The sequence below is a fragment of the Amblyomma maculatum genome, chromosome 3, assembly GCF_055883805.1.
Source record: "Amblyomma maculatum isolate TAMU_Amacu chromosome 3, ASM5588380v1, whole genome shotgun sequence".
NCBI classification, from domain to species: domain Eukaryota; kingdom Metazoa; phylum Arthropoda; class Arachnida; order Ixodida; family Ixodidae; genus Amblyomma; species Amblyomma maculatum.
This window is the reverse complement of record NC_139346.1, coordinates 59,754,026-59,826,114: the sequence shown is the minus strand read 5'-3', so window position 1 is coordinate 59,826,114 and position 72,089 is coordinate 59,754,026. Positions and strand designations below refer to the sequence as shown.

Sequence of the window (72,089 nt, the reverse complement as noted above, 5' to 3'; positions counted from 1 at the left end):
TTGCAACTAATGTTCTGGGTGCCTATGCGCGCTATTTTGTGCACTGGAATCATTTTAACATGTGGAGTTTGACATCGCTGGCAAATTTACCAACGCCGGCTCTTGGGTGGTGCTCTGCTACAGTGGGCGTAATTTTCGCTGAACACGGAGCTTTAGTAGAAGCCTTCAAAGAAAAAAGTGCGACCGAACTTCAACACCGGCAAGCGCCGCAGCGATGACGCTAATTGCGTGTAACTAAACCTTATTTGTATGTAAACATTGCGGGAAGCGTTATGATAACCGAGGGCTCGGCTGCTTGATACGCAAAGAAAGAAGAAGCGCAAAAGCTTGAGAAACACGCCAAATATTATGTATTACAAGCGCTGTATGTTGTTGCTTTTTCTCTCATGGCCCATCACTCGGTAAACTACTCTCTTCCTGGTTTTAGTTTTTCTTTCTGCTGTTTATACTGGGCCGTGGTGCAGGCTACGCTCGCCTGCGATTGAGCCCGCATTGAACATTTTGGCAGTAATCATTGTGTTAGAGTGCCCTTAAGATCAGCTGTGAAGTTGATTATGCATGGTAGCCCACATTATTCAATTCCAGCTTTAGTTGTGCGTTAATTGCCAGTGTGTCATGAGATCGAGGCGCGGCGGTCGTTGTCTCTCTCGAAACGCTCGAAACGACCTATGGAAACATGGAAACTCTAGAACAAAGATGCTGCCTTTGTTTTCTTATAAATGCGCAACGACTTCGCAGCAAAAAGCGCTTGCTTGAACCATATTTCTCATATGCCCCCCGATGGTCGATTGAAAGTAAGCTGTTGCCCTGTTGGCCCCTGAGGGATGCTACTCCGGCTGACGCCGCAGGCCGCACCGGCTATACTGGGACGCTGGCACCAGTGCGGCCTCAGCGCACATACAGCGCTTCTCCCAGTGCATCGCGGATGCCAGCGACACACCCAGCGTCAAAAGGCTAATTCCGGCGTTTTTTCTTCCACGCACCAGTGCAGCCAGTGTCCTCCCGTTACTGCTCCAGGGAATATCGCAGACCTCCAGTGTGCCCAGCAGATCCAGTGCTAAACCAGCGCGAAAATCTTACTGGTTTCGCACGGGAGACGCTGGTTTTTGCAATGGGGGGTGGACTGATTACAGTGCGAGCTTGTCAACGAAGATCTAGTGTAAAAGAACACGGTATAATTCCAAGCAACATCAACAACTACTAGGCGGGATTAAAGCAAACACAACGGAAACCAGCACTGCGGAGCTATAAATTTTTAGGCACAAGATTTCCGAAGCATTTAAAATTGCCAAGGCAACTTGAAAACATCGATTATAACAGCGGAGGGAATGAATCCAAAAAATAAATGAGCCTGTCAGCCGCAAAAGCACGTTAATGCGGTTTCCCACATAATTTTCCAGCCACATGCTAATCTGCATCTAATATTGACCAGTAGCCGAAATAGACAAGACAATGTTGAATAAAGTGTATGCCAATGCATCCGACTTTGGCGGGACATGGTAACAGAACTGACTGTACTGTCCAGCATATATTGGCCAACGTCAGTGGAGCAACGGCTAACAGTTTTTGATATAGCCATCCTTATGAAACGGCAATGTAAATGCCATTGATATGTAAGCTATCCCGGTGTATATCTGACATTGGCGGGCCATTGTAACAGAGCTGACATTATTGTCAAGCATATGCCATATATCGGCCAACTTCAGTAGACTGATGGCTAACGCTGTCCGTTTTAGCCATCCTTATCAAATGGCAATGCCAATACCGGTGATACGCCGGATATCCAGGCCCATCATTGCGATTCTTGTATAATGGCACCACTGATATTGTGTGACCATCGGATATGACGGGCCAGTGTTGTTATCATTATAAATAGGTACGACCAATATTCGTTACCGATGGAATATTTAGGGCCAGTGTTGGACATGTTATAGAATGGCACAGCCAATACCAGCCTTAAGATGGCTGTGCTGGGCCTACATAGGGCTGATCTCTACCATCTCATTGACAATATTGGCAGAGGCTCTTGTGCTGCCTGGATAAGAAGGTTGTCTACCCACTTCCCCGCATCGACGACACACTGGATCGGCTCTGCAATGCAAGGTACTTCGCATTGATTGACCTGAAGAGCGGATATTGATAAATTGAGGTCACGAGAAGACCGCATTCATCACACCGGAAGGCCTCTTCGATTTAAAGGTAATGTCATTTGGCCTCTTCTCCGCACCAGCGACGTTTCAATAAGTAACAGATACAGTTCTGTCTGGCTTAAAGTGGCAGATTTGTTTGGTATGCTTGGATGATGTTGTTCTATTCTGGTCAAACTTTTAAAACCATCTGAGAAGGCTTCGATTAGTACTTGACACAATTAAGTCCTCGGATTTAACGTTAAAAGCAGAGAAGTGTGACTTCTCCTACGAAGAGATTTTTTTTTCATATCTTCGGCAAGGAGGGAGTTCAACCCCACCCACAGAAAGCACCTGCGATCGCGCGGTTTTCATAGCCGGGTGCAGAAAGCTGTGCACCGATTCCTCGCACTGCGCGCCTATTACCGACCATTCGTTAAGAATGTTGTGCACCTCGCCGAACCGTTGACACAGCTCACAAAAACTGATGTACCTTTTAAATGGGAAGCGCCGAAAGAAGAAGCCTTCGACTAACTTAAGCGCCGTCTGCAGTGCCCTGGGGTACTTGGTCATTTTAATGAAAACGCCGAAACCGAAATTCATACTGACGCGAGTAGTGTGGGCCTAGGAGCCGTTCTTTTCCAGAAGAAAAAGTAATCGTCTATGCTAGCAGCTCCCTCGCAAAAGCCGAAGTCAATTACTCAACAACCGAGAAGGAGTGCCTCTCAATCTTCTGGGCCACTTCTAACTTTCGTCGATACCTATACAGTCGACCATTTAAGGTGGTAAGCGACCACCACGCGCTCTGCTAGCTGGACATGTTATAGACCCCTCCGGCCGCATTGCCCGATGGAGCCTATGTCTTCAAGAATTCGATATGACAGTCGTCTACAAGTCAGGCCTCAAGCACTCCGATGCAGACTGCTTGTCGCGAGCCGTTGATGCGCCGGCGAAAGAAGGCGACAAAGACGCTTTTTCGGGACCGGTAAGCGCCAGCAGGTTCGCAGAACAGCGATCAGGCCCTGAACTGAAAGCGCTAGCCGATTGCTTAGACGAATAGACCGCTTCCCCTCCGGCAGTGTTCAGATGACATTTATCTTCGTTCGGGTTAAGCTAAAACCTCGTTAAGAAGAACTTCGCACCTAACAGGACCACGCAGCTTCTTGTTTTGCCGAAATACCTCCGGCAGAAAATTCTGCAGGCATTGCACGATGAGCCCACAAAAGGCCATCTCGGGTTAGCACGCACGTTGCGTCGAATCCACAAGTACTACTCGCCGCGACTGCCAACCGACGTTGCCCACTATGTGAAGACATGCCGTCAGTGCCAACGATACAAGACGCCGCCGATAAGACCAGCAGGACTACTAATCCCGATTCCGCCCCAGACCTGGCCTTTCAACAAATTGGGATGGATCTCCTCGGCTCCTTTCCAGCGTCGTCCATGGGTATGTGGATCGAAACATGGTAGGGGTAACATTAAGAGATGGGAAGCGTGAAGAATGGGTCAGAGAAATACCTCAAGTTACAGACATTCTAGTGGAAATTAAGAAGAAGAAATGGGCATGAGTAGGACATTAGTGCGAAGAGAGGAGAACTGATGGTAGCTTAGGGTAAAAACTGGATTCCAAGGGTAGGAAAGCGCAGCAGGGGGCGGCAGAAAGTTAGATGGGCGGATGAGGTTAAGAAGTTTGCAGGGGCCAAGTGGATGCAGCTAGTACAGAACCGGGTTAATTGGAAAAATATGGGAGAGGCCTTCGGCCTACAGTGGGTATAGTAGGGCTGCTGTTTATTATGATGATGACGAACAAGTGGATCATCGTGGCCACTGACTACCTTACCCGTTACGCCGAAGCAAAAGCACTGCCCAATGCATACCGAGGCAGAAGTTGCCGAAGTTTTTGTCGAGCAAATTCTCTTGCGACAAGGCGCCCCTGAAGTGCTCATCACGGACAGGGGATCAGCGTTTAGGGCAGAGTTGACGCAAGCCATCCTGGAATACAGCCATACAAGCCATCGACGAACAACTGCGCACCATTTCAAGACCAATGGCCTTAAGGAGCGCCTGAACAAACGATCGCGGACATGATCGCCATGTATGTCAACGCTCAACACAAGACCTGGGACGCCATCTTGCCGTACGTCATCTTCGCGCATTGCACGGAAGTCCAGGAGATGGCCAGAACGACTCCATTCAAGCTTGTGTACGGCAGGCAACCCATAACGACGCTCGACGCAACGCGGCCGCACGTAACCAGCGAGGACAACTCTGACGTCGCCGCTTGCCTGCAGCGTGCAGAGGAACCCTCACGACTCACACAGCTGCTTATTAGAGACCAACAGCGCACCAGCACCCGACGATACAACTTACGACGACGCCACGCGGAGTACGTTCCAGGAGACCTAGCGTGGGTTTGGACTCTGATGCGCCTTCGTGGACTTAGTGAAAAGCTGCTGCGTCGATACTTTGGGCCATACAAAATCCTTCGCTACGTCGGACGACTGGACTATGAAGTCATTCCCGACGGTACGACAGCGTCACAACGGCGACGCGCACGCCCTGAAATCGTACATGTTGTTCGTCTGAAGCCTTATTATGCGCACTAAAGAATACGTTGTGTTTAAACTTTGTAATGTTTCTATTTAGGTTGCTTTGTTTAGTTGTTGCTTTGTTTAGTTAGAACATCGAGGCGATGTTTTTTTAGGGAGGAGTAATGCCGCAAAACCTTCAAAACTGTATTTGTTGTTTTTTAACAGCCGCTGGTATGGGGACTTATTCTTATTCTGGCGCGCTTATCAATTCTGTATCCCATGTTGTTCATGCTTGATGTCGCGATACGACGCGTTATAATTATCTTTGTAGCGAACGATGCGCAGAGATCTATATTGAAGATTCTGATCACTCGCGTATGTTTCTACAATGCTCCAGGTTGAGCTACTAGCAGTTTGAGAGGTTATCTAGATTGTTCTGACCAGCCTTTAAATTGAGCGTTGACGAGTGTGACGGGCATTCTTTGTTCAACGATATACGAGCAAGTTTGTTGCTATCGCCGCCTTGGAGTTGATTAAGTTCTTTTGCGGGCGCAAGTCAGGCCAATAAAGTGTTAATTTCAGTACCATCAAGCCCGTGTCTTCTTTTGGTATCAACGGCCTTGTCACCACTACGTGACAATATTCTGATCCGACGCCGGCGTTTGCACTATTACCAGTAAGACTTGCACTACAGCGTAGATCCCGCCTGGGATTAACGGAGAACGCAGATTCATGGTAATTCTTGGCATCAGCAGAATCACCAACTCATCCAGCCGGATCCCAGCTGTTTTTGTCGGCTTCTATGGCGCCATTTGCTCTCCTGGCTTTTGTGAGTTGAAGGTGTCGCCAGCTAGAGCCAATCCTGTTTCGGAAGCCTGTGGCTGGGAGGCGGCCACCAAACCTCGCGGCTTCATTTTAGAAAGCTGGTCTTGCATTTGGCGAACCGTGATCTAAAGATGTTCGTCTTCTCCAGGTACAGGATCTTGCCGTGTTTGCCCGACCTCGAGATCCACCCACCGCATTGCAGTAGGATAATTGCCTAATTTCGCGTTTCCCGCCATGTCTGACGACCCTCGGCCTAGCCCCGCTTCGCAGGTGTTAAGCTTACGTAGGCTCTGGGAAGGCATGAGATTCGATCAGTCATAAATTGCGAAAACAAATGGCCCATCTCGAAAAAATGTGGTACCCAGTGATTCTTGCAGGTTTCACGAAGACGCTCTGACTAGTTTTGGTTGAATATCCGGCGAATTTCTTGAACACGCATGGACTTTCAACAGTTCCGATGTAACATGCGTCCGGGTGCCACGATGCTCGGAACGCTTTCTCCCTAGTGATAGAAGGTAGTTTGAAAGTTGTGCAGCAACAGCCTCTGTAACACCGCTTTTTCTATCTGGCGTTTTTTTTCACAATTTTTATTTAAATTTTAATTGGTATAGAGGAAAGGAAAGGCGCAGTATCCGTGCCACACGGTCGGAAGACAAAACAACAATGCTGTAAAAGAAGGAGGAAGGTGGGAGGAAAATGTGAAATGTGGTTGTTGTTGTGGTTGTAGGAAGAAGGAAAAGGCTGCTGATAAAACATTATTCACAATAAGTGGGAGGAATAGGGGAAGTCAGCTAGTGTGCCGCAGGCCGTGGAAACTTTTGGCAACGCCGGCCCATTCGACGGCCTTGAACTGAATGCCAGGGTCATCGCTGGACCTTAGCTTGTCCCAAGCTTCTTAGAGGGATCAGGCAAGAGTTCTGAGGGAGGCTTTTGGGTTTTGCACGCCCAGATCGTATGCTCGAAGTTGTCTTTCTCCCCGCAAAACCGACAGAAGGGATTCATATCCTTATTTATGAATTTTGATATGTAGTTTGGTTTAGGGAGTGTCCCCGTCTGTAGCTGTCTCCTTAATACTTGTCTGGTCAGTGTTTTATGGGGTGGTGGGAGTGTTCTTGTCTTTGGTTTGTAATGTGCAGTGAGTGCGTGGTATGATACGGCTGGCTCACCGAAGGGTTCCGGTTCCTGATTTTGCACCACCGCTTGGCCGGCTAATTCTCGAGCGTATTGGTGGGCAGCATCCTTTCCCGAATTCCACGCATGAGCTGGGGTCCATATTCGATATCTCTCTCGAGAGGAGATTCTCTGATTTCACTGAGTATTTGTGAGTATTTGTGAGACGGGTTTGGCGACTCTACTTTTAGCAAAGTTACTGATTGCCAGTTTGGAGCCGCTTACTGAGGTTGTTGTATTAGTAAAAGCGATGGCCGTGGCGATGGCGGCCTCCTCCGCCACTAGGAGTCTGGATGTGGAAATAGTCTCCGTCATAACGAGTCTCGCTTGGTTAGTGTTGGGCTGTGTGACTCCACATATCGAATATTTGTTAGGGTCTTCCGCGTCTTCTGCGGCGTCAACGTAGATGATATCCTGAAGCCGGCTCAGGTTTTTCTGCAGGATCTTAGCTCGTGATTATCTTCGGCCTTGATGGGCGGGGGGTTCATGTTTCGAGGAAGAGGTTTGATGGTGATCCTCTTTCGGATATCGCGTGGAATAGTTTGAGGGAGGTCTTGTAGGGTTTCGCCTTCAATACCTAATCTTTCAAGTATTGTTCTACCAGCGCGCGTGCTGGATCGGCGCCTTATTTGGGTAGTTCGTTGTGCTTCTTTGAGTTCCTCGTAGGTATTGTGCACCCCGAGTTTGAGAAGCTCTTTTTTGGGAGTCGAGCGAACCAGGCCCGTTGCTGTTTTGTAAGCCATTCTAATGATGGCGTCGATCCTCTCAACTTCGTTTCTTCGGAGTTTTAAGTATGGGAGGGCCTGCTACTGGCTCTGCAGCTGTGGCACTTCCGCTGCCTCGTGCGGACAGACAATAGAAAGTAGTCAAGAAAGAAAAAAGGAGAGAAAGAGGCGCGTCGGCAGCAGCCGTCGTCCTCCACCTAAGCGATAGCAGTGATGGCCTATAGCAGATATAAATTCGGTGGCAGGCTAGACCCCACCTCAAGCGGCGTTGACCTACGAGTCCCAACCCCGTAGGGCCAGGAACAGCCACCCTTCCCCACAAGGAATCGTGGCGGTAACGCCTTCTATTGCCACAAACTGCAAGGAATTATGTTGTGCTGGGGAGAGTCCAGGGTGGTCTCCAGTAACTTTGACCACCTGGGGATCTAAAACTTGCACTGATATCGCGCGGCTCTCGTACGCCGCTTCGTTTCTCTTGCATCGAAATGCAGCCTCCTTTTAAGCAGGATTTTGGAGAAACGAAGACGCCTTATACTTCTGGGTGCACACCATGGAATAGCTGACACCAAGCCAACTCAAGGTCTTGTTGTCATATTTTTCATGTACATTTAAAATGGGTTTTAAAGAAAGGCGCAATATCTTTCAGAGGAAGGAAGGTGGGAGTGTAAGCTGAAAAAGTGACAGGTCCTGTAGTGGAGTGTTTCGGGGTAATTTCGGCCACCTGGGGCGTTTAATGTGCGCGGACATTGCGCAACATAGTGCTTCATTCTTTAGGAGAAGGGAAGGCTCTGTATACTTTTGGTTGAACACCAGGGAATCGTGGACATCCAATAACAACTAGATATGATCGCTTGAAGGTAAATATTTAGTGTAGTGCCAGGGGAAAATTGGCTCCACCTAGCGTAGTTAGGCTTTCGTTGTGAAATTGCATGCATAAAATATATAAAAAAATGACAACCATATAAACGTATTATGAGCCTTCCACGAATCTTCTTTCATTTGTACATACCATAATCTCCTTTCTTTTGCACATACCATCGTCATCGTCCCGAGGCGCCGGCTCCAGCACGCGCCTGGATTCACCATCAGACTAAAACGCTGACACGGCGTACGTTTCCTTGCCGTCACTACTTTGGCGTCTCGACCTGGCCTTTTTCTTCCACAAGTGGTGGAAGTGAAATTTGATCCCCTTGCTGCCTTGTGCCCTGCCTCTCGCTCGAACTACGTTCCGGTCACCATTTGGCAACAACCACCATCGTTATGTCAACCGAGAGCAGTCCCGACCCGGCCGGACCCTCTACATCGGCTACACCGCCGCCTCCCACTGTGCCCACTGCGCCCACACGACAACGCGACCCGCCGCTGTTCGCCGGTTGTCGCGACGAGGACGTGGATGAATGGCTTGACACTTATGTATGCTGCAGTGCCTACAACCGCTGGGATGATGCTTTAAAATTCATCAACGTTTTCTTCTACCTTATTGAGGTCGCCAGGAATTTGTTTAGCAACCGCGAGCCCCACAGCACTAACTGGCCCACCTTCAAACAGCAGTTCCGCCAATACTTCGCCGACTCGGCAGTTCGGACTGAGATCGCGAGGACCAAGCTCGCTTCCCGTCTTCAAGGTCCCAATGAGTCGTATGCGTCTTACATAGAGGCCATACTTGCACTTTGCCGGCGTATTAGTCCCACCATGCCTGAACCTGAACGCGTGCACTATGTCATGAAAGGCATCAAAAGGAATCAATTCTGTGGCTTATAACACCCTACTTGCCCAGAATCCATCAAGTGTTGATTCTATTATTACGACCTGTCAACGCCTCGAACAGCTGCAGTCTTCCCGATTGCAGCCCGGCTTTTCTACTGGCCCGCCCTCTACTGACCTCGATATACGAGCCCTAATTCGAGCGATAATCCGCGAGGAGCTACAAGCCTTTAGCCCTTTCTGCCGACAGGGGTGTGATCATTCTTCTAATGACGCCAGCCTCCGCACCATCATTAAAGAATTGGCAACTATCACCCACCCTGTCGCACCTGACCTTCCTGCACCTCGCACAGCGCCGACTTATGCTCACGTTGCTGCGGCACCTCCTCCTTTTGTTCCCCTCCCCCACGACAAGCACCGCCCTACAACCACATCAACGCCGTGACGACGGCTCAGCCTACGTCACCCTATTGCGCACCTTGGTGCCCCTCTCGCCCAGTGTGCTACTACTGTGGAATCCGAGGACATATACCCCGCTTCTGTCGTCGATGCATTGAGAACGAGCGGCGTGGTTACGACGCCTTCGAAAGTGACGTACCCTCATATTATCAGCGACTACGTATTCCCAGCCCACCTCGCCGATCCTCTCCACCGCCGGTATCCTCGTTTGAACCAAGTGGCGCCCATGTAGACCGACGCCGGTCCCTTTCCCCATTCCGCCGCTCTGTTTCTCCACTTCGACCAGCAAAAACTGTTCCTGTCCGTCATTAGGAAAAATAAGCGATGCAGTTTCCGGAGGTGAAACTGCACTCTGCGACCTTACCAAAAGTCCTCCTCATCGCCCGAACAATATGATTTCCGTGTTAGCTGAATGATTACCGGTCGAAGCTTTGATTGACACAGGGGCTGCAATTTCTGTTATTCGCGTTGATTTGTGCCACCGTTTGCGAAAAGTAACGACATCATATGATGAACCGTCCCTCTACATCCTTCAGCAAAGTGTACAGTTCGAATTGTTATACACGGCGTCCGCCGCCATGTGCAGTTTGCTTTGCTTTCACTGTGTGCGCATCAGATGATATTGGGATGGGATTGTTTGTCGACCACTTCAGCGTTAATTTCTTGTGGCGACCGCGTCATTCATATGACAGACAGTGATTTTTTATCTGACGTTTCTGAAGGACGTCCTTTCCTTATTGCCGCAATTGATACTATATTACAACCACAGTGCGAAAACCTAGTTACCGTTGTTTCGGAACACATCACTGACGGGGATGTACTCATCACACTATCTCATCGTCATCTTGCACGTGGAATTGCCTTCCCATCAAGTCTTGTACGATTCCGCAGCGGCTCAGCGATAGTAGCTGCCACGAACACATCCCGTGAATCCCTCGTGCCGACTAAAGGAACTTCCCTGTCATGCATAGTGGATGATCACCCTATGTCCATGATGGTGCTCACCGCCCCGCTACCTCAGCAACGTGATTCATCGTACGTCTCTCTTCCCATGCTGTCGAAGACAATCCGTCTGGACCTCATGCCGCACCAACGCAAAGAATTGCTTGAATGGCCTCAAGCCCATCAAGCCATTTTTTATGCCACTTCCCCACCACTGAGAAAGACTATTTTTTCACACCACCGCATCATTACTGAAGGTAACTCGATCGTACGCCGACGACCTTATCGGGTTTCTCTCTCGGAACGAAAAGAAATCGACGAAAATGTGAATTACATGCTCCGTCGCGATATTATTCCTCCATCAACAAGCCCATGGTCCTCCCCAGTAGTATTAGTTAAAGAAAGGACGGATCGGTACGATTTTGTGTCGATTATCGCGCACTCAACAAAATTACCCGTAAAGATGTCTACCCGATGCCGCGAAAAGATAACGCCCTTGACTCTCTCCAAGGCGCCGAATATTACTCGACCTTGGATCTCCGCTCAGGTTATTGGCAAATACAAATACATGAGGACGACAAAGAAAAAACCGCTTTCGCAACTCGCGATGGACTTTACGAGTTTAATGTTATTCCCTTCGGCCTGTGTAACGCGCCAGCGACATTTGAAAGAATGATTAATAGGGTGCTTTGTGGCCTAAACTGGAGAACCTCTTTATGTTACTTTGACGACATTGTCATCTTTTCGGGGACTTTAAACGACCATCTCACGCGCCTGATTGAACTCCTGACGTCTCTTTCTTCAGCGGGTCTTCATCTCAACACCAAGAAGTGCCAATTTGCACAAAAGGAAATAAAATATTGGGACATCTGGTTAGTCATGACCGCATTCGTCCAGACTCTGATAAAATCATCGCGGTCGTGAACTTTCGTCGTCCGCAACGGACTGCAAGTTTGCGCAGTTTCCGTGGCCTGGCGTCATATTTCAGGCGCTTCATAAGGCATTTTGCAACTATTCCTGCGCCACTTCATGAGCTACTTAAAGCGCACAGCTCTTTCGTGTGGACCGAAGTGCAACACTGCTTTTACCGACCTAAAGCACGCTCTCACATCAGATCCCGTTCTTGGCCACTTCAGCGACAGCGCTCCTACCATCCTGCACACTGATGCCAGTGGTCACTGTCTTGGCGCTGTCCTTCTGCAGCAAGATACAACTTCGCGCGAGAAAGTCATTGCCTTCGCCAGTCGGACCTTGACTCCAGCTGAGAAAAACTACACCATTAACGAGCAGGAATGTCTTGCCGTCGTCTGGGCTGTTCAAAAGTTTCGCCCCTACCTCTATGGTCGGCACTTCAGAGTTGTGACTGATCACCATGCTCTTTGCTGGTTGCATTTACTGAAACATTTGACAGGGCGACTTGGCCGCTAGATTTTACGCCTGCATGAATACAATTTCGACGTCGTTTATAAATCGGGTCGCCAACACCAAGATGCCGACACTCTTTCTCGCTGCCCACTTACGGTATCTGCCTGCTGTTTTTCTTCGCCACGCATTTCCACCTCTGACCACAGCCGACCATCTCTTCCCCCGACGCATATTACAACAGTTTCGTTTGACGATTCTGAGCACGAAGACGCACTTCGCTCGCAGCAATTAGCTGATGCCTACTGCCGGCCCATCATCGACCGCCTTATTGGCGCTTCGAACCCGCCCAATGCTAGGCTTCGCCAACAGATTCGCAATTTCAAGCTCGAAGATGGCATACTACGCCGCTACGTGTATTGGCCTGAAGGAACTTGTTGGCTCCCAGTCGTGCCGCGTGCGATTCACCCACGTATACTGGCAGCTTTCCACCATGACGCTACTGCAGGTCACCTTAGTTTTGACAAAACATATGACCGCGTGAAAAGACGATTCTTTTGGCCTGGCTTATCTTCTACCGTACGTCTCTTCCTGCCATCTGTGCCAACGTCGCAAGTGGCCGACTTCTTCGCCCGCTGGCCTCCTACAGCCTCTTCCATGTCCCGCCACGCCATTCGACGTAGTCGGCATCGACTTATATGGTCCCCTACCTCTCTCCGATGGGGGTAACCATTGGATTATAACAGCTATCGACCACCTTACACACTACGCTGAGACAGCCCCTATACCGACTGGTTCCGCCGAAGAGGTAGCTGATTTTTTGTTGCGATCAATTGTCCTGCGTCATGGCGCTTCTCGGGTGCTTCTAAGTGACTGCGGGACGGCCTTCTTATCGACAATCGTTGCCGAAGTTCCTCATGCGTCATCCATTCTTCCTAAGACAACCTCAAGCTACCATCCCCAGACTAACGGTCTGACTGAGCGATTGCATCGCACTCTATCGGATATGATATCCATGTATATCACACCGGATCACCGAAATTGGGACACTATTCTACCATTCATCACATTCGCCTACAATACAGCAGTACAGCGGTCTACCGATTACTCTTCGTTTTTCCTCGTTTTTGGCCGTCCTCCCACTACAACGCTCGAAACTTCCTTCTTCTCTACACCCGACTACTCATCAGTACCCGCCCAGTTCTTATCCCGTGTGGCCAGATGCCGCCATTTTGCCTACCTCAACGCAGAAGCGCGCCAGGAAGACCGCACGGAGCTCCGATTCTATGCATCGTGCGGTCCCTTTTCGTCCCGGTGACGAAGTCCTGCTTTACACACCACTGCGCGCCCCTGGCCTTAGTGATAAATTTCAGCGCCGCTATCTTGGTCCCTACAGGTCAGCAACCAAACTTCCCCCGTGAACTACCAAGGCACACCTGTTGATCCCCCAGCCGATCGACGCCACCGTGGAACTGAAATTGTTCATGTCTCTCGCTTGAAGCCGTTTGTGCGCCCCGGTGCATCGGTTGGTTAGGAGCGGCCAGGCTGGCCGCTTCCGACCCCCCGGGAAGATTGTGTGAGCCTTCCACGGATATTCTTTCATTTGTACATACCATAATCTTCTTCTTTCTTTTGTACATACCATCGTCATCGTCCCGCGGCGCCGGCTCCAGCACGCGCCTGGGTTCACCATCAGAATAAAACGCTGACAAGGCGTACCTTGCCTGGCCGTCACGACTTTGGTGTCTCGATCTGGCCTTCTTTTACAGTATTCATAAATGAACGTATACGAGGCGCACCACTTAGCACCTTGATGAGCAAAACACGCTTAGATTTGTTTTGCACGGTATATATTTTTTTACCGCCCTACATTGTGTATTCAAGAACTCTGAAGTTAAGTGTGTTTTACGCATTGACGGTTTTTACGAACGTCAAGTATAGTAAAGATCAGGCAGCTTGTTCTCGAATTTTCTTTTGCATCTCGATGTTTCGCGAGATGCCTGTTGATCTTTCAGGCGGCGGGTAGTTGACACGGGGAGACAAGGGACACTGGATCTGATGCAAAAGACGAAAAGTTACATTTAACCAGCGAAAGTACAAATGTATAGAAACTTACTTGCAAAAAAGAGAGAGAGACTGCTTCGCCCCCTCAGGGTCAGACCCATTCCCCGCAACATGTCACACTCTTATCATAATGGCCGTCGCCAGGTGCGTATGGAAGCACTGGAGTGGGATTATGGTAGACAACAACATGTATACTACGTGGACATTGCCGATCACTACCGTGAGAGGTGGCTCAACGCGGCAGTGGTCCACAACGCCAACACAGTGGCAGGACTCACGTTCCAGGCCCACAACACAACATACGCGGTGGAAATCGCGATTGCGCTCGTCCTCTCCCTCCCACAAGTAAAACAGATCTCTACCGACTCCAAGGGGGCCTGTCGGAATTATGGGCTGAGTTGGATACCTCCTCTAGCCAAGCACATTCTACAAAATTGCTGTCGGTGCAGCAGCCCTCAAAACTGTAATCTCATCTGGGCTCCCGGCCATCAGAGAGAGAGATAGATTTTAATGGCAACAGGAGATGTCTGCCTGGTGGTAAGCCTAGCATGCTACTCTTGATGAGGGTTGAGGGATGAGGAGTCCCGGCCATCAGGGACTCCTGGACAATGAGTTAGCCAATCAGGCGGCCCGCGCGATCTTTCCCGGGCGCTCAAAGTTGCTCGGAAAGTCTACTCCGAGCCCACTCAATGTCTTATTACAGTAAAACAAATTACCACATATTCTAAGGACAACCACTGCCGCTTTCCGGAACCTTGTAAAGGTCTCCGGAGAGCGGACGAAAGCTCCTTGTCAAAAGTTTTAAAAACACAATGCTGTACCCAGCAGTCTTGAAGCACTTCAATAAAAACTTTGATGGGGGCTGCAGCATGTGTGGCGCGACCTTCTCGGACGTTTTCCACATGGTGTGGGCCTGTCCATCCAATCCCCACTGTTTCCGTGCTTCTTTACCCATCCTTCTAGGGAGGCCCGGGAGGCGGCGCTGCTCTGCTGCCATGACCTACAGTCCGAGCGGACCTTGGTCGGCAGGGCACGAGCGGCGTTAGACGCCATTAGGAGCTCTACCAAGATTTGTGAGGGCCTTGGCCAATAGGGCCTCGGTCCAAACACCTCCTTGTACAGTGAGTAAATAAATGTCTGTGACCACCACCACCAACAAAACATTGTGCTCAAAACTGAGCCCACCACTACGAGCTGGCATGCTATGCGACATATGAGCTCACAACTCTCTTCTCGCGACTTCTAAGCTGGGGCCTGCCTGCTTTCATCGCCGAATGATTGATGCCGACAATCATGGCACACACGCTCTCCAATCACCATGTTCAAACATTCGAGACAGGATAGGATTGCAGGTAGAGAGCGCATGGACGCAGCAAAACGCGCAATGTTGTGCTCCCCATTCCTCGGCCAGCCGGAAGGCGAGTTTTCAGGAGCCTACTACAAGAGCGTACTCCTCTGAAGGGAGCGATGAGAGAGGAGGCCCAGGGCCATTCGCGAAGGCACGAACGTAGCTAGCTCTACCTTTTCGATTCGTGTGATCTCAAGTTTTTGTTTCACGTACCCATAGAAACTATTGCAAAAGGACAAGTACGAGTTTGCGTCCTTATTATATGTGGTACGCTTCGGGATATATACGTGCTCGCTATTGAAATATATACAATATTGTGTTTTATTCGACATGAGAATATATATCTACAGCTAAATAGATATACAAGATATTTGTTATAGTGAAAACACGGAGATTAATAAAGAGCCTGGAGGGTATCTGATAAGCACGGAGTTTTTTTCTATTGAGCGCAATTATTTTGTTTGGGCGCAAGTGGGGCGCAAGACACGAGCAATGCCGACTAGATTACAGTGACTTATAATTACATCAGCTTAGCCTTGACTGCAAAAAATAATTTTATTTGTGTCTGCTATCGCTCCTGAGAGAATGCTTTGTTTTGCCACTTCAGGAGACCAGTTCAGTAGAGCATGAAAATTTAAGGAAGGAACTTGAATGATGATAACGCGTTCGATGTGTTCTGCAATATGAACCGTTATGCCTATAAAACATTTATTTTTATATTGCGGCCCAATAGATTGTCTATTCTCCGTGTTAAGTATTAACATATGCTAGTATCCTCAGCATAGATATATTGTCTGGGTATTACAATATCAAGAGTGTAACAAAGGAGATTTGATGAAAACCTATTAAATGTGTCTAATTCCGCAGCGTATTCACCCCACCTGCCATGTTCATTTCTGCAATGCAGTTAATGTTGGAACTATTTTTTGAAATAGAAATCAAAACACGATTGCAATACGCTCGTGTAAATTAAGCACTGTGGTTGTAGTGAATGTGGGAAGAGACCAAAGAGCGCGCATATTTATAAGGGGTTTTTTGCTGTGCCTCGGCCGGAAATGTCACGCAGTGTTTTAGATCGCTTCTAAAAAAATCAAATAAAGAACGAAAAAGAATGTGGCGCAGGTGCAAGCTTACTTTATGACCTTGACACGTGCAGCTGAATCCTGAGTTTATGGAAATCGTAAAAAGCAGGAAATTCTACTTTGGCAATCCGAAGGCAAGCGCTTTCGAAAAGTGAGTTATTGCTCACACGAGCTTGCCATGCTAGAAGCCCTTGGTGAAACGCATAACCTTATTTTAGTCGCTATCGACAATTTCCGGAAACAGAGACCGTGAGGCCAAACTATTAGAAAAAAAGAAATGTTCGTCAAAATGAAGGCTATTTAAATTCCGCTGTAACTTTTTCAAAGTTTTGATTTTTTCTGTTCAGCATAGAATTATGGCATAAGCACTTAATATTTTAGCCTCGATATCTGCAGATGAGGTTAATATGCTGGGGAAATAGTTTTTGTTCAACAAACTGAAACATTGTAAGCAGATTCATTAATGCTGTTGTCTCAAAAGCAAGAATTCATGTAGTGTATTTCATCTGAATGCATAAACGGTCTTTAGCCAACTGCTCAATCTTCCTTGTTGCACAAAGTTCCTTGCTCAATGTTAATGTTCCTTGTTGTTCCGTGTTTATTTTTCTTCTTTTCTAGGATGCATTCTAAGTTGTCAGTAAACTTGTGATATGCTATCCCTCTTCTGTATGAGCCTGTGAAATAAGGTTTACAGTAATACTAAATAATGAATTAATAATAAGCTATGGTCAAGGGGCGTACGTGTTTGGCATTACCTGAGACCACAAGGCGATCAGCGCATGGTGCTTTGTTTACTTTGATCACAACAATTACTGCAATAAACATTTTACTAACAGGAAAATTTGGGTTTCAAGGTGCACGACATGAAACCTATTTAGCGCCCCCTGAGACATGCCTTCTTGCTTTTGCCGTTTTTCCTGCCTCTTAGGTTTTGTGCACTAAACAAATTTCATATGTATACAGAACTTCAAACGCTTTCTGGAAGGGATATATTAAAATCATCCTAATACCGAACAATTCACGCAGTTTAACACAGCGCTGCGATATGGGGGATGCTGAGCATACCAACAGGGAAGAGTGCCACTGTGGTCCTAATTCCGTCCGCATTATGGGAAGTATGCACCTGCCCTATCATCATCATCATCAGCAGCAGCAGCAGCAGCAGCATGATTATACCCACTGCAGGGCGAAGGCCTCTCCCATATTTCTCCACTTAACCCGGTACCTACCCTATAGTGGCCTGCAATCTATGGTGCATGCAGCAACGCCAAAAACATGAAGCATATCTAATTGCTTTATCAGCGCCTGCTCGAGATTTAAGTGCTGAAGGTACACTTTTTCCCACAAAATTGCGCCCGTGACGTCAATGCATACCTTCTGTATTGAAGAAATCTGGTACACGTTCATGATGGGAACATAGATCAGAAAGCAAAGCCCGAGTAAACACTCAGACAGCGCAAGCACTGACTAAATCTCAGCTTTATTACAAGAAGCATGGATTCATATATATTGGAAAAATTGAAGCTAAAATACCTAGTATACAAACTGTCTTGTCCAAAAGCTTGTGCACCCGTATAAAACGTTAAAACATGCGGCCTCATGAACACAGAAAACATCGTGGCCGCCGATTACCTCACCCTATCCGCGGAAGCAAAAGTGCAGCCCGATGGCAGCTCCGGAGAAGCAGCCAAGTTCGTCGTCGAGCGCCTTCTTCTCCGACAGTTTGAAAATGCTCACTGAAACCCCTGTTAACCTAACGGGTGTTCACAAAAAGAAATAAGCCGCTCAGCTTCATTGTGACGCTGTGATTAGTCTATGATGAAAGGAATATTCTAACCAAAATTTGCACCCGGAACGCGAAATTTTGTTATAATAGGAATTATTCGCTCTCTTTCTTTCTCTCTCTCTCTCTCACACACACACACATGCACACAAACAAGCACGCATGCGCCCGCACGAACGCACGCGAGTGGACGCACACACGCAGGCGAAAGACCGCACGCACGTGCTACGTAGGCACACGCACACGTACACGCAAACACAGTTTAATGCATAGCTCCATCAAGATGGTCGTTTTCAGCACATTTTATCTCATGTGCATGGGCGCAAATCTTTCATGAAAGTATCTGACGCCCGAAGCTGGCCGTGGCCTTGATAATATACAGCACCCGCTTTCATTTAGGCTATTAAATTTACGCTGCACAAAATACTTACTATAGGATTAATCATGGGAGGTTGTGGCCAATTACGGCCCCAGGGTGTCCAGTTCTTGTTCTGATGAGGGAGTGCGTTGTTGGAGGTGTTCACTTGCTCCAGGTCGCACACCAAACCTGTTTATGCAATTCCATCGACTGGTGGATATTTTAGTTCAGTGGAGAATTGCACTGCACTGGGAGTCGAACCACGATCCTCTTCGAAAATGAAAAGGTGTTAGGCAAGGAAACACGATCTCCCCACGGCTATTCACAGCTTGCTTACTACAATTCAGACTCGGAATAGGAGCAGTGTGGGATAATAGTAGATAGGGAATACATCTGTAATTTGCGATTTGCTGATGACATTGCCTTGCTAAGTAACACAGGGGATGAACTGGAAAGGGTAATTGATGACGTAGACAGGAAAAGTAGGAGGCTTGAAAATCCATATTCAGAAGACTAAGGAAATGTTCAATAGCCTAGGGAAGGAACAGCAGTTTACGTTAGGTAGCGACTGGAAGTAGTAGGCGAATATGTCTACTTAGAACAGGTAGTAACTGCAGATTGGCAAGCACTCGAAGATTATGACTAGCAGCTTACCGGTATCGCTCAAGAGAAAAGTATTCAAAAGTTGCATCTTACCTATACATACCTATGGGGCTGAAACGTGGAGGCTAACATAGAGAGTTCTGCTTATGTTGAGGACAACGCAGAGGGCTATGGAAAAAAATGGTTTGGGTAACATTTCGAGGTAAGAAACGTGCAGAGGGGGTCATAGAAATAACTCAAGCCACTGACATTCTATTAATAATCAAGAAGAACTTGGCATGGGCAGGACATGTAGTGCAAATAGAAGATAACCGATGGTCGCCTAGGGTAACAATCTGGAGTCCAGTGGAAGGAAAGCATAGCCGAGGGCGGCAGAAAGGTTGCGGACGAGGTTGAGAAGTTCGCAGGGGTCAGGTGGACACAGCTAGCATAGGGCAGGGTAATTGGAGGAATATATGAGAGGCATTTGCCCTGTAGTGTGTATGTTCAGGCTGCTGCTGCTGCTGATAATGATGATGATAATATTGTTGGTAATACGGAGGTCCTTGCTAAGAGAAAGTACGCATCAGTTCAAAAAATATTTCTTAACTAGAACATCTGCGAACGTCGGTCACTTTATTAACATATGCAATGAAATTAGCCATTTCCTGTGCCCCAATCGATATAGTACTCGTACTTTAGAGACATTAATACGCATTGGCCAAGCACTTGGAGAAAATATATTTGCGGCTAAATTGTAAACAGTGGCTCAGTTTCAAAAGTTATCGCCATCAGCGTGCATGCTCTTGTATTGAAATGTCATAAATAAACAAAATTGTTGATTTCATTACTTCCATATTCCCCGCTATTGGGAGTTTAAAATTTGTCGCTACAAAGGAAATTTACCTAAAACAGAGTAGCGGCGCAGCCATTGGTGTGGAAAGGTTGAGAGGGGGCCCTGACCACCGTCATGGATGAGCGGTTTCATGTCACCTTTCTGGTAGCTGTGTATTTCATAATCGTCAGGAGTCTGCACGCATCGATTCCTTAACCCCTACCTTGCTTAACCTCCAAAGAAATAACCACCTCAGCTGCGTTTCTTCCTTAGGCAAGCGCCATACTGAGACTAAACAGTCTTCGTTAATTAGTTTTGTACAGGTGGCAGTGATTGTCTTTCAACTTTACCCCACAAAGCTTCCAGCGCTACGTGTAGCTTGTAGAATTAAAAAAAAACATTTGTTGCAATTTAAACATTCCAAATTTTATTTTGTATTTGAACAATAGATGTTACGCCAAGTACCGACGAAAATTCATAATGTTGAAAGAACGAGTAACTACGAAAATAACGAATCCATTTACGCAATCACTACACAGTCACTTTGTTGAAGCCTATATCAGTGTACGAACTAAGCTATTAGTAGTCGGAGTTAAGTAGAAACAAATTTTAGCTGCACATTAGCACAGTACACGCAGGAAATTTGAGTTTTGCTCGGACTATTTTCTTCCCCTCCAGTCCATGAAGGCCAAAATACCGAAGAGACCCCCGACGCAGCAGTGAATGCCAGCTTGGAGCTGGTAGAGTCCGTCGTAGGTACCGATCGTGTCTCTGAAAAAACCTAGAAAAACAGTGTTTCAGCATCTATGGATTCTCTTCATAGATGAAAAATATTATGTACAGTAACTGAAACAATTAGTTTTGCAGTGTTCTGCAAATATCGCTCCAAACCTAATCTGAAAAACAGGATTCCCCTAACCACAATTTTTTTTAACATTCCACCAGGGCCACCTGATATTTGTGATCTAGCCCACTTAAATGTACACAAAATTCACTTTGCTAAAGACGAAATCTTTGTATTTCAGCCGGTAGCTCTAACCGCAAATTTTAATACATTTCACATAGCTTAAATAGGTTTTCTTATATTGTTGCTTTTATATTGTCTCAAAGTTCGTTCCTGGTGACAATGGGGGACAGGTAGCAATACGAATAATTAAAGCCATTACAAAATATTTCGCGATCTTAATATATGCAATTAAAACAGCAAATAAATACCAACCTTTTGTGGCAGCTTTAGCACTTAATAAGAAAAATACCACTACGTCCACCATAGTGCATCCTTCAGCCCCTTTTTGAAACGTTGCATAGTTTTCTGCCCTATCAATCTTGGCTACGTGTAGATATCTTTTCTGGAGAATAATAGGTTTTTAATGCAGCATAAGTTCCCCACAGTCACCGCTTTCAGCTTTCAGCAGTTTCGATATCATTCCAGTTACGTACTTTCATCCCTCTGCCATTGCGGAGTACTAGGAATATGAGTGTAAGCCCTTTGCTCAATTTTCATTTGTTTTCGGTCTCGACGAACCAGAAAAGATGAAAGACTAATCAGGAATGACTATGGTACGTATCCTACAAAGTGTTGAACAGAAACAAAATGGGCTCTCACCTATAATAGATGGACTGCACATAAGGAGAGGCAGCAGAGTCACTCCAGCGATTCCCCAACTGGCGGCGACACTTTCAATCCCGAAGTAATCGGCAATTACAACTGGCTTCATGCTCATCAAGCAGCCTGTCATCATTGTAGCACAAGCACAAACAAGGATGTATGACACAAACGAAGTTGTGACCGGCAGTGCCAGCATTGACGCAGCGAGCAGGAAGAAGGTGGCAGACACCAGCGTCGTTCTGCTGACAACCCTGCAATCACCCACCATGGGCAAAACGATCCGCCCTATAAGTTCTGCCGGAGCACAGTACGTCACTGAGAGGTCAGCGTGGTGACGAGCAGATCCTTTGTCGAGCGCGTAGTCTACAATCGTCGCGGGAAACACGGCAATAGTGTAATCTATCGCGACGACCCCAAGCACCACCACGTAGAACCTTGGAATCGATAACAGGTGGACAATGTGACGGAATGCCGAAGGCGATTCGCTGCGCTGACCTGTGGCGTCTAAATTACTTTCCTTGTTCTCAGCTGTGGTAGGCTGTTCATAACCTGTATGATTCATCCACGCCTTTTGGGTAACGCTACATTTCTCATCAAAGGTCTTCGTTCTGTGGTAAGTGGGTTCATCTGGGAGAGTAGCTGTACCACGATCAGTTGCATCACTGCACGCGTTCACATAAATACTTTTCATCGTGACAGGTCTTTGAGTAGGTGAATGTGTGTCCTTGTTTGAGTATTTTGAGCAATAAGATGACCGCTCCACCGTGCGCTCATGCATGATCGGGCAAGAGCCTGCTTGAATGGCGTTGGTCTTGTCAGGACTGGAGTCGAAAACAGGCCGTGTGGGCTTTGACTTTTCCATCTTCCGACCATTTGTGTACCACGGCGGCTCCTTCAGAAGCAACGTGAGTGCTGTGACATTCATGGTTATGGAAGCGAAAACAAGCAAAGCTCCCCTGACGCCATATGTTTCCTTTAGAGATGTCAGTATGACAGGGTACAGTAGGGAGCATAGTGTGTACCCAGCGAACTTGAGGCCGCTTGCTATTCCACGGTATTTGTCGAAGTACATCATGACTACGATGACGAGAGTCACGCAGACGATCCCGATGCCAGCGCCTTGAAGAAAAATGGGAAGAAGGAAATGAAAGCAATCATTTTCTTAAAATGGAGGGGCCGCTGCTTGGGCAGAGTAGAGACATAGATGGGAAGGAGCGAACAGCCTGAAGCATTCACAAGCATATGCGGCGGCACTGAAGCTGTTTAATAAACGGTAAACAAAACTGTTTTTAAGATGACTTCTTTAACGTTTTCGCATCGGGCAAAGGGTGAATAACTAACCCGCCAGAAGACGCATCGTGCTTCTTACAGGTTTGATACGCATGCGTATTTTTCTTCTGTGAGTGTCAAAATATGTCCGGCAATGCTGGAACACGCCAGCAAGCTGTATGTGTTTTGTAGCCGAATCTCAAGAAACATATCCCTACGTCTTCAAGGATTCATGAAATAATATTTTGGTAGTCAAACAGGCCTATCTGTATTACAGTATTGGCACATTCGTTTTTCGTCTATAGCCCTACATTATTCAAAATATCGGCAAAAATGTATGTGCTTTATTCATGTATTTAAAATTTCTGGGAATTTTTCATCCCATACATAGACCAAAAAAGAAGTCAAATTTGCATTTATAACAGCCCCGTTTTTAATCAGCTCAGCTTATTCAGCTTTAAATGTTCACCAGATAAAATATGAATGAAAATATAAACAATTTGCAGATATCCTTTCAGGTAATTACAGAAATTCGTATTGCACAGGTTGTTCCACGAGCAATTACTACGGAAAGTTGTGTCTGATTTCTTACAAAAACTGAGCATGCGTATTTTGATGATAGATACTGACTGGGCAGTCAATCCGATAGAATATTTAAGTGATGAAAGAAGGTTTCTACAAGAGTGCACCGAAAAGGCGAAAGTAGGTCGGGCACTATATTTGCAAATGACAATAATTAGCAAGCTCCCCATCAATCAACAAATGCAACGCATGCACAGAAATCGAGAATATTTTAAAAATCAATCATGGTAAGAAAAGGTAGAGTACAACCAGCCAGAAAGAACATAAAAATGAATTGACAGAGCAATCACGCGTATTTGGTGGTTTTTAAAAGAGTTTTCGCTAGCATGTCGTGCGATTATGCCCTTAATTGTATCATGCACGCCATAATAATGTTTTAGAGATTGTCATTCATCTCTCGCAGTTCTCGAGTTTAATACTTGTTTTCTAGCAAAATCCTGAGAATCTTTTATTATCTCTTCTGTTCGTTGATAGACTCCAGCCTCACAACCTGCCTATATGCCCCTTGGTTATTTTAAGTGTAGCCTATATGCAGAGCTCACCATTACATAGTTAGTATGAAGCAGCACGACCAGCCTCCACAAAATAAATTGTTCTGTAAAGAGAGCGTAAGCTACATTAATTAGGACGAGTGGCGTATATAGTAATGTTATGCAGCACTAATAGATAATTAGCACAACATTTGAGTCACCATCATGGCGGCATTTATTAATACATGGATATGCATAGAACATTTTAGAATTTTAGGGAATTTCGCTCAAAAGCCCTGCTCACTGTTTTCAGTGTCGGGAGGTTGCTCCAGTGAATTAGATATCTGTTCTTATTCTTCCTATGGGGCCGAAAATGTCTTAATATTTCGTTTCGTTCAGCCTATAGAAGCAACCATTGTAGAATTAACGCATCCACGCATAGTGGAGAACAAAATAAAGATGGGAAATAGAAGAATTGAACGAACCATAAAAATGAAAGTAACGTTGCTAACCATTTCGTTTAGGAAACTCCACAGTATTCAATACAGTTAGGCACGACGACAAGAAATAAAATTCTACTGGAGCATGCACTGCAGGCTAAACGTAAACAAATCAAGGCGGCACTAGAACACCTTATGATACTTCGAGGCACGAGTGATCGGAATTCTTTTGCAACGTTTAGGACAGCATGACATCGTAGTACGGACCACGCACTTATTAATACCGTGGAAGCTGGTTTTAACGATTCTTGATTTTGTTGATTCCTTGGAAGTGCTTTGCTTTTACGCAGAGAAAATAGACAAAGATTGGCAAGTTTGATTCAGTCAATGGTATTTGCTGTTTCTGCGAAAAACATGTTCTGCGCGCTCAAAGCGTTCGACTAACGCGGAATTACATGTGTATGCAGTGTCAGTAACTACCGCAGTACAGGTTTCGTTATTTACCTGTGTGATGTAAGCCACGCAACGTGCACTGAAACACTGTCTGTCCTTGTTGCCGGCGAGTGCCGACGTAATGGGAAAGGAACGCCCTTTCTGCCGGCGGCGCGGGGACCTGAAAGTTCTCTAAAAACCATGACTTGTTCGTAGGCGTAACGCTGCTGACGCATTAACGTTACCTGCTGTTCAGTTTAACTGAAAATCAACCCAATTCTTGTTCCTGTTGCACATTCGAACGATTATATTATTTTCAGTTAAAACAAAGTCTTGGTTTGCGCAAGGAAGAACTATGCGGTTCAATGTCCAAAGTCTGTCCAGGCTACAAGATATTTAATTAATAGTGTTCAGTATCTTTCACTGTAACGTTGTGTACCAGAATGGTCAATCATGACGTAGTGAATAGAAAAAAATGTCAATTCGCTTTACTACGCCTTAAAATGGATGGCGAGGTTTATCTAATGACACACCAGTTCGCGTGCGCATTAACATCTGTGGCCATCAAAAACATGCCCTCGACAAGCTGTCGCTCTATCATTTGAAAGATACCCGTGCTTTGGCCAGCTTGCAAGTTACTGTGGTGGGGCGAACCTGTCCTGGTTGAACACTATAACGATGCAGTGATGAGGGCTAATTTATTTGGTCGCTGCCTCGCTGGTATGTGCGAAACGTAATGGGGGGATTAGACACAGTTTTGACTACCAAAAGAATCCCAGTGGATGTGGCCACACTTTGGCATACGGCTTCTTGAAGATACATATATGGGGCATAGTGGCTGAGAAGACAGTGTGCACTGTAGTCGTGCTCTATAGCGGAGTGAGGCACGGCTAAACTGCGGCGCGGCGCAGCATGGATGGTGTTTCGGCGCAGTCGGTTGCCCTCTAAAAAAACAACTGACTGGGTTATTTTAAAGCCGCAAAGTCACGGTGGCATTGTACTCGTTTCTATACTGTAGCTAAGCTAGAGTAATTGTTTCGAGCAGAACAGTAAGTTTTGAATCGCTAACATTAGGACCTCCGAATTGCGGAAGTTGTATCCTTGCGTTTACTGCTCATTCTTTTATCGCACTATGCGGCTTTATTTTGGGGGGATTATATTTGAGAACGCCTCAGCGGGTGTATTTTTTTTTTGTATGTTCCTAGTATTAGGGTCACAAGTAAACTGATAGTCAACATTTTATAAGCGCAACTTGCATCGCCGATTACAAAATATCACGCACATTTCCGGAGTTCTCGAGAGCTCACCATGCACAGCACCCATCGCCACCGTCATCCAGATCATATTTGGTGCGAAAACGGCACCCAGGATGCCTGCCCACAAGAAGATGCTGCCTGCCAGCCCCATGTGGAAGACAGACATTCGCCGCTGACAGATGCACACGAGAAGACCTGCACACGAGGCGACAAATGGTGGTGATGTAAGCGTATTCAGTCAGTGATCATATTTTAGTAACGTAAAACGCAAGCTTATCTCATTTTGAAGAAAAGAGGTTCACTATAAGACATCTAACAACCTTCCTTGTCGCGCATTCTTTCCAAATGCGCGGTATTTTATTTTCGAAACCAATTATAGGCTCATCCAGAAAAATATCCGCCGTCTTCCACAAAGTTACTTCCAGGTGTCACTGACGTCCCAGCTACAAGACATCGCACAGCTATTTCTACATGCTTAATGTGAAGAAATGAAGGTCAAGCGAGGAATTAGATTAGATAATTTACATGCAATATAAAAATACAGCTCACTGTGTATTGCTATTTTTTACACAGCACTAAGCAGTGATACTATTCCACAAATTTCAGCGACATAGGCGGTGTGGCAACCCGCGACCACTGCGGTTAGAGCGATGCGAGGCAGTGACTAGCTCACATAAGTTTTTGTATTATCATCAAATTCACTTTATTTGCCCAACAACTGTCAGCCGCGTTTGTGGGACGTAAAACTGCTGAAATTATTTCGACGGTATAAAGATTTAATTATGTACTGGAGGCAGTCAACTACAGTGTTATCACGTTTATTTCAGTATAGCTGGCAACTTCTTCCTCAAAATGAAGGAGACATTGAAGCTTCGAATTAAACCAAGTAAGGACGAGTTAACTCAGTTATTGAGGAAATATTGTGCAGCAGCAGGACGCTTTATCAGGAGTTAAAAGTGAAGGAAAATTTATTGGATTTTTGTCTGAATTGTTAAACGTTATTTGCTTTGTTATTTAGGTAGCCATGCTTCAAGACCAGACATCTTATGTGCTCCTCAGAGATGATGATCTTACAGTAATATTCTATTGGCGATGGCGCTGGATACGAATCATACTTTGTAACCCAGTTTGGCGAAAATGTTCATGATTACTGAAGCAGTATAACGCGACCTTAACGTCTTCCACAAGGACATTATATTGAAGCAAAGAGTCTTTGCAACTATTATATTGCCCTTCTTATTATTTTCTTGTCGACCTGATTTACATATTGCCTCTGCGCGTACGCATTTTTCGGTACATTAGGTATTACATCGATCCCCATTGATTCCTACTGCCGCTGTCATCGTGTCCACGGTTGTTCCCGCCATAACACTCGACTATACTCTTCGTCACGCAAACAGGGCGGCCCCGGAGTACGTTGCGTGCTTAGCCGAGAAGCAGTGCCATGACAGAAATTAGTGATATTCGCCAAGCAGAAAATGCAAATTGGGGGGGAGCTCTCGCAGCTCCAAGCGCCGCAGCTTTGACGCAACAGCCTTTTCGTTTCACTTCTGAACCGGTTTCGCATATGTCGAGCTTTTCCCCACAGCCTTTTGTCTTCAGTTCACGTCACAGCTTTTCTTCTTATCCTTACAATACGCTGTATATTTTGCTTACCTCGCCACAAACACATGCAGGCTCCGCGTGACGAAGCTCTGTTCTTTCTCCGCCTTCTCTCACCCTTCCGCACTAGGAGAGGTCAAATCTGTTTCGGACATCGGGTTTTGGAGGATTGCGTGTAGTAGTGCTGCAGCCCTAAGAGACTGCCTTTTCATGCCCCGTATGCGTTCAAAGATAAAAAGAAAGGTTATGCGGAAAGTAAGGAGCAGTGTCTAACACGTCCTGCATGGACACCTATACCGCGCAGTAAGGGTGACAGTGAAAGCGAAGAGAGAAAAAGGTGCTGTAGTGTAAGGCTACGAGAAATTTGGACCACCTGGGGATCTTTAACGTGCTCTTCAAAGAAGGCTTCTTCCTTTCTCGTCCATCGAAACGCAACCACCAGCGGTGGGGATCACATCCGGTTACTCCGGCACAGTAGTCGGTCAACGTACTACTGCATCACACAGGCGAGGCTCATATTTGTTTTCTAAAATTGAGTTTTGATGAGAATAACGTACATTATCTATCTCACTTCTCAATTAGTGAATACACGTATTTGATGTACATGTGTTGTAGTTTCAAACAAATATCGAAAGCTGGCCTCCAACTTGCCCAATAGTTGGGTGCTAAACTAAAAGTAATTAAGGTATGACTCCGCCCCTAACGCTGTCAAATAAGGATTGGTTCGAAATTAGAATTAGAAATTTCATCCGTATATTGTCCAACATAGTTTTTCCCAACTATATGTTCCGGCAAAGCTGACCCGCTTTCCACCGAAGCGTCTAATAATACTTGCGTAATACTCTGTGACTGCGGCTTCCTTAAGGTCTGAGTGAGGAGGCACTATCCAGCTTCTCCATATACTATAGAAATGAAAGCCTTGATGATTGTATGATATGCACTACTCGCTTTTGAGCAGTTGGTGCCTGATGCTTAGGGGTCGAGCGGGAAGACTTCTTAAGCGTGCTATGAAGGGCGTTCCCCGAAAAAAACTGCGGAAGTACTGTAGTCTTCATAACATATGTATTTATGTTTTCTCTGACCTCATTTTAAGCACAAAATGCACGGTTTATAATTGGCTATAGAATGAACGTTCATTTGTTTTGTTTTTAATTTTTGCTCATCTTTCATTGCTCTGAACACCTTTTTGACCTCTGGAGTAGCACAGCTTCTCACGCACACATTTGTAAAGGTTCTTGAAATAAATTGACTGAGATAGTCAGAATAAAGGCATTTGTGGATGAAATGAGAGCGCGGTGCATCCAATTTCATGCATATTGCTATGCAAACAATGTGAACTGATCAAAATTCAGGCAAAAGTTAGCACAGCTCTAAAGTAATACAGAAATGTAAAACAGTTGCCCTAGCCTTCATGAAGAAGATATGGCATTTTGATGGCTGTCAGGTAAACATATGCCACAAATAAGACAAAATCGCGCATGGTTCTAAAAAGAATTGCTCCACTTGCCGCACTTGAGCGGAACGCTAAAAACACACCGTACGCAACTTAACGCCCATTTTGAGGGAAATGCGCACTTATGTATCACGTACCACAATACGGTGAAAGATGGTGCAGACTTTGAGAACTGGGCGCATGAAAATTTTGGATGATTAGTTCTACAAAATCTTAATGGCTTTTATATCTTGATTCTACAAAGTTACAACGCTAGAAATCTCTTTGTCGTGGCAAAATAGTTGGGTATAGACGATGAATCAAAATGTTTTATTAAAGACATGGGCATGTGAAACTTACACTATGCCAACCCCTAACATTTTCACGGAATTCACGGCACTCCTGCTTGATTCATTCAAGAAAACTAACTATACTAATAACTTCTTATCTTCTTTTTAGTTGGCGCAGAAAACAGGAGCGTCATCAGCGTGCGGCAGTATTCATACATAAATCCTATTTTTGTGCATTAGAAATTCGTAAGCAGGTAAGTAGTTGTTTGATTGTAGAAATATATTTTCCAGAGATTAAATTCAAACGTCCTCTGTTTAGTCATCTAAGCGCACTAGTACAGCACGGAAAAAAGCGAGGATTATATCTGTGCAGTGCCATTAATGAAATTCGCCACGTAAGGTACGATAAGACATTATAGCGATTGCATTTGCAGCACCTCATTAAGGTAATTTCCTCGCTTATTTATATTATGACTATACAGCGCTGGTATTTCTGCGAGAGTATAGCCGCTGAGCACAGGTACAGAATGAATATTTGGCAGAAAATTGTCGTACGCATATGATAAAAGCGCCGTCAAGTTTAATAAAGCATTTCAGAGCCCGCTGTTAGCAAGTGTGAAACACTTCGCTTGTTTGTTGTCGGTATCCCGCTGCAGCTTGTCTACAAGCTATAGACTACATTCCCTATAACAACCTGCCATTTGAACCGGTAAGCTTTTTTTTTGTTGTTGTCGGTATGCGCGATGAGGTTAAATGCGGCAAGCACTGATTGAGTGGTCCCGCCTCTATATTAAAACTACAGGTGGCTCCTGAAAGCAGGGACTAAAAAATATCTTCAACGTTCGCAAAGTAATGACAAGCTGATCAGATTGCCGCATCTAAAATTTCCTTTTAGCCTTACCTTTTTTAGGGCGCAGCGAGGTGCCCTCTAGCATGTCCCCACGGCGATCACCGCAACATGGGATAAACCAGCCAGCAGGTACTTCTTTTACTTGTGCTTTGTTGCTCCCAAAAAAGTGCGGCAAAATTCGCGTCACATCGTCATCTAAGATGTTGAAAGACTCGCTCTCGTGCTTCGCAGGATGCATTCCTAGCTAGTCTCCTAGTTGCTTCAGAGGATTCATCCCCCCCCCCCCCTCGCTAGTCTTCAGCGTGGGTTCTGGTAGGCCGTGCGCGAATGCGCTGTGGTTGGCGCTGTTGTGTGCTTTACGCGCGTAGTTCACGGTGCCAGCTCGTATGACTTCAAGATTTTAAGGTATCGATCACCGTTGTGATGCGTTGTTGCGATTATAGATAACACATGTTTCACGGAGGGTTGACGTGGTGCACATAAATGGCCGATAAGATTTCACTGCTATTTATTGAGCAGAAGTTTTCATAATGCCATTTAAACGTATAATAGGCGCATGTTATTCACTAGGTCGCCAGGCGGCATGCAATTTATTCCTTCATAAAAATACTATTACAATTTAACCGCCATTTGTTCATGCCTGTAGATTCTCTGCGCAAGTTTAGTTCCAGCTCTATTTCGAAGCCCCGAGGGCATCAAGGTTTAATGTATTCTGAAGTTACGCGTCTTTTCTTTCATTGCCAGTCGAGCAGCGGCAGCTAATACATGACTTTTGATTACAACTGCGTGTCCTTGAGGCTCATAGCCGGGGAACAAACAGAAGCGTCCCCGGATCTATGCTGGCCCGATGCAACATGTTTCCTTTGTCTACTGGACAAAGGCACTACCGCTTAAATTGTCCCAGGCGGCGTACATAAACATAGAACTTTTCCTCTAGAGCACCCTGGAAGTGTCCATCAATGCAGGTGAGACTGACATTTAGGGTAAATTTTGTCCCCCGTCCCCTACTTCACCTTTTTCCCAGTAGAGGATTCAGTCGCTGCCGACCAACGTAACCACGTCACTTAGCTGAGATCACAACGATGTAAGCACTTTTGTTTCAACGCTTATTAAAATCTTGTTAAGCTTACGGAGTTTTTGAGGCTTCCTAAGTTTTCGTGGATCAACTGTACGTTCTGCTCTGGACGCGACTTGATTCATTCTTTAGTTTTCCTGCTATATTCAACGCCTAGCCTGACCAACCTATGCAGCACTGTCAAATTAGCAAAGCCGGCTCGCAAATGGTGTGCGGAAAAAGAATTTGCGCTGCTTTTGGACAGCGCACAGAGCCATTCGTGAATCCGTCCCCCTCTCACCAGACGTTCTCTCGCCCCTCTAATGTAAAATGTTAAGTCGCTTTTTGCCCGAGTGCGATAGTCTGCTTTCAGCAAGACAGTGAATTTTCGGCGTACAGTTACATATACGAAGTTTTTCTCCTATTACGACGGCTGATGGCAATGCGGCACCAAAACAAAATACTTATACCGATGAAGTTGACTGAATGCTTTCCTTTCAGGTTCTATGTAAGCCAAGTAGTATTCTGGGACACAATTTCGATCACAGTCCGGAGTCCGCGACTTAATGCAAGCGCGAAAATTCGTCTAAATATCATCGGAAACACACCGCAGTGCATGAGCGACGGTTGTCGTTTCCTACAGCTGGAACAACAGCGGTGGCGCCACCGTATCTGCAGCTCTCGAGGGAAAGAAACGAAGAAAAGAGCGCAGTAGGAAAGAACAATGTGGCTACTTTATGAAGCTTGAGGAGCCTAATGCAACAGAAAATGACAAATAGCATCCTAAAGTAACAGAAAAGTAACAGAACTAAAAAATAATGATATAGCACGCATGCCTACATTACTGGTAATAATGTACAAAACCCAATCTGTAGCTCTGCTCAGAAAAGTATTGAATAAAATATTTCACACCCAAAAATAATGTTGCAACACTAAGCAGTCAAAGCTCGTTTGAAATTACACTGCGATTTAATTCGAAAACCGCGTCTGTAAGCGCTACAAAGATACTTAATTTATAAATTCTTCGCACAAGGAAAGGATACACATTAGAACGGGATATCCGTTTATTATCATGCATTACAACATGTGGTAGTGAGCAGCAACGTTTAGAGGGTGGAAGATTTTGTTAAGCTGCTTTGGTCTCAGCAGAAGAAATGTCACATTTTAGACATAAACATTTACGAGTGAAGGAGTAGTATATTTTATTGTCCTTGAAGCATAATTTGTCTTGCATAAGTCAACCTCGCCAGACATGGGTTCTCGTGCGTAGAGACCACACGATTCCTTGACGGCTTATCTTGCTGCAGTTGTCAAAGACCTGATGTAATGCTATGTTTCTGTGATTAATGAGAGATACCGGCGGCACTTATGCAGATTCGCTATGAGACAAAGTTTTTGGAATAATGGCTCGGCCTTGAAGTCATCAGCAGGCTGTGTAATGATTATGGCTACCTTTATCTGTAGTCTATTAGGTTTCCGTATACAAGTCACGGGGTAGTGACGCCCGTACTTATTCAAGAATTTAGTTAAGATAAAACAAGAAAACATTTTAGTACACGTACACGTGCTCTAATTCCCCCTTGTACGTACCCCCTTCCCCCCAATCTAACAAGGGTGGAGGAGGTATCTCTGAGACGGCTGAGAGTCGGAGTGGCTCTTATGTCCGCCGTTCGACACCAGTGGCAAAGTACTACTATTCCAGTTCCCGACAAATGCCCACACTGCGAAGAACCCGCTTGCGACACCACTGTCCGGCATCTAATATGGACATGCCCAGGAACTTCGCATTTGCGCAACACCATTCTACAAAAAACTGGACTTTCACCGAGAAAGGACTCTCATTTCCACTTATGGACAACAAACAACATTTATGCACGCAGTTTGTGTGACTTCTTGCACACGGCTGCACTCCACACATTCCTGAGACGCTATACCACCAACTTTTATGCCGTGTGGCAAACTCAGCGCAATAAATAAATAAATAAATAAATAAATAAATAAATAAATAAATAAATAAATAAATAAATAAATAAATAAATAAATAAATAAATAAATAAATAAATAAATAAACAAATAGTAGCATCAGGCTGTTCTTGAGCAGGAAATACGTGTTTCTGCGCATAATTCTGGCTACTGACGCATGTATTGGTAATATCTGGTCTGCATCCTAATTTCACAGCACTTTTTTTTTCTCTTAAAAATAGCCCTTAGTGTTTTAAATAGGCTCAATATTTTACTTCCTAAACAAATAGGATTATAAGTTTGGCGGCAACATCATTGCAATACAGTGTAAAGCGGACATATTTAAAAGTATAGTTTGCTTTTAAATCACTCACTTGGCCTCTCACCTGCTTTAGATAACAGCAAGTTTGCAATGTTAAAGTTTCTGTACACTTATTCGAAACATAGAAGGCAAAGGTGTCGTCGCCGTAGAAGACGAGCTTAGTTTGTACGTCCCAATGAAAATGGCATTGATGTTTAGGATCATATGAAATGTTCCCATCATAATTTTGTGTGGTACCCTCGAGTGCATACACCTAAGAACAGCCGTTCTGCTCAACATAATTTGCAAGGAGTGAAAGGTACGCATTTCTTAATAACTAGGATATTAATCCATGGGGACTATATTGTTGCCTTCTCAAGGCGGTTGTGGCGAAGGTAATGCATGCCTCTTTTTAATTGTCAAAAATTCGCAATCTATAATTTTACTATCTAAATTCCTTGAGAGTATTCCCTTTGCCCTAGCAAAAAAAGAGGCGTTTCTCAGAAAGGAATTTGCAAACTTCATACTGTGGATTACTCCTACTTTTCATGTTGGTTTTGAAAAATGATTTTAGGCGCAGTAACAGTAAAAAGAAACAGGGAAACTAAATAAGGCCAGGAAAGGCACAAAGGCAAACTAGTAAAGTTTTTCGAACAAAACACTCTATTGGCAGGTGGTAACACAAAGTAGGTTAGATTGCTAAGATGTAACCCTTATGAGGAAGATATTGTAAAGTAAATATATACGTGAAAAAGGCTTCCTCTAGCACGCTAATATATTCGGATATTTGATAACGCGGGTTAATTGACAAATACCTTTTGTATGCGTCTAGTGCGGAACTTTGGATTCGGCCACCGGGCAGATCGTTGGATTTTAGACTCATTTCTGACCTAGGAGTCCGGCTCTTTGCGCGGTTTCTGGCCCACTTCATTCTATCATCTTTCTCCCTGCAGCATGCATGCGGTATGTGCCTACCTGTAGACCATGGGATGTGTAGCGCCGAAATCTGACTCTTTTGCAAAGCGGCCCATTTCAGCTGTTTTTGACAGAGGCAAGAGGCCGAGTCGTAATTATAGGAGATTAACCTTTGCCTGTGAGTCTCCTATTTTTTCTCATAACTCGAAGGCTGAATCGTTCTTTCATTTCGGCCCCATTTTTTAGCTGCTGTATGCCAGGTTGAGCACAAAAAAAAAAAAAACGCTGTTCCGCGAATGTAGAACATTATTCCTTCGAACTGCTGCCGACTTTCCATAGACATGGGGAGCGCGACAGGCCTATCATTTTATGACAACGAGTTATTAACGTATGCTTCAGCTTCTGGTGGCGCAGGTTTACCTGTCGGTCGTTCCACGAAGCTAGTACAAACTTTGTTAAGAGATAATTAAAGAGTTCTTCGTATCTCTACATATACCATATTCACATGCCTCACAAAGTGTAGATTAAAGACAACACTGGTTGACATAATTTGCGCAGCAAAATATCAGGGAAAGCAGAGTTCGCTCAGACATCCCTCGTCCTGTGTTTCATATTCTGTTTTTCGGGCCCCTGTTTTCCACATTTATTTGACCTATATTTTTTCCCAGCTTACTGTACTGAGTGAACTAACCAGCAGTTATCGATATTATGATTTGTATATTGCTTCTTCTGCGGGTTTTCCTCCGCCTCACGAAAGCTTTTACGCGGTCGCTAATATGCGCGGTGATTCTTTCTGATGTATCACTCGGTACTCAAGGCCGGCAATTTCGTAAAGTGTTCTCCGTGTACTTCTCGGTCTTCGGGATGGTCTAGCTGGACTGCATTCCTTTATGCTTCCACTTTCAGTTCACGAAGTAGTCAGTGGTGCTTAACAATTGCAGAGCAGCTGCCATTCAATGAACTAGTCGGAAAACGTGATTTTGGAACAAACTTAAAAAACTATATACCTGTTCCGAGCTTCATTGGGTCGAAGTTAATTAACGCCGCTATATGCGATGCACCGCAAGATGGCTCGCATAGCTGAAAAATTCGTCTGTATAGTTGACTGTGGAAGGACGAGGACACAGAAGTAATCTGGAAGAGGCACAAGGCATTGTCCTCGTCCTTCTGTGCTACAAATGATGTGAAAAATATACCAATAGGCATGAAAAAATGTACTGCACTGAACAGCAGCTCGGCAGTGTAATGTACGTCTGGCTTTATAACTTATCGCAATTTCCCCCTTGCTTACCCCTGTTTGGAGTCAAACGACTCCGCAGTATTACTAAATAAATAAATAATAAAATATTTAGTTTAAAAATTTTTACACCTTCTTTTCTAGTCTATAACAATCTTTGTAGCGGCTTCTGTGGTATTTTCTGGTGATATGTTTGGTTGTGCGCTGTTTTGTTATGTTTCAAGAAGGTAATTTCTAGAAAGTTTCTACTTGCGCTTTCCACAACTACTCCGAAAGGGACTTCAATGGACCACGAATTGTTAAACATAATCTACACTGATAAGGCTCCACAGTTAACTTCGCCTTAATGTTTTCACTCACTTCACAAACTTCATATACGCTTTAGCATCTTACTCCCAGGAACCCCAGCTCGCTATCGCGCAGCATACTCGTTCCCATAGCTAGCTTCGTATATGCAAGTGAGCCTTCTGCAGTGTTAGCATTGGCTCCGTATCTGCAAAATTTGTGGCCACTCTGAAGAAAGTTATCCCAGCCAGTGCAGATAAGAGACACACTGATACTAAGGGATTGCTCTGAGAGGCAGTGCTTACTGAATCTCCATGTTCTTTGATGAAGCGTATTGCAACCCAGAAGCTTAACTGAAGCCAATATCTTAGTAGTCGCGCTTTTACAGTAGGATTGGTTGGAATTTTTGTGTTTCCGAGCTGTTAGAAGGAGCGTACGTACGTGGTTTCTTATCAAGTCGCTTCGAGTTGACAGTCACAAGCATTTTATGTGAGCGAAGTTAAATAGGCCTCTCTGGTGCAAGATATGCCACAATGGTTGACTTGTTTTGTGATATTCGAAAGTGATCTACTTTGTGCGTTGGTGACCGAGCATATTGAAATGATACAGCACAAAAACACGCGATGCAAGGAGAGCCGACACAAATGAGCGCTGACTACCACCGTGCGTATTTGTTGCGGCAGCATATATGTAAATGAGTCGAAATACACACGCTGAAGCCGAAATAACGCAGAGGAGCTGGGGGGGGGGGGGGACAAGGGGGGAGCGCAGTCTTCAAAAACAAGAACAGAAGGTTCGTCAATGAAGAGTTATAGTACGTTGTGGGGCGCGACGGGGAAGCTGATGGTTTGCTGGCACATTAATCCCCTTTGCCCGCGGTATCCGAGGCTAGAATTATTTCACTGTTCTTTAGTCACGGTAGGCTCTAACAATTGCACACCGCTCAGAGCGTTGAAACCAATTCTTGCAGGATGCAACAGTGGTTGCTATTGGGAACAGCAAGGTCCGTGCATGTTCTCTCAGGCATCAATAGGTTTATGAATGCGCGCCGCGCATTCAGTATTCTCTATACTTTGCTTTGCTTTCTCGGCATGCCGCTAGAGTGATCACCGCACAGCTCTCTCAGGGGAGCCGGCTATAAACGCTAAAATTGAGGGTGACACAGTGTTGGCTATCCAAGCTGCCCGATGTCCTTTTATTGCGAAAGCAATACTGCTAGCACTTTTCTGCCGTCGGTGGTGGTCGTTCCTTCGCTCCGGCGCAGCTGCGGCCCACGACCACGTGGCAGCGTGACGTCACGACCAGAGGAGAGCACGAGCCCCAACTCGTCTCTTCGGCCGTAGTCGTTCGCTCGGCCCGGCGGCTACCACGTGACGGCCTCCTCGGTCCGCCGCGTGAGGGCGCTCGCTAGGAGAGGATAAACGGGATGCCGCAGGCGCGCTCCGCTTAGTCACATCTGAGGAGTTGTACAAGGCGTCGCTGGAGCGAAGGGCTGCGCGCAAACGCTGGCGCCGTGCCGAGGAGACAATGCCACTCACTCCTGTGAGGGAATCACGCGGCGGCCCCCTTGTCCGGGTAGGACCCTCACCTCGAACTAAAAAACTCTCCCAGACCCCACTTTGCCCTGGGGGGGGGGGGGACCTTGCCGGAGGTGTTGAATGGATGATGATGGGCTGATGAGTTATATGTGACTCTGGGGCACGACACCTCCGGGCGTCAATCCCTCTCCCCATCTAACAACGGCAAGGAGACAGATGAAGAAAGGCAAGGGCGGTTGGCTAAGCAACGCGCCTATCCCACAGAATGACGAGCCCGGCGGCGTTCTACAAGTTCAGTGAGCGAGAGTAGCTTCCTGGACTCTCTGAAAGCCGAAGAATCGTCTATCAGTAGTGCAGAGCGATATAATGTCCTCTTCAACCAATGGGACAGCAGTCTAGATTTGGTGATGTATAGACATTCGGACTATATGTAACTACCAGTGTTCAGACCAAGAGTCACTACTTTATGGACCACCAAAGTGTGTTCATTGAAATAAACAAACAGAAGAAATCATGTTGTGTCCAGAGTAAATCCTTTAGTTGCACAAAAGATGAAGCCATGTCAAACCACCAGCAGAGTCAAGCGCAGCCTGGGAGGTATTGCTTTCGCAATCACGCAATCACGCTTTCGCTTAACCACAGCTAAGCCACAGCTACTTTTTTTCCTTGCATGACGCCCCAGGCGAGAAGACATGGGTAGGAGGGTCTTGTGTCTGCTGCGGTTTTATTTTCCTTATGTCTCACCAACTGGCCTACACATCTACCCTGCTAGGGTAGAGTCTCTTTCCTCTCGTCCTCCAGGGATGCTTTGAACCAGGGTCCATATTCAGAGCTTGAGTCGTTTTCAGAACTGCTGTTATCTCTCTGAGCTCGAGTCGTCTTATTGGTGGAAACTAGGAAATCGGAAGTGGTACTAATATCCGGTGTTTCAGCAATCAGATTACTCGGGGTCAGGGAGATGACGACACTTATGGGAACGACCTTAGTTAGGGATACGGACCTAGATGCACAAATAGTGGTAATAGATAGTACACCGACGAATCAGCTGCATGCTGACCATATCCCTCGCCAGGTGCTGCACAATCATGTAATTAACGTTTTGTTCAAATAGTGAGCGGATTTTTAAAGATGAAACAATGCCAGGCAAAACCACCACGCACTCGCTTTTGACGGAATTCTTGAGGAACGGGCTGGCATAGGGAAACACCGCAGACAGGATGGAAGTATAGGGCGTGACTAGTAACGCAGTGCGCCAACCATTTTGTGATCAACTCCCAGAATGTCGGCTCTGTTGAAGCGAATTTAATGTTCCTTTGCACTGTTTGTTCTAGATAAAGCCTTGAGGACTGAACGTTAGGGAAACTGAGAACGGTGCCTCGCAGTTTAAAAAAAAATTCGTATTGACCGGGTGTTGCAAAATGTGGCCGGCGCCCCAAGGGCTGCAAAACTAGGAACCAGAGAATGAAAAATTGTTCTCGGCTAGATTTAGATCCCTTGCATCTTCAGCTCTGCAGGAAATCGTAGATATTTCCAATTTCCATTATCCTTCATCCAAATGGTGGAGCACCATTTTATGCGCCACCATTTTGGTGGAGGATAATGGCGATTAGATGGTGACGCACAATAAAAATAATCTGTGATTGGTTTGCTATTGTTCCCAAGAGTAACCTGGCGCTCATTATGCGTCCTTCAAAGATTGCGTTGAACGCTCAGGATGGTGCGTCATTGTGATGCATTACTCAATGACGACGAAATTATCGCCTCTGTTGGTACTTTCGTGAAAGCAGTTTTAATACTTCAAGTGTTTTGTCCAGCCAGGAAATGTATCTACACTCCTGATTGATAAACCTCGCGTATTGGCTTTTGCGTATGTTGCCTCCACCCCTCAGTGGACTCTTTAATGTTAAGACTCACGCAGTGAATACAATCAGTAGCCAGAAGGCGCTCGTCTGTGTTGTATTTTATTCCGTTTATGTATTCCTCTCCTTTTAAAAGTATTAACTGGGTGTAACGTGCCAAGGTAGCTGAGAAAACTATCAATGGAGGGCTGCGGATAATTTCCGCACATCCTCTTTTTACCTTTTGTTATTCCAGCGACAGCCTAAGCAGCATTTGCAAAACTTTCAGTAGGCTCCTGTTGCCTAGGTAGTGCACCGTCACAATGCATTGGTTAACGACTGCGTCTTCCTATCCCCCTTTTACACGACAACAAAGCGCGACGCGATCGATCCTAAGCTCTGTCCAGTAGCCTGTCTTGAGGTTCGACCCAAATGAGAGTCACGAGCTTTTAATAATGCGCGCCCGCTAGACCACTGGTCTTTTGCGGAGTCTTGGCGACATCGTACGGCACGACGTGAAATATATTATAACAGTGAGGTGATGACTAGTCTTAACGCTGTACTCTGCTACATAGCAAAAGAAGTCCTGGTGTGAGTTTCACTTGATTATGTCCTCCAACTCTGGCCATTGAACAAAATCACCGCGCAGAATAAAAATAACACTGAACTTCCTTACAACAACAATTGTAGAGATCTTTAAATACATTGGTGTATTCTCCTGTCGTATATATGTCTTGGGACGATCGCAAAAAAAAAAACTACTTGGCGACAAAGTTAGCTTCCATAACCACATTGATAGGTCGAATAAAACATCAACTATCAAAGCAAACTAAATTGCTTCTGTGCTACTCACTTCAACTACTGTCAACTAGTATGGCGCCCTCGATCCTCTATAGCCTACAAGACATTCATCACTTGCATAAAAAATGCATTCGTCATGTTTACCACGTACCATCATTTCTGCGCAGCATTTTCACACAGCTACATAGCTTAATTATACAAACACCGCCTGAGCGCAACCTACAACTCCCAAATAAAGCAAGGCCTAAAGAGTATACGAGCTCTTCCAAAACTACAAAAAAATCTACAATGCTACACAAGCAGCTATTCAGCAAGTTGAATTGTTCCTATCCCTCATCTTCATGCCGGGCAACTTCGTTTATGTTTTACGTTACTATCTCTTTTGAATTTTTACGACTCAGAAGAGTGCTTTATTTTTTGCTCTTTGAATATTCGTCTAATGTACAGTTCATCAGTTGGAATACTGCTTTTTTTGTGATCATATGCTCTCATGAATTCTAAATGTCATACATTGCTGTGCTTTCATTTAATCAATAGATGATCAAAACGGTGTCGGTGTCGGAAATTATATATATATATATATATATATATATATATATATATATATATATATATATATATATATATATATATATATATATATATATATATATACTTCACGCAATATTTGGAAGCCGTGGGGTTTCAGTCCCATCATCGGCGCATTCTGTTTCCTTCCGCTCTGCATTTATTATTCTTTATCCCTAAAATTGTCCTAACAATTCTTGTCAATAACAACAGCAAACCATTAAAACAATGTGTCCCAAAAAGTTTGCCTTGGACTCCTACACTGTTGGCTCCTTTGAAATATATATATATATATATATATATATATATTGTTAGCGTGCTGCTGTGCCGTTTTTGCCAAGGAACCGATGCTTTGGGCTGGTCAAGCTGTCTGCCAGCTTTTTTCCCGCTGTCTTCCCATCCAACATGTTTGGCGGCCCATTAAAGGCTATTTGTTTTAAACATTGACTAAAATTCGAACTTTTTCATCCTTAATTTTACAGAAAACCCAAGTAAAGTGCATTTTCTGCAATTTGATAGAAGCATCACTCACAGAACGAATGTGAAACTCCCGACATGACGCTGGCAGGCCATGATGCGGTCTCTCTGTTGACGTTAAACTCTTCCATGAAGGATACATAGAAGAATCCCGAGTTCATCATCATCGGCACGGTGAAGAATGCTGTCAGACTGGCTGCAGCTGCCACAGTCCATCCTTTGTCCATTTGGGATGCTCGTGTGGCTGTGCTGCATTTAAGAGTAGGCATCGGTAACTACTACCATGTCTTCTATATGCGCTTCTATATTCATTTAGCGCCTGCAATAGTAATAAAAAACGGCATTTAGAAAACGTAGCTGGTATAGCACTGGCTAGTGTGCTGCCATTAACTATATTGCTGATGAACTACGAATATTCTGCACTTCAGTGCTCTAAGCCTATATTTCTCTCCGAAACTCCTCAATCAGTTTACATGCAGAACACACAGTTGAAACGCCGTAATCTACTTTTTGAAAAGAAAAAAAAAACACCAATTTTATCCCCCTCATTGTCCAATAAAGTACATTGTCACCACAAGCGTGTCAAGGCGCAGAACAAGCCCGCGTGTGGCAGTATGAATTGCACTTGCTCAATTTTTGCAGGAATGAGAGCATTTAATTTTATGCCATTCAGCCACTCACATGATGCCGAAGGCTGCGAAAAAGTATTGAAATAATAGAGGCAATAATAATATTAAATAGGGATGAATGTAAAAGCACTGTCTAGTATTCTCGGCTGCTGGCTGAATTGTACTCACGCAGGGCAGCCTCTCCATTCAGTCTACCAGCCAAGCGTATTTCTTTGGCGGAGTACGTCAGACATGCTTTAACGACAACTGCCGCTACGGGAAATGACACGGGCCAACGCTCCGAAATGCTTACAGGTGGTATGTCCGTAAAAAAATAAAAACATTTCACGGCTGGCTGGCGACCTCGTCACGTGTTATCATTACTAGCGAATAAGGCAGGCACTTCGTCCTGCCTTGGCATATTTCATGTCACTGAGTAAATTAGAAACACCAAAATATTTTGTTCTTTCTGCCGTCTAGCTTAGCGTAACCTCTTGTTCACTACAATATATGAGCGCAAAAGATACTTTGGGCTCCATATCCATTAATGTTCCCAATGTTTCCTGCCCGGCCATCTCCTGCTTTCTATACTGCTTCTTTCTGTACTGCTGCTCTCTCCTACTTTAATGTAATGGTACGTGTTGTAGCCGCGGTTAAGAGCCATGACACGTTTTATAGGCCTGGGTAAGTGACATGACAATTTCTGTCGAATTTGGAAACCTGGAGGTCGGTGAAAGAGACGTGCACTAGTCCACTGATAATTATTTAAAAGTTCTGCAGTCTAGTTGATCAGATTCTTTGCTTATACCCTGTCGAAAAGAACTACAGAAACGTGTCAAAAATACGACAAAAATCTGTGATTCTGTCGTGGACGTCAGATTTTTCTGTAGCTCTGTAGTACTTTTCTGTAGTTCTATAGTCTTTCTCTAGTATGTTTCTGTTTTCTATAGTTCTGTGGCGCTTTCCTGTTGTAACTACAAAAATGTCTGATGTTACTACAGAACGCTGTGTTGTCACAACAGGTTTGCCGTCAAAAACCGCACAAAACGTCCGTCGTAACAACAGAAAATTTTCTGTAGCTTTTCCCGACTAGGTAAATACGACAGGTGGCAAAGGACCGGCAGTATCTCAAGCTATGTAAGACGGCACAGGAAATGGTGCCATATATAAGGGAGAATGAATTTTGTCCTCTGAAGTGCACTGTTCGTTGTCTGTGTATAAGCATAGCCCGGGATAGACTACGATAATACTTTTTTATTTGTCAAGAATTTGCTTTTATTGCTATACGTATGAGCCACATCTCTTCGGTACGTCCCGCATATGCGTTAGTAGCGGCGCGATCGGAAGATACATTGTTTTTGTGCCGGCCTATTACTCTCAAGCTGCATTGATCAGTAGCAAAAAAGGTTGCGAAATCAACGACATAATTATAACTTTTTTCAACCTATCACGTTGCGCTAACTTATTATTGCTCAGCCTGACTAACACTCATCAAGAAAACAATCCAGAACTTAGGCGCTCTTGTCAGCCGATTCGACAGGGCGCGCCATTTGCCTAACTTCGATTCCCGCTGCATCCAATGCAGGAAAATGTTTGCCTCGCAGTGCGCCAGATGACGCGGCCTGTAAAATCAGCTGATCTGTTCGCCATGACGAAACGTTCCGCCGCTGACGACAGCAGTTTTTTTTTCATGCCAATGTCGGAAAATGCTGCAAGTTCAGACTTTATTGATCTTATCGAAATGCGTAGGCCAGCAAACGTTACCTTGTGGCCAGCGTGTGCGCTCGAATAGTCCATTAGCATGTAACTTTTTTCGCTATTAAGACAGATATATGCAAACACCATGTGCTTGAAGTGAGCTGAAAATAGGTGGAAATGTATTTCATGCTCGAACGGCACGTCTCTTGGAAGATGACACGTGTTCAGGAAGCACTGCGTGCCTCAAAACAAAGGCTACTTCGAGCTTCGTCGTTCACTGCACATGCCAAAGCACATGCGCTGCACTTCAGACGCAGCTGCGAGTATCAGGAGAGTGGCACAGCAACATGAGCGACGGAACGTGCCTGATAATAAATAACCGACTGGCGTGCGAAAAGCTCACCTGGCGCGAAAATTGCCTGAGCCTCAATAGAGCACTCCGGGACGGGGGAAGGTAACGCAATTTTGCTTCGCTACGTCAATCATTGCAGATCCAACAAACATTTTCGGACTCCAGCAGTACCTGCTGGACGAGTTGCTAAGTGGTAAATTTACTCAAAGCAGAGCACAGTGCAAAAAGCCGCAGTTTTGAGCCAAACATTGTATTTTAAATTTTTACACACATTCATTCTAGAAAAAAAAAAGAATTTCTCGAGAATAGTTTTATGTACTCATGTTCTAGAAAAGCCGGAATTCTCGACTATTGCAAGATCAGCGGCATCTGCGCGATGTTTCTGGCCGAACCAAACAACTCGCAATCGCTATTTTCAAAGCGCGGCCATTGGGCCCGTATTGAACCTGCGCTTAATGTCTACTCTTTCTGGAAGCATCATTCCTTTCCCTTTCCAGCAAGCACACGCGCTTCTCAGGAGCGTGAAGGAGACCTGCGCAGTCTTGGAAAAAAAGCGTTGTGTTTGAAGGGCTGCGTACTCGTCCTTTCTGTGACTAAAGCAGTGTTCGTTAATGGACAGACCCTAGTATTCCTCTCCGCGTGTTGCCGCGAGAACTCACCCTCGTCCGCACCAAGCGGGATGCCCCCCATGACGGGCTCCCTCACCTCCTGTTGTTCAGGGAAGCAAGTCCAATCTGGGGACGTGCGTTCCCTCCAGTCTTCGGCCGGCCAATTCGGCTTTCGCCTCGGCCGACGCTGGTCGCACCATCATGTTTGGTTAATAAACAAAGTTAACTGTACAGCGTACGTCTTTCTACATTGACGGCGCGCGAACCCGACGGTGCCGAAGAGAAAGTGGATTCGACCCGCGCCACGCAAACCTATTGGCACGCCATGGCTACGCGATGGTTTCCGAACCAGATACCAGAATTCAATGGCCCATCGTGGTTATCATGGGTTGGGCGTCTTTAGTTCTACTTTGAAGATAACAACATCACAGACCCAGCCGTGAAGAGGGCCAACCTGCTAACGCTGGGCGGAGAGCAGACCTACGAAACTGTCCTCGCCCTTATTCAGCCAAGCAGACCAGCGGAAGTCCCTTACGATGATGTCGTTGCAGCACTCCAAACGCACTATGCCACGAGGCCATCAGAGGTTTACAGCCGAGCCCGCTTCCAGCGGCGTGATGAACCGGAAGGCGAAACTGTGAGCGCCTACGTAGCAGCGCTCAAGAAGCTTGCAGCTGACTGCAATTCTAGGACGCTGACCACAACCAGCACACCTACCTTATAGGAAAGGCATGCAGCTTCTAACACCCCCTTGCTTCCTTTGGCAGTCATGTTACGAGGCAGATTTGTGTGCGGATGGAATGACGAGTCGCTACAGCAGCGCCTGTTTGCTGAGAGGGATCGCACGTTAGCCAAGGCTAACGACGTCGCCTTACCAGCGGAGAGCGCCGGTCACCAGCAGAGAGAGATGCGCCGAAACACCGAGCCGGACACCCAACAAGCAACCAGGTACGCAAACCTCCTGTTGTTGCAAAATTGGTCAAAAATGGACCACGCTGCTGGCCATGTGACGGCCAACACAATGCCCAGGGGTGCCGATTCCAGTCAGCCACGTGTAATTTTGCTACAAGGGAGGGCATATTGAGAAAGCGCATGCATTACGAAGCGGAAGCTTGCCAAGATAAAGCAGTCTTCTTAGCCTAACCACAGTGCCGGCGCTGCAGAGAATAGGCCGCAATTTGATGTCCACGGAGCAACATCAGCAGTAGCATCAGTGTTGTATGATATAAACACCATGAAACTCGGCACGCGTCGAAATATTTTTACTGAGGTAACAGTACATCACAAACTGTTTAAGTTCGAAGTGGACTCCGGCGCCGCCTGCACTCTGATAAGTGAAGACACGTTTCGAACTTCGTGGCCATCAGATGCACCACCCTTGCAACAAGGCACGCACCTGCGGACGTGGTTAGGACAGAACCTGCCACTATTGAGCTCTGCCAACTTGCTGGTCAGTTAGAACGGCCTCACCCGTATGCCACCTCGGCTCGTTGTGAAAAGCTCAGGATTGAGCCTTCTAGGGAGGAACTGGTTTTCTCCATGACGGGTGACGATATGCGGCATACACCAAACGCCGAACTACAACGTGATTGAACAATTGCTAGAGAAATACGAACGAGTATTCCCATATGAAATTCCAGGAAATAAAAGACCCCCAGTCACGCTGAACTTGTGAAGCGGCGTGCAGCCGTAGTTTTTAAAGGCCAGGCCGGTGCCCTTTGCTCTCCGAACTTCAGTTGAAAGGGGGTTGGACAAACTGGAGCAACAAGCTGTCATCGAGCCGACAGAATATTCACAATGGGCCACACCACTTGCTGTAGTTCGCAAGAATAACAGAACCATACGTCTTTGTGGAGACTACCGGAGAATCGGAAATCATGCGACGAAAGCATCATCTTATCCTCTGCCGACACCTGGAGAAGTGTTCAGTGTGCTACTCGTCGCAAAAGTCTTCAGTACTCTAGACCTCATCCAGGCTTATAAACAGCTTCCGGCGAGCAAACCGACATAAAATTGCTGTTAATCAATACTCTGAAAGACCTGTACAAGGTCAAGAGATTGCCCTTTGACATAGCTGCAGGCCCGGCCATATTCCAGAAGTTCATGGAGACAGTACTTCAGGGAATCCCATGGGTTTGTGTCTACCTGGACGATGTCATCAGTGGCGCTTCCATGCAAGAGCATGCAGTGCGCCTAGAGCCCGTTCGATTGGATGTGTGAAATTCTAGTTCAAAAAATCCACATACGAGTTCATTGTTATCCTAAATGTTTTAGACCTGCTTTCTCACCTGCTTCCTCTGAGTAGCCTTTTTATTCCAAAATGAAAGTTCCTGACGTTTCCGACAAGCGTCGACCCAGTGACATCCTCCGCTCCTACCCCCAGTTGTCCTACCGCTTTGCAAGGGATGCAGACGGCGGGTGCAAGACGCTACCCGACTAGAGACCGTCGACCACCGGACCGATATATCAAGCTGGAGTTTAGATTGTTACATTAACCAACATAAAATAAGAGGAACAGGCAGAAGATCAGACTCTCAAAGATATCGGGCCCACTGCAAAGGAAGGAGTCGCTCGTAAAAAGGTTAGCTTCCTGGTGAGAAATGGAATACTGTAAGACACTACAGCTCCAAACAAAAGCCGCGTCTTTGACCAGTTGGTAGTGCCAACCAGGTATTTTTGCAACCCGCCGCGGTGGCTCAGTGGTTAAGACAGAGAGAAATCTTCATTCTCCACTGGTGTGGGCCGCAATCCTCGGCCAGGCACAGCGTCACTGCACTAGATGTGTGTAAGTCCATGTCGCTGCAGCACATCCGCGGCCAAAATGTTGGCGGCCTTCTGCCGATGGGGGCCCGTCGCGTGCACTAAGGCCTCCCATTCATCTCAAGTGGTATGCTCCGAGCCCGGCGGGGAGGCTACAAAAGCATATTTGCATTTAGGGAAAGAAATATGCTGTTTTTCGGTGTCAGAGTGCAATTTCTCGGACACCTAATTGATGCAGAAGGCATCCATCCGACCGACGACAAAGTGCGAGCGATCACCGTAGCACGGGCACCAACAAACAAACAGGACCTACAGGTGTTTCTCAGATTCTTAACATTCTACGACCATTTCTTCGAACTAAGAGCTACCGTGGCCAACGACGAATACCAGCTGCTGCAAAAAACTTGAAATGGACATGGTCGCCACGCCATCAGCAAGCATTCGACGCCCTGAAAGACGAAAGGAAGTCCCTGCTTTTGTAAGACGACGCATCTCCCTTCGGAGTCGGCGCGGTTCTTTCGCAGGCTGACGACCAGGGTAGAGAGGCCCCTATAGCTTCCGCGTCACGTACGTTGTCACAAACGGAGCGCACATAGGCGCAAATGGACAAAGAAGGGCTAGCCATCCTCTACGCAGCGACGCACTGTCACCAGCACATTGCCAGCCGAAGGGTGATATGTGTAATGGACAACCGACCACTACTGGGAATTTTAGGGAAACGAAAGCCTATGCAACCGACGTCATCTCCACGAATGGCACGTTGGTGCATCACGCTCTCAGCGTACGACTAGGATCTGGTCTACCTCACTGGGACAAAACATCAGAATGCTGACGCGCTAAGCATCCTTCCACTGAATGCAACAATTGACGTACCACCTATGCCCGGGGACGTTCTTATGTTGGAAGTATTGCCAGAACCCCCACTCACAGCAAGCATAGTTGAATCATCTACCGACAGAACTATCCGACAAGTTTACGCAGCTGTTCAACAAGGCAACGTGTACAGACTCGAAGGAAACAATTTCGACTCTTACCGCAGGCAAGCTACAGAGTTGAGCACCGACCGTGACTCCATCCTATTTGGATTGCGAGTTGTAATTCCGAGAGAGCTATGCGCAAACGCTCTGTCTCCCATCCACGCCGGACACAGACGGTACTTGTGGTGGCCTGGCATTGACCACGACATTGAAACAAAGATCCGAATTCAAGCCTTGCCAGAGTACCCGGATCAATCTGCCGAAAGTCCTCTCCCAGATTGGAAAAAGCCACACTCACCTTGGCACAGCCTACACATTGATTTTACAGGCCCACTCGAAGGCTGCACATTCCTTGTGGTCATAGATGCCTACTCAAAGTGGCTTAAGACACGGGAAATGCGACAGGCGACTTCGGCAGCAGTCATTGACAACCTCCGATTGCTGTTCGCAGCGTTTGGAATTCCCAGGAAAGTTAGAGTCGGACAACGGAATACCATTTGTGTCTGTTTAGATTCTGAAGTTTTATCGCAATAACGGGATATCATCAATCACATCAGCCCCCTATCACCCAGCGGCAAATGGACAAGTCGAGCGCTACGTGGCCGAGCTAAAACGCCCTTGAAAGAAACCAGGCAGGGTCGCTGCATCGTCGCCTTGCATGTTTTCTCTTGCTTTTTCCCTGCCTTTAGTCACGTCCCCCTAAGACAATAGTTCTGTATTATTGTCTTGAATAAATAAATAAATAATGCAGCACACGACAGGCCAAAACACGACATGCCAGAACCCAGCGAAGAGTATGTTCGAGCGCGAAATGCGAACGCAGCTCACAACTATTCTCCCCGGTTCAGAGAGACGACCCGGAAGGAAAACCAATTCCGCGCTGCTGAACACTCGCTGAGGGTCAGCTCGTCATTGCTCGCCAGTTTCTCAGAAAACTATACTGGGAGAAAGCTTCTGTTCTGAGACGCATACGCCTGCTCTCTTGGCTCGTCAACATACATGAAACAGTGACACGCCGACACCTCAACTCGCTGTGTGAAATTACGGCGCTTTCCGAGAGCAGTCCGGTAGCAGTGAGGACACCTGAACCATCCTCCCACATAGCTGGCATCTCTCCTCAGAAGAAAAGACTGCGCCCAGGGCAGACGTAGAAAGCATAGCGGACAACAACCAGCCTACAAGTGGTTCTCGCTTGTGCGCCCAGAGCCAGCGCGTCCCCACGCGTCCTGGCCGACCCCCTCCATGTTATCAGGCAATATTTTAAAGGGGACAGAAGTGTTCTGTTTAAGTGCTGAGTGCTTGTCCGTTCTGTGACTAGAGCAGTGCGCGTTAATGGAGAGACTCCAGAACCCTTTTCCATGCGTCGCCACAGGAACTCGCCCCCTGTCCGCGCCCAGCGGGATGCCCCCCCCCCCCCCCCCTGTGATTTTTATTATTGTAGCAGTCTTTGAAATAGACTACAGCTAAGCAGCTCAATCCACACTTGCGTGCTTAGGACATTCATGGCGCCATAGAGAACAAAACAAATTGGTCAATAACATTTTTTTGTCATCGATATATTTCCTTATCAAGAATAGTCTTGCTGGTGGCATAGATTCCACTAAGCCCTTCATACCTATTTCTGCAGTATTTCAATTTGGCAAATATGGTCCCAGCAGTGGTCGCATAGATTCCACTACGCCCTTCATACCTATTTCTGCAATATTTCAATTTGGCAAATATGGTCCCAGCAGTGATATATACCAGCTCTGGATGGTGCACTGGAATTGGATTCAAAAGTTCACTCTTCTCCGGAGGTCTCCCCTTAATATCGAACTTCGCTAACTTGCAAGAGATGCACACAAGACATGCATGCATGCACACGAGAGAGATGCATTTTTTTGTGATAGGAGCCCCAGTCTTCTGTTAGGGAATCAGAGAGGGAGAGAGCAAACCATAACTAACGGAGCAATCATTTAGGCGCCATGTCGACATGGTCAGCATCAAAACATCTTAATTTTAGCGATTGCCCCTGTCATTGTGATTAGCGGAGATTTTTCGTGGGGGAATATTTTCGCAAACTAGAAAAGGACTTGTAATAATGCATTTTTTGATTTCTACTTGCTCTATCGCTCTTCAAGGAGGGAACCCTCAGTCTTTGTTGTCGGTAGAAAAAATGGTAGCAAGACTCGAAATGCCAGGTTGGAAACTTTTGCTTCCGAAAAAGTAAAACAAAAGAAAATATGAATGTGTTATTGGGTGTATGTGTGTATGTAAGACCAACAATATCACCGGAGTTGTGTTCTTGCAGTTGGCGTTGACTTGACGGCACTCACTTATGGCGGTTACTCTCGTGTAAGCGGGACTCGGCAATATGCTGATTATGAGCTCAAGCAAAAAAGCGGTATGATACAGCTGAAGGTCATGCTGGCAGCAGGAAGATTTGGGATGTAAGTAGTTCATGGATGCTGCCAAGGAAAAAAACATAATGTGGTAAGGAAGGTAAACACTCTGCTCATGTCCTGCGAAACTGAGCTAAGATACCTCACAATTACTTGCGCAGACGTTTGCATCAAGACTGCCCCAGTGTACGTTCTGGTGAAGCGGTACCTAACGCCAGGTCCTATCTGTGCACGGCATGCCCTAGGTTGGAGTGAAGATGCAAAGGCAGCCGATCAGTGGAGCCGCACTTGGTACAGCCCGTTGGGTCACGCCCCAATGACTGGATAAGGGCGTGGTGGAAGAAGTTAGTTTTCAACGTCATTCTATGCTGAGACGACCCTATTCCGTGAATCAGGGCCGTCAGAGCGTACTGTCAGATGCCGCATAATGAGCGCGCCGTCTGTGTTGGCACATGTTTCAGTGTGATTTCTCTGACTGGCAGCCTGGTTCTGCCTGTTATAAGCGAGTAGGTGGTTTGCATAGCTGACTCAACAACTGCCTTAAGCGCATGCGGCACCTTGCAATGCACGCAAATGATTTGTGGCAGTGTACATCATCAAGGAAAAAACGTTCTAACAATTCCTTAACATGAGTTCTCGTGCGATTCAAAAATCGTGAAGCCTGATTTAAAATAATTAGGAGGACATATAAGCCCACGTTTTAGAGTATGACGTGACAACGTTATAAGAACGCGTCTTGATTCTTTCGAGCATGCAAATCGTTCTGAGCCCCATGTACGCTTACTACAAGCAGCTAATAAGCAAAACTTCGTCGAAATGAGCACTTTCGAGATTTTTACCAGACGCGATAGCGTTACTGCTCTCACAGACTCCGCTTTGCGGTTATTCCAAGTAGGTGCTCACAATTCTTTCCCGTCGAATGACACACGACGGCGCTCGCCGCTTTCGAAGCGCAAAGATTCACTACGAGGGTCGAAAAAAAATTTGTCTCCATCCTGGAATCGAACCTCCATCCATTGTATCTCCTGCCGGACGCTTCACCGCTGCACCACGTCACGGTTTTTTTTTTATTGCCTGACTTCGGCACAATACTCAAAACCATTTACAGGACACAATGGGCATTCAATAATACAACAGTCAGCCAGGTGGGTTGTGGCGTCGTCATGCTAAAATTCTCTTAGGGTCACTAATGGCTCCAATCTTCCCAGCCACTCAGGAGCTTCAGGAGCAAGTTTCTAAATTTCAATATATCTATTCATGCCTTCCCGAAAATAGATCCGTGCTGGCCGTGTGTCAGAATCGCAATGGTATCGTGGAATTCTCGAGTGCCAAATACAATGGAGGGCCATAAGCATAATAAGGTCAAATGGCACCCCATCCTCATTCTCTACTGGCAAGTACCTAATACCATGCGAGTCTAATGGAAATTCCTTTTTTAAAGTCCTTTGTAAAATATCCCAAAAGTATACCCCTTCCCAACAATGTAGGAAAACGTGGTCTGTAGTTTCTGGCTGTTTACAAATTAAGCAATGCGAACCCCAAGGTAAAAATAAATATTTTCCTTCCAAAAACTTCTTTATTGGCAGTGTTTCCGTGTGTAACTTAAAGAAAAAAGTTTTTGCATTTGACGGCACCTGCATCCCCTTCACCCGCTTAAGTAAGTCGCGTCCTGGTCCTCCACTTTATAAGGCCGTGTACATTGGTATGGGAAGAACTAAGTCACACAAATCCTTGTACAGCTTCTTCCTGCTAACACAAGATAAATATTCATAAGAAGATCGAACAGACAGGATTCGCACACTAGCGACAACTTCGCTAAAATACCCAAAAATGCGTCGATACACTTTCGGTCGAGACAACAAAGTCCGGCAGTGGATTTCCGAGCCTTAATTAGCACACAGTACGCAAAAATGGGTCTTTTACATCGCGAACAAAAAGAAATCTGCTGACAATCTGTCGTAGAAATAAATGCCCCAAACCCATTCCACCATCCTTCACCCGCCTAAAGAAACTGGTCCGGCTACATCGTCCCCATTCTGCTGCCCACACAAAAATGGCAAATATCCGGTGCAGTCTCTGTACGTTCATCCTTGCACAATGCAACACTTGCATCACGTACCACAGCTTCGACATAAAAAACATATTGCACACTATGACCCTGGCGAAAACTGACAATTGTTGCCCTTTCCACCCTTCCACCTTTTCCCGCATGGCTTGAGTCTGTGCCCTCCAGTACATTTCGCTATCGCGATAACTATCTAGTGGGACTCCCAAGTACTTTACTGGTGTTGTCACCCAGGACATGTTTGCGAACTTCTCGGGCGTCGTTGGCTATTCTCCGTGCCAAAGCCCCAGGGACTTTGACCAAATAACTTTACTGCCGGAAACCTTTGTGAATTCTTTTACAGACGACACGGCCTCGATTACCCCTTCGCGATTCACTGCGAATACAGCCACATCGTCCGCATATGCCAGCAGCTTAACCTCTGCAGCTTGCAATTGGAAGCCACGAATTTTGTCGTTTTCTATGATATTTAAACACAGTGTCCCGATGTAAATGCAGAATAGCAGAGGGCTGACGGGTTCGCGAAGCCCGGGTCGTGAAGCTCTTCGTAACTCCGCTTATCTACCGTCAGGACGATAGCGGGATTCCGCGAATGACAGGTACTGGGATTGTCGCACAATTTGAAAGTACCAAAGACTAAAATAGTTGTCACTCAATTAGTGCTACGTCAATTATGTGACGTCACTCATCTGCCGTAAGCTATGAGCACCAAGCGCGAATGAGTCTGCTCCAACGCCGCCGGGCGGCGCTTCTTGCCTTCCGCGAGTGACAGATGCTGCACCTTTCCTTTCCTGTAAATAAATAGAACACTGGTGAACTTAGACGCGCCCGACATGAAAGCCAAGGAGAGTTTAGCTGCTGGGAAGCGGCGCAAACGACTGGATATATTAACTTCTGATCCCGGGTAGTCACTGCTTTTCGCTACGTATATATAGGCATGGTAGAGCTAAGCCAAATCTCTTTGTTTCGCTCCACGAATCTCCAGAGCACCATCAAGTAGACGCAATGCTTTCCGGTGCGCAAACAACGGCGAAGAAAAACGCCGCATGTAGTCCCGCTGTCGCTCGAATTTCTTGCCGTGGGAAGCCACCAGTGAGAAAAGAAGCAGGTGGGAGCTGACTAATAAATGACTGACACATTCTTCGCGCTAGAGATATACTGAGACCAAACACGCAGAAAAACTTCAGATTCATCTTCTCTCAGTGCTTCCCTCTATATACGTTTCCCAACTGTAAGCATTACATGCGACAACAAATCGAGCGAAGAAGAAAGAAGAAACTACGAATTCAGCGCTCTGCTGATGGCACAGGTCGAGAACTCCAGCTGAATGCGACGACTCTACGGAGTCAAAAATATATGCGATGGGTATCGAAGACATTCATAATTGTAAGTATTTGGCATATGCCTCTTGCATATCGTGCGTTAGTATGGTCATGACCTGCCCGGAGGTCAAGCGAAACAACAAGGTATGATGTACTCTTGTTTTAGTAAACCCCTATTTCATCCAATACCAACAACAGATTTTTGAAAGCGGTGACAGCATTTACACCAGGAACCTCTGCAAGATATTTTTCAAGAATGTGGTATACGCCAGCATTAAGAAAAAATAACATCAATCGGAGAGTAGAAAGAATTTTAGCAACGCGAGTAGGTTTCTTTGTAGCCTTCGAAATGGGAAGACGCAACTCACGGTGAATTTAGAAACTGATAATTTTCCTACGTTATCTTTGTATTCAGGCTATCAGTTGTAGCTGTACACACATGATACAAAGCTCAAGCGCAATTCGAAAGCAACTGCTTAAATACTGCATGCGTTCAAGGCTCTTGACTTCTGTATTTGCACAAACTCTTCCAGGAAGGTCTACTCATCTGAAACAAGATTCCAATATTTTTACTCCTGCCAAGATTGTGAATCCAAAGAAAAAAGTTCACTTGGCTTGCCTCCTCATTTAACTGGCTGTAATCGCTTTTTTTCCACGATAACTACTGTGCCTAGTATTTTTTTTCTGCGCAAAAGAAATATGTTTAAAGCAACAGCATACAAACGAAGCCAAATATATTGATAGAAGCGCTGCATACATGACGTTAAAAATCGGCCCGACACCATATTTCAAGTTCCGAAAAATGAGTGCGGTATGTTGACGAAGCTATTAGAAGATTTCGTCTATATCAGACTCCAGGTTAAGGAATGGCCAACCATTCGCTGAAGCGTGGTTATAATGTCCGCCCAATGCAGCACGGTTCATTTCAGGCGTAAAGGCAAGGGCATTTGTCGGTAAAAGCAGCGACGGTGAAGTGGAAAGATCGATTTCCAGCTGCACGGAGCACCAGTTTTCGTATTTTTTGAAGCGCTTATATTTCTTGTGAAAATTGCCAAGTGCTGACCATGTCTACGCTTCAATGAAAGCGCAGCTCACCACCAGAAGCTGTTCGGAACCAGTGGCGCCGTGGCTGGGACGATGTGCAGTAGGCGCACCGCGCCTGTTTCTGACGAGGTGGTTTCGGGTCACTCGACGGCCCGCACCTAGTGCCTATTTTAATGAGCGACCAAGGCACTGGGCTCTCTGCGACATATGATAGAACAGGCGCGTGCCTTTAGATTCCATGGAGGTCAACTTTGCCACAAAACCCGCGTCCCGCATTACTCACATCGTGTCACTAGGCCTGCAAACGTACAGACCACGTTGAAAGCGCTCCGTTTGGCAGCAATTCAAGCCGGTTCGTTTTAAAAACTACCGCATCATCAGCCACCGCTCGCGCGAGGCTACAGCGGAAAACAAAGAGAGGAATAAAACATACAATAGCGAATAAAGTCCATATATTTCAACTACCGAGGTGAGCGTCGCATGCTGGACTATTCTGATTAGTTTGAGCATCGGAGCCTGCAAACGTCTTCTATGGATCGCAGGCCTAAGAATCTTCGGCGAATTGTTTTGCATTATCCACGTAGAGCAACTCTTATCAAAAGGAGTTCGCATTTGTGATAAACAATCTAGCATAGTTCCAAAACCATTCTTGGAAGTAATTACCAAAAACTAAAAGCATGCGACCCTCATTAAGAGGGCATTTGTTTATATATAACAAAACTACCTGAAACGCATTCGGAGCCTAGTGGGCCAAAGGCAGCCACAAGAAAGAAAGAAAGGGAAAGAAAGACCTTGTTTCGCGCGCTTGCTTTGCACGAAGCTGCCAACGCTCACTCCATCACCGTTAGCGGCACGTTTACTTGTTCCCTCTTAAAGATTTCCGCTCTGCACCTCGATGCCGCTGGCTACTCCTGTACACAGTCTAGACGCTAACGCAAGTGGCCGAGCGCAGATCCCGGATATGGCGCGCAGATAGTGCCATTAGTCAAGATGTCCGCTGCAACTTTAGTTAGAGCTTCATCATCACGAATGGTTCCTTAGTTCTCGTTATCAGGAGTTGTTGATGAATTTGATAGCATTGGCAAATGGTTCTAATGACATGCTGCTTCATTTGGCCTGCCATCAAGCAGGGGATTCCAGATTACCCACCAGAATTTAATAAACGACTGAAAGGTTGACACTGTACGGCACACGTAGTCCGAAGAGAATCCCCTAGAGGGCAGGGAACAAAACTTACTTTTCCGATTATGGAAGTTAGCCGGACGTAAAAAGAAACCGTTGTCCCCTTTACTGGCGATGAACTGGGCAAGAACCAACGTCATTACACGGCACCTCAAAAAGCCAACTGTTGTCCTTCACTGCTTCCGCACACAAAGCGTGGGCACAAGCTTCGCTCTACTCAAACATACAGCTGTTTCCGAGGCTGGCGATATAGGCTTATGTACATGTAGTGCACTACAGGTGCACCTGCGTCCCGCGCGTGTGAAAGAGTGCGCAGACATCCTGAGATATGCATCTGGGTTCTCCTGCTGGCACACAGCATCTTTCCGCGGGAATAATTAATGTGGCGAAAAACACTACCTTTTATGCTAATGCTTCCGACACCCTTCGAACATAGGTTGTAGCGATTGATTTTCTCCAGCTGTCTCAGATTTATCATAGAAACCGTCACTGCTAGCTAGGTTCAGATTGCACTATCCAACATCTGCGGCCACTGCACTCCGCTGTGCGCAGTTGCCAAATGCTACCGACATTAAGGGTTAGGCACGTGGGCCCAGGATTGCGTCAAGAAATATCAGCTGGGGTTTAGCTTTAGTTAAACCCGATTGGTTGCGTAACCAAGGCAGGCGTGGCTGCTCTTTCTGCTCTTTCTTCTTTTTTTCCCCTTTTCTTCTCTATTTTTCTTCTTCTTTTTCTTTTTCTCTGTCTTCTCTTTCTATTTCTTATTCTTTTCTATATTCTTTTCCTTCTTCTTCTTCCCCTTGTTCTTCTTCTTTACCTTTTTCTTGTCCTTCTTTTCTTCTTCTTTTCTTCTTTTCTCTTCTTTTTCTTCTCTAAAATTCAAAGGTCAATCGTGCCTACCGGCCGGGTTTAGTCGGCGGGTTGAAACCTCGAGTAGTATTGCTTATGCAATAATAGCAGTGGAAAGTACGCAGAGCAAAAGTGATATTTGGCCACGTAACCAATAAAAGTTTCGCCTTTTGGACTACGTGCACAAACACGCCGTCCTACAGATGCCGCGTATACTTGTCTAACATTACCAAAGCTGCCCCCCCCCCCCCGCCAACCGCCCTAAAAACACACTTAGAATTCAAAAACCCCATCCCTTGCAATATATAACTACACATGTCAAGTCTCCTACATGCCGGTTTATGCAGTGTAATAGTCGTCAAGGCGGTTAAAAATTGTATTTTTACACTCGACAGCATCTCTGAATTGGGCTGACACTTAGCCGTTCATGAAATTGTGGTAATGATTGACACATGTAATAATAGCGTCAGCAGAGTGGTGCCGCACAGGTGGATACTGCCCCATGTCAAAACGAATGCTCCTTACGCACCTTCAATTGTGTAACGCCGCAAAATAGGTGGCCTTAAATGAAAAAGGTCCATCATGAAGTTTGTTTGCCTAGAGCAAAATGTGACGGAGTCAGATACATTTCAAATCGGAGTTTGACAAGATTTAAAATCATCGTTGCAATCCCTTTTATAGTACATAAAATTTATTCATAATTCGGTGTGACAGAAAGAAATACTGAGCAAATAACTTACATTACAAAATATTTGAATAATCCGTTGTATGGCGAACCGTATTACCTACTCAATTTTGTTGCAGGCAGTTACAGCATTTCGTGACGATAGAAATTGAAAACGCCACGGCAATTGATAACAACTAAGATTTACTCGCTGGTTTTACCTCGCTTGCCAAAATTAGAGACAATTGTAAATTTTTTTCTAATCATCACTCGTAGCTTCGCAAAAGTTGGATGAAATATACATTTCAATGGCAAACAATACTAGAGCTGCCTAAAATTGTTCGGGCATTGTTGTTGTAGTTGGCCCTATGAGCTGTCAATGATAACCAGACGCAAGGAAATAAACGCAGAGACGCCAAAAAATAGGAAAACGGTTACAGGGGTAATTTTGTCGGTATGTGGTTTCCAAAATGAAGCCTTCTCTGCACTAGGCAGCCACACAAAGCAGGCCCCAAATGTTGCTTTTATGATAATATTCATTACAACTAAGATATGATTGATGTATATGAACTTGGTACAAATTATGATACCAGTGTCAAATCAACGCGGTGCAGAATACGGCACAACCAGGAAACGCAGGGCAGTTGCCTAAAATCGATTACACGCACGGACTGGTCTGCATTGTGGCACATATAGGCAGCATGCACCGCCTATAGGGTCGTCACTAAAAGCCGCCCAGTCATTTTTGAAAGTCTTTACCGGATACGAAGTTCCGCTGCTCATTCATCGCTGCAAGAATTGCCGAGTTTAATGGCGGAAATTGCTTCCCTAACCCCGATAATTTCTTGCAGGGTGCCCTAAAGCGTAAAATAAGGTTGTTGGCTTTCCCAAACTCTGTCCGTCTGTTGTTCCGTGTTCCGTAGCACTATGTTTATTCTCTTCTTTTTAGAGACACCTCCCACTGACGTGAAAGGCATCAACTGAATTCCATTCACCCTGCTAATGCCAAACATTGTCAATAAATTGAAAAGGCGAATCAAAGCCCTTCAGTCAGACATTTCTTGAATCCCGCGTCCACCCATAACCGAAAGCAGGAGTGTGTTGCAGGGTTTTGTCCCAACAAAGATGAAGTAAAAAAGTGCTCACACTAGTCCATTGAAATACACCACTGACCTCGAACCGACAGAAGCCTGATTTCGCACATTTAAGATGACGCAAAATTCCAAAACTGTGACGCGAAGTAGATCCAATAGAAGTTAAAGCAACCGAAAGTGAAAGAGCGTCTTCAAAAATAACGGTTTCAGTGCTGAGAACAATACGTATACAGATTGTTTGTAGATATGCTAAAACTTTCGCAATCAAAATGGAGGTGTGATCAGAAAAATAGATGGAGAAAGTGTAATCAACTTGAGTTGAGAACCTGTTCAGCCCTGCTTTTAAACACGCTGCGCCGAATCACTTGCAATTACAGTATATGACGGCAAATGTTCAAGTGACCATTCTACATGGAAGTCAAGGTCGACACTAGAAAAAAATAGCATGGATGGGATAAATATTGCCATAAGCCAAATTAAACCGAGAAAGACGAGGGTTGACTAGAGAAAGAAAACACACGTTTACTAACAGCTATATAAGAGTGACTGAACGCATACGATATGCAGTCATTGATTGCTAGACAAATTAATACCGAAAAATAAAGTTGAAATAATAAAAACTTCTCACCACGACAGGAACGAGTCGCATAAATTTAGAATGGGTTTTACCACAAGCTTCTGAAGTTGGTATTTCGAAGGAAGGACACAAGACCGAGAATAAAGGAGGTTTACAGCCACGAAACTAGGAATTCCAAGGCAAAGCCCTAATGCTTGCCGTTTTAATTTGGTTGCGCTCTGTTTATTCGCTGCGCTGGCTACAAGAGTAGCCAGCGCAGCGAATAAACAGAGCGCAGCCAAATTCAAGTATAGGGTGAACATATTTTGTAGGTCATAACAACAGCAGACCCAGACGCTCTCCCCTTTGCGCTTTGATATGCTCAATATGAAGTCGCCATCTCCTTGAAGAATCATACAAAACGCTTAAATACTTTAAAGTGTCAATCTTGAACTATTGAATGTATGACAGAGAAACAGAGACAGACTGACTGATAGGAAAAAATTAAAGTTACACAATTGTTGCATTGAGAGTAAATGAAAAGAGACCTAGCTCGGATTTAAATTCAGTTACGTACATCTGCAAAGTGAAATATAAAGACTTGATATATCTGGACGAGGAGAAGACAATATCGTCTGCGCAGACACAGTGTTGGACATCTTATCGAAAAGGTAATGACAAAAGATATATATTGAATAAAAGAGCGGATATTAAATAACCGTCAGAACACCTCTAGGTTGCACATACCTGTGAAATGGAACACCGCCCTGATAACAATAAAAAGGCCTTCATGGAAGACATTCTTGCCTCCAACAAAGAGTATGACGGGACGTCATTGCCTTCCTACTCATCAATTGTCCATATTTAGTCAGGGCCGTTGTCACATCATGGATTTGAGCGCCTTAAGCACTCTCACAATCCCGACGATCGCTCGGGGTCCCGGTTATTGCTATAGACAAGAAGACGAAGTATAGTGCAGTGGCGTGGGTGGGAGAGCTCCTATTCTAGTTAGCCTTTAAAACCATGTCATCGCCTTCAGCCATGTATTCCTTGGTTTGCTGCTCCGTTGAATAGATGTTACGAGTGGAAATCACGCACTGATGGGTCACACCACTGAAATCGCTTGGCCCCGCTTAGCCGCAGAACTCAACACTGAGCGTCGTCTTCGTTCACACACCCAGACACTTCTTTCTTCACTTGCTGAATGTCAGCATGGTACACCACAACGTTACCCCCGCCACAGAAGCACAGTCCCGGTGCGTTCTAGGTAAACGAAGCAGGGCGTGAATAATACGGCTTGAGGCGTGTCACATGCACAATGTCGGAAGCTTGTGATGCAGAAGACTTCGGGTTCAAAGGTGCGGTTTCATACGTGACGTCGGTGACTCGGCGCAAGATAATGGAGCTCTTCACATCTGCCCAGCTGCAAGGCCACATGATAATGTTTCAATGGACCCCTGCCCACTGCGGGCTCCATGGGAATGAACAGGCCGATGTTGAAGCGAAGAGCGCACTCATCAATGGCCTCCAGACAGCTGTGCCTTTTTCAAGAGGTGACACGAAGTGCCTTCTTACGAGTTGTATGAATAATGCTACAGCAGCTTACTGGGCCCAGCCAGACGCCCGACACATTCGTCTAAGAAGGCTCGATCAAACATTAAAATTTTATGTTCCGCGTGATATTCCGTGTCATCAGGCATGCTTACTACATAGACTTCGTTTAAACGTGGCTTTCACGCACAAGTACATACATTTAATTGGACAGATGGACTCGCCGGAATGTTCAACTTGTGGCATCCCAGAGACTGTGGATCATATATTATTGGTGTGCCCAGCGTATGCGCGCGAAAAAGGTGTGCTAGCGGCTTCCTTGAAGCGTTGAGACAAAAGGCCTCTGTCGGAGGAACTGCTGCTGGGCGCTCGGCAGGACAAGGGGAAGGGTGTCCAGGCAGTGCGTGCTCTTTGCCGTTTCTTGTGCGCCAACGGACTTGATTCGCGCTTGTAAAACAAGCTACTGTGTCCGTATATGTATTTCATATGCATTCTCCCACATCGTCACCCATCGTGACCTTCTTTCTTCTCTCCTTCCCCTTTCCCCAGTGCAGAGTAGCAGGCTAGATTTGAATTATTCCGGCCAACCTCTCTGCCTTTTCCTTTCAATAAATACATCTATCTATCGGTGCAAGATACGGTAGGGGCCTGCGTAGCGTGGTAGAAGTTTTTCGCACAAGCCCACCCGGCGTGATGTGAGCCAGAACAGAACGAGAGAGCCTGGGGCCTAGTGCACATCGCAATGGCGACTGTTATAACGGGATTTCTGGGAGCCTTGGGAGGCAAAGAGCCTGTCGCGAGCAATGTGGCGAGCATCTTTAGCGCGGGAGATGGCACCCCGAGCCTAAGTAGTAGTGGCGGCAGCAGTAGTGGGTAGCAATGTATCAAAGGGGAGTAATGGGTACCGGCCAAAGAGAAGATAAAAGGGAGAGTAGCCAGCGGCATCATGACGAGAAGTTATAGGCAAATGTTACAAAGGGTAGATTAATGTCCCAATCCTGATGGTCGCCGGATACATTGATAACATATCTGTTAGCGTATGGTCTGGCCGTTTTCATTGAAGAGACATGCAGTCGACATGTTGGGCATGGTTAAATAATAGATCATTCTGTGACTGTAGTGAGAAAAGAATATCAATAGCGTTCTCTCTCATGTTTATAGCACAAAATGCTTACGGACGACAGTACATATTGGGAGGTATGGCATGCATGCAATTGACTGAGTGCAAATAAGCGCTCGTTTAGATTTAGATGTGTGTAATAACAATGTTAACACTCTCAATGTTATCACAAATTACACAGTCCTCACAGTTTATTTCAGGACATATTGCATTGAACGCTCAATGCTTCCCTGGATAACACTAATGGAACCGTGTTCAAGAAACCAACTCCCTCTCATGTCCCTATCATTAAAACTTCTTGCTTCATAAGTTGGAGCATATTCTACACTAAAATATTATATCGTCAAGAAATACAACCGCACACATGGAGGGTAACAGAGCAGCGATGGCGTTCTGTGCATCACACTGTCCCTTTGTGGTTTTCTTTTTTGAGCTATACTCTTTCAGTGTACATCCCACTCGGCTGCATTATAGTTTATATTTCCTCCTATCCCAATATCAACCTTGCTGCATCATTACTATTCTCGGCCGATGATGTTTTCAAATTGCCGCACGGTAATCCCGTGATAATACATCGTTTGAAAAAACAAAAAAGATAAACACGCTGCGCCCTGTACAAAGTGCGCTGCGGTTTGCATTCGCGCAATATACCACTTCTGAGCCACCATTCGACGTGCATTGCAAAAGATACATGCGGAACGATGGCGTACCTTGATTATAAGCCGAAACATTTTAAAAGACCCAGTTGTCGATTAAGCCAGTGGCATTTTTGAACGATTGAGACCTGAGAAATTTGCAAAGGAAGGATAGATATTTTGGATTATAAACTCAACAAAAACGATACACGCCTTTGCCGGCGCTGCCTCGTTCTCATCGTCACGCTGTCGTTGCCAGCCACGCACGTCGCTAGAGTAATAGAGCAGAACAAAAACACTGACCTACATTTATGCTACCCCAAACCCTATTATCTATCATCATCATCATCATCATCATCATAAGCCAGACTGTACTCACTGCAGGGCGAAGGCCTCTCCCATGTTTATCCAGTTAAACTGGTTGTGTGCTGGATGCATGTAATTAACCCCTGCGAAATTCTTAACCTTATCCACCCACCTAACTTTCTGCCGTCCCCTTCTACACTTTATTTCAATTGGAATTGAATTTTCTACCATTACCGCCCATCGGTTGTCCTCTCTACACATTACATGCTCTGCCTATGCCCAGTTATTGTTGATTGCTCCTAGAATGTTATTAACTCGAGTTATTTATCTGACCCATTCTGCGCGCTTCCTATTCCTTAACGTAACACGTATTAATATCCGCTTCATAGTCCACTGCGTTCTCCTCAACTTGAGTAGCACCCATTCCGTTAGCCTCTGCGTTGGATCTCCATAATTGAGTACAGATAAGATGTAACATTCGTATACTTTCCTTATGAGCGATACCGGTAAACGGGTAGTTATAATCTACGAGCACTTGCCAAATGCGCTCCAGCTAAATCTTCTCTCCTAGTTATTTCCCTTTTATGGTCTGGATCTGCAGTCACTAGCTGCTCTAAGTAGACGTAGTCATTATGTGCTTCATCCCCCCTCCCCAACCTTATTCTCCTAAATATTTCCCTTTCATAGTCTGGATCTGCGGTCACTACCTGTCCTAAATAGACGTATTTATCTACCACTTCCAGTCCTTCATTACCTATTGTGAACTGCAGTTCCTTCCCGAGGCTGTTGAACCCTAGTCTTTTGTATATAGATTTTCATAGCCTAACGTTTTGTTATTAATGTCTAGGTAAACAATCATTATTTGTAGTTAATTCTCTCTCGTAGCAGGACAATGGCATCAGCGAATCGGATATTACTGAGATATTCTTCATCAGCCCTTATCCTCAACTGTTCCCATCCTAAATCTCTGAATACTTTCTCTAAGCAAACTGTGAATAGTATTGCGGAGATCATCTCTCTTTGCCTAACACTTTTCTTTATGAGAATTTGTTGCTTTCTTCATGCAGAACAATGGTTGCTGTGCAGCCATTGTAGATATTTTCCTATGATTTCCCATGCGGCTTGTTACACCATGATTTCGCAAGGCCTTTATGACTGCTGAGGTTACTATGGAGTAAAATGCTTTTTCATAATCTATGAGTGGTGGTTATTTTTCAAACATTTTTCCATTACCTGATGAATACTGTGGATATAATCGATGATTGAGTACGGTTTCTGATATTCTGTTTATCTTAAGCTTGATTATTGTCTAAGATTGACTTGATTCTGGTAACAGATAATAGCATACTGCTCGTCTACACCCTGATTTCGAAATGCTTACATGACTGCCGCGGTATCTACTTAGTTGAGTGCTTTTTGTGGTGAATGAATGCTATGTATAAGGGCTGATTATATTCCTATATTTTTTGTGACCTGGTTGATGGTATAGATATGATGGATAGTAGAGAACCCTTTCTGAAGACCAGCCTAATCGTTCGCTTGACTGAAGTCTAAAGGTCTATTCACACTTGCCACTAGATGAGGTCGCGCGTCTACCAGTCGCGCGACCACAGGAGAGGAGCTCGCCACTACCGATGTTCACACTTGCGACTGTCGCCTTCTCGTTCGTCAGGCACAGTTGGGGCGAACGTCGGTAGCGGCCGCTTGCCAGACGCTTCAAACTTTTTCAGGCGAGCCCGTGCGCATGCCGCGCTCTCGTGTTTCCAGGAGAACGTCAACGACGAATAGACTGTGTCAATTACCGTGGTGTCAGTATAAAATGTTGCACCTGCGTGAAAAACCCATTTCTCAAAGGTTCATGGTACCTACCGGATAGTCCGAATATATTTCCAATCTCCTCCAAGGCCATATCTTTCTCCCTGCCTTTGAATTCCGGGTTCAGTTTGTTGAAAAGGTAGGGGTATTCTTTCATTGCATTGAGAAGGTGCCCGATCGAGTACTCTGGGACCTCGCTGATTGGTGAAATGGTTTGCGACTAGTAGTCGCGCGACTGAAAATTCGAGCAGTGCCCGATCGGCCCGCGGCAGTCGCTTTTCAACCGATGCGACCATTTGCGACTGTCGCTTTTCGACCAAAACGGTCGCGCGACCGCTGCTAGTCGCAAGTGTGAACGGGCCTTAAGATTTTCCTGTTTCTGCTATTGATAACCTTAGTAAATACCTTATATGTAACAGATAGTAAGCTGATTGGTCGTTAATTTTCCATGTCGATAGCGCCCCTTTTCTGAGAAATTCGGATAATTTTAGTGTTCGTCCCTTATTCTGGTAGCGTCGATGACACCAGGCATTTTGTATACAGGGCGGCCAGTTTTTCTATCACGATTCCCCCCCCCCCGTCCTTCATCAATTATGTAGGTACCTTTTGCTCCCCAGTCGCGTTCCCCCTTTTCATAATTTCTGAAGCTTTCTTAACATCATGCTTCTTGAATGACTGAACCTCGACTGTTTTTCTTTACAGCCTATCTCAATACGGTCCTGTCTACTTCGGCTATTGTATGGAACAGCATAGAACTCCTCGGCTGCTTTGATTATCCGGTCCATATTTGCGATGACATTGCCTTCTTTTTCCCTTATAGTGCACACATTTGATTTTTACCTATGCCCAATCTCCTCTACACTGCTTTAAAACTGCCCCTGTTCTTTAAACCATGCTCAGGTTTCCCCATGTTATACTTCCTCATGTCGGCCACTTTACACTTATTGATTACCTTTGATATATCTGCCAGTTCTATCCTGTATGCTGGGTGGGAAGCTTCTTGACTTTGATGTCTCTTAACCAAATCATTTGTCCCCTAGATAGTTTACCGGTATGCTCTCTAACTATCTTACCGCCTATGTCTACCGTGCTCTCAATAATGATATCTCTTAAATTATAGTTCATTGCTTCTAGACTAAGGCCATCATCCTGGGTTAAAGTTGAAAATCTATTTTGTTGCGAAATCCTGAATTTGTCTGCCCTCTCCCTCACTGGTAATTCGTTTATGGACGTCCTTTCAACTAACGAGCACCATTCGCTCTTTAAATCTAGACTAATCGGAGACCTTACCATCTTTTGGCCACTAAATCGAACCTGTCCAATTACCTTTACATCGTGCATATTTTCGGGTTTACAACATAGTATGAAGTCAACATCATTTTATCTCGCCGTTAGGGTTCTTCCACGTCCATTTCCGGTTCTTGCCCCTGATGAAGAAGGCATTAATGATTGTTAAGTTATTGCGCTCTGCAAACTCAACTGGTAACTCCCCATGCTATTCCTAGAGTCAATGGCATTGTCCGCCACTGCCTGGTCTCCAGCCTGCTTTTTCCCTAGAATCCCTTTTCTAACATGTTGTGAAAAGTCCTGAGCTGAATTTTCGGATTTTGAGATATATCCCTGCCTTTTTTAGCATTTTGCGGACGTTACACAGTGAAGCCCTGTATCCAATCCCAAATCCAACAGGCCAAGAGCAGCTGAAGAGGTAAACCTGTATCCAAGCTCGAACCTGGTGGACGGAAACCACATGTTTTGTGACCACGCTGTATCAGCCATGCCGAGACATGGCATGAATAAAGCCATAAAGGAAGCTTGCATGCTCTACACCTGAGGTACATCTCATGGAGAGCATCATTTCTGCAAAACAATTTGTGTCACAACTGTAGCAGACACTGATTGATGCCTTGTACAAGGCCTAAAGCTGGCATTACAGTATAATGTGCAACATAAACCCGAGTAGTAATGCCGGAACCTTGCACCCATGCAGGTTATCACCATAGCATGGTAGCATTCCCATGTCGAATGTCTCTCGTCTGAGTCAGACTGCTGTCTTGCACCTTCAGAGTGCGCTCATTCCTTGCACTATGTGTGTGCACACATCCATGCAATCTGAATGTCGATAGCTACGCACAGATTTTGCCGCACGCACATTACACGGGTACAAAAGTCCTCGCAGTGTGCATGCCCTCGCTCCGTGCGCTCATCCTCGTGCTGTGCGGGTCGATAACCACGAACAGAATTTGTGTGCGGAGTCTAGCACAATATTTGCAGTATGCATGGCATTGTAGTTACCCGTTGGTAAAGTAAACTGCCTCTTTATTTTCCCCATTGCGAATTCTAAATCATTGTTGAAGCTTTCCCCTGTTTGGTCATCATGACTACAAGTAAGCGCGTCGGCCTTCAAAACCGTAACTTTACACCGCTTATTAGGCTTAATTTATTTCCTACCACCCGCTCATTCATGCTATAAATTCCTCTATATTACCCTAAATATCCTTATTGAACCGAACTCTTAGTTCTCGTCTCTCCGGTAAACCTTGATAACACATGTCCGCCCTTCAGTACAGTATATGCATCATTTGGCCTCCCCACCTCTCTAAGCTCTATCTTATTTCATGTCATACCCTGTTATTCCTCTAACAGCACTGCTAATCTAGCCTTGCTAGCTAGGATTCTAGCGTTAAACGTTTCCAGGGTTAGTTTCCACTCGCGGCCTGCCCGGAGCCAGGGATTCTTAACACCCTTTAAGCGTTGTAAGTCTGACCGCCACCGTCGTGAATTGCTTCGCAGCGGCTGGGGACTTATGGCCGGGAGTTCATTTTAGCATTCGCAGGAGGTTGTGCCCAAGTACTACACCAGGGTGGCCAAATCCTGTTCCGGTGAGGGAGTGCTTTTCCAGAAGAGTTCGCAGAATAGGTAGTACGCCACACCTGTTTACACCATTCCATCTCCAGGTGGATGTTTGCCGTTCAATTTTTTGGGGGGAATTGCTTTGCACCGGGATTAGAACCACGGACCTCTTGTACTTGACGACGGTGTTCTACCTTTGCGCCATCGCTGCTAGATGGCTTACAAACAGAAAATTCTTTTATTTTATTTAGTCTCACCCTCCATCTGACTATTCAGAGCAATTCAACTTATTCAAGCTCTCCGCCCCAGATATTATTCTACTTGAACCAGTGCATTGTCCTCTATCCCTTATCCCTTGCAATCCACAATATCTGAAACCAAATTGCCTGAAGGTTAAACCACTCTTGTCAAGAATTCACCTTTGTTTCAACACAATCAATCTCATTTCACCTACCCTCACCATAATCCAAATATACCAATGTCACCCATTCTTAATTAACATTTCTTCACTTTCATCAAAAGAGAGAAACTAATTATCTCTGTCGAGTAATATTTAATTCTAGTCAAGTGTAACCCCCAATTCTTCCAACATTTGTCATCAATGCGATAGCGTATCTAGGCATGACATACCGTAGGCAAACTCAACCTTTCGAATTTGGCACCTATAGCAGCCGTCATGAGGTCACGCGGGCTTCGGTGCAACATACTTTGGATAGCTCAATCTGGACTTCATTGCTGCTGAGTTGTGTACAACTTTACAATTAGTAAGATCAAAAGGCGTTATCTACGAATCCGAATTTTTAGACGCATGCGTTTTATAATAATTTTGCCCGATGCCTAGAGTCCGCTTACTTTCGAGGTGTTCATGTAGGAGGAAGCCGACTTGTTTTAACATTCCAGTAGTGACGCTAATATAGAAGGTTGACCCCCTGTTTGATAGTAGTTATTGAGCGTCACAGTTTGTTAGCAATTGGCTACAATAGGAGTGCCCGATTAGGTTTTGCTGACTTAAGAAAACGTCTGCGCGTGAGCAGTTGCCCTAATTCCTTAAGGCCTGGTACGACGGTTGCTCGCCTAGCAGCTCACGGAATCTAGACTTTATCCAGGAGCCGGTGTGCTTTTCGGCTGCAGTAAACTCTGCTTATGCGCGATTTATTCTTCAATAAAGATAGTGGAATAGTGATCCCTTATTCAAGTAGCTCCATTAGAGCACGGCCGAGCTTGCAGTGTATATTTTCATCTTTACAAGGTCCCCCGGAGAGAAGAGCCACCATGGCGACTTACGGAGTAGGCAAAATGGCTTGGCCTTAATATTGTTTAAGGCGCTGGACGTGGACAGTTTCGCGGCCTCGTCGAAGAAGATCAGGTAAGGGCGTAAGGGGTTCCACAATTTAACTGACAGTAGAGATGCCATCCAGGACACTATGGGGCCGTGATACTTGGAAATAAATTTTGAAGATAGTCAGGGAGTACCTGATGGAATCCAGAGCCACACGAGATGCCAGAGAGAACTGCTGGTTCGTCTGATGGTTGTCCTGGAGGGTCAGCGTGGAAGCAGTGGCGGGGAATGACTAGAAACCATTTGCGACAATAAGAGCTGTAGTTCCGGTGATAAAGAAGGTTGTCGCGAGTGGTGAAGTGTGACGCTTATCAGCAGAGTGCAGGCGAGCAGATGGATCAGAGAGGAGATCGATAAGACAAGCGACCTAAGGGTCTCCCCACTGCTCAAAAGGCATGTCACTGATGTGAAGTGTCATTGGCGAGGCATCCGAGCTGGAAAGGCTGGCGAAGTCAACTGATAGGGGGCAGAGAGAAAGGGAATCAGCGGCTTGATGCTTACGGTCACAGCGGAAGACGTTGACATCAAATTCCTGTGGGCGAAGAGCCCACCTGGATAGACGGCCGGATGGATATTTTAAGAAGAAAAGCCAGCACAGCGCATGGCGGTCCGTCACAACATAAAGAGGGTGGCCATAGAGATAAGGGCGGAATTCGGCCAGAGCCCAAACTATTGCCAAACACTGTTTTCAGTGACCGAGTAATTTGACTCCGCCTACGTGAGTGTACGGCTTGCATAGGCGACGACGTATTACGCAAATCCAGATTTCCGCTGAGCAAGTACAGCGCCGAGACCGACACCACTGGCGTCTGCTTGTAATTCAGTGGGAGCCATGGGTCGAAGTGATGCAGGACGGCTGGGGTTATGAGGATGTGGCGGAACTTATTGAATGCGTTGTCGCATGACGGTTACCAGAGCAAAAAGTCGAAACTGTTTGATAGAAGGTGTGTCAAAGGGGCAGCAATGGAGGCGCAGTTTCGTATGAATTGACGAAATTAGGAGCACAATCCTAGGAAGCTGCGCAGTTATTTGATGCATCTCGGTTTGGAAAAGGTAGCGACCGCACGAAGTTGGGTCGGGTCTGGAGGAACCCCTTCTTGGAGACAACGTGCCCTAAGGTGGTCAGTTGACGGGCGGCAAAATGACTCTTCTTTAAGTTTAGCTGCAAGCCGGCATCAGAAAGGCAGGCCAAGACGTGCTTCAGGCAGTAGAGATAAGCGTCGAAGTCAAGAGAAAAGACAATGTCCTCGAGATAGCAGAGGCAGATCTTTCATTTCAGTCCACACAAAATGGTGTCCCTCATTTTCTCAAATGTCGCAGGAGCCTCGCCATTAATTATCACTCCAGAATATGAGTCATATTGATTTAAAAACGCACCATCGCAAAACCAACAAAAACTTGTTATTTTAGGCCAGCACTTCGAGGCCGAATTTGTGTCTTCTTACAAAAGGAACGAAACACACATGCATATCAGTGCCTGACATAAAAAGGTGCGAGCGACGTGATATTAAGCATTTTGAGGAGACACTCTATCAGCCTGTTTCCTAGAATCGCTTTCAACAATCAGCAGTTTGATGCAGCATTCAGACATTTTCGTCTATAAAGGAAATCGGCCAACTTATCTACGATGTGATACTCCAAGTTCGCGGCTTAACAAAGAACCTGAAAATGAAGATCGAACAACATCAAAATACGTCCAGTACACGGGCACCCAATGCAGCCCTCACGGTGAGCGCTGCCTGCAATATCGCCTTTGAAGAAGCCAGACGGGTAGCCTCGATCATAATAAATTTTAGCGCAGTTACATCTAGTCATGGCACATCAAATAAAAAACGATGAAGGCGAACTCCTTCCGCACTTGTGAACTGCCTGTTTCACGTGGCAAGAAATGAAAAGCAGCAACCACCCTCTGCTTAAGCGTGATAAATCTCAGCCTTCCATTAAGAAGTGACGAGTCGGTCTGAAAACGTGGGGCGGAAATACATAAATATCTGACTTTATAAATTTCCTTTTTATCTCGCACCCTTGCACCTAGTGCCTGACTTTCGCGATATTTGAGCAATTATGCCTTATACCGTTGCACTGAAATGAAGCGTAATATGTAGGAAGTTATCCGGCAGCGTCTTTAAACTTTGTACCCTTTTCCACCAAAACCTTTGAGCGATCTGTCAAAACGCCCGTTTAGTGCCCCTTAACGACGATTTGCCTGCAGGCGCTACTAAAGTTACATCTATTTTACCAATGAGGCTTGCTCAAATAATATCTCGATAAAAATCAAACAAGCTTCTAAGATATGGTTCAATCAGCGGGAACGGCCATGATAATCAGCGAAGATCACAATATAAATGTTTAAAAATGGTCGGCACTCCATTAGCATGTTTCCAGTACCCCGTCCCATACCCTGTCTTGTGTGTGTCTTTTTTAGTGCAACTATCATGTCTCAGGTACTGCATGAACTAGCCCGACAACACATCCTACTCCAGGTATCCCTGAATTTAGTCCGGAATAGCAAGTTTAGCAAAGACTACTAAGTTAATCTGACGAGCACATACGTACATGTGGCCTTTTAGGTTCTTTCGCTGGGCCCTGGAAAACATTTTTGCAGTAGTGGCAGAATGTATACAGCTTAAAATCAGAAAAAGCAAAGTACGCAGGAAGCAGGAAAACTGTTAAGAACGGATAAATTAATAGCCGACAAAAAAAAATCTGCAAGCACATTTGTAGCCGATTATAAACACTTACCTTTTTGGTTTCAGCCTCCTGTCAGATTTTGTCCGAAGCTACGACGGATGCGTCACCTAAGTGCGCGACATTTCCCGGAGCGTACACTCGGTCACGAAGGCTTATTGTACAGACGAAATGCCACCTTCCTCGACGAATGCGTGCAAGGACGCACAGTCCTTTATTTTACTATGTGCACTCAAAACGTATGCCTGTCGACACACCTGCACTTTATGGCGCAAGAATGCACTGTACGGCGAGGGAACGGAATGCGGCCTGCCATGATAAGACGATAGTAGCGGCCTCTATAGGATCTTATACAGACGAGCTGTCTGCTATGTGCGGAATAATAAAATATAAGATACACATTCAACAGACGCTATGCACATTTGTTTCAAGGCTACCTACAATGTTTTGCAGTGGAACTTTGGCTAGCACCTGTTATACTGTAAATTGCACCCAGCGTGGAATCCGCAGCACCCTTTGCGA

At 45.6% G+C, this 72,089-nt stretch overlaps 1 protein-coding gene across 1 annotated transcript; it reads right to left on the bottom strand.

Annotated features, from left to right (window-relative positions):
- Positions 1 to 20,399: 20,399 nt before the first annotated feature.
- Positions 20,400 to 71,816, bottom strand: LOC146194843 (monocarboxylate transporter 9-like). Its single transcript, XM_084596138.1, has 5 exons — positions 71,622 to 71,816; positions 41,159 to 41,352; positions 26,006 to 26,149; positions 21,503 to 22,624; positions 20,400 to 20,677 (listed from the first exon to the last, which is right to left on the bottom strand). Exons 2-5 carry the CDS (start codon positions 41,328 to 41,330, stop codon positions 20,556 to 20,558), a joined length of 1,560 nt encoding a protein of 519 aa, XP_084452264.1. The 5' UTR covers positions 41,331 to 41,352; positions 71,622 to 71,816; the 3' UTR covers positions 20,400 to 20,555.
- Positions 71,817 to 72,089: the final 273 nt, after the last annotated feature.

What these genes read in the sequence shown, in the direction of transcription:
- LOC146194843 (XM_084596138.1), bottom strand. Translation starts at nt 41,330, where the DNA reads ATGGACAAAGGATGGACTGTGGCAGCTGCAGCCAGTCTGACAGCATTC. An exon ending in GGGAGTTTCACATTCGTTCT is followed by an intron (nt 26,150 to 41,158) that starts GTGAGTGATGCT and finishes CCTCGTGTGCAG; the next exon opens with GTCTTCTCGTGTGCATCTGT. An exon ending in GGCGATGGGTGCTGTGCATG is followed by an intron (nt 22,625 to 26,005) that starts GTGAGCTCTCGA and finishes TTTTTCTTCAAG; the next exon opens with GCGCTGGCATCGGGATCGTC.